A 72,089-nucleotide genomic window follows, 5' to 3' on the forward strand; every position below is an offset into this window, starting at 1 on the left:
GCCCCTCCCCTGCACACTCACAGAGCTCCCTGCTGTCCCATAGCACAAGGCCTGGACATCCAGGGCCTAGACAGGTGCAGGGAGGGAAGATAGAAGAGATTACTTTACTGTAAACAGATTCCTTCTACACAATTTGGAAGGCCATGAAGGTGTTCGTGTCTATGATGGGCTTTCATTCGCTCTGCTCCCCCTCAAAGTGGCATCAGCCAATGAGAGAGGCTTGCCCTCTGAACATGCCATAGCACCATGGGAAGCCATACTCAGAGGTGAGAGGCACCTGGGTGCTGAGTGGGGTGAGGCCACACCTGGCGAGGGACTGCTGTGGGTCACAGCTGGTGGAAGGATTGCTGTGGGGTCACAGGCTAGCCTCCTTTCTAAAACCAGGATATGGGCATTTTTCCTTCCGATCTGGAAGAGGCCGGCAACAAACCAAACCCGCATGCACCTTGATCTTTGGCATCCAGCCGCAGAACTGCAAAAACTCTGGGTGCCCCTTCCTGACCATCAGCCAATTGAGAAGGCTTCAGTGGGGTTCTATAGGTTTCCAAAAGGCTCGTGTGCCGCAATCTCATTGAAGGTCATTGTTGAATAGAAACTCCAGAGCAGCCTGGATCCATTTAGCCTTTCCTGAAGGGTTAAGCAAGACAGAAAGGCCTGAGCTTTCTGCTAAAAAGGGAAAGTCCCTTGCTGTGGTATGTTTGGTCCTATATTTGACTTCTATAGGAATAGTGTACATTTCATGGCACCAAGCAGGGGGCTGGGGCGACTGAAGGAACAGCCCAAATCTGCTATTAGACACCAGCAGCACCTTAGGCTCATCCATTTAAATAAAGATGAGGAAAACCCCACCACTGAGTTAGGAGTTCTGGAAGGCAATTGTCTGAGCTACACTTTTCTGTATTAAATGTGTCTTTTCAGAATAAAAAGTTATTGAACAATAGCATTTGGGGCTACAGAGTACTCCGTTTTTGTAACGCTAATTAAAACCAGCACAAGTGTGCCTCAGTGACTGTCTAGATAGGGGAGAAGGCGAGCTATAATCTGTTGCCCCTTTATGAGTTCGCCATTCAGTTCTGCTCAGTTAAGGTTTCTTTGTGTCTTGCTGAATCTAACAGCACCTTTCTTTCCTTAAGCTTTTTCATCTCTGTGCGACTGAAAACGTATTTTCATTTTTCATTATTTGCCTGGCAGCCCTCAGCACTGACATGAGCTGACCCAGCCCCCTAGCCAGAGCTCAGCGACAGAAGGCTCAGCCCATCCACTGCTCTCCGTAGGTCTAGTGCAGGAGGCAAGTGAATGTAGGAAGAGGGGAAGACTTAAGCCAGGATCACAAGCAGACTTAGGTTTCCACTGAAAACAGCAAAGCTCCTAGGGTTTTTGTTGTTGTCATTTTGTTTTTAATGCCTTAGTTTTTCCATCTGCAAAATGGAACTGGTGACCCCCTACCCCCCCCTTTTTTTTCTTGAGTGCACGACTTTACCAATCTAAGTTTCTATGTGGGTCCTGTAAATAGTCCGGTGCTTGGTGCACACAGGCAGGCGGAGCAGAGGAAAGGCAGAAGTCAAGCTGGTCTCAGGCTTGCATCTCAGGAGCCAGGCAAGGTCCACTGAAGCCCGCAGCCCCGCCCTGCTCTCGCCCCTGCTCAGCCTCAGCGGTGACTCAGTGGATCGTGGGTGGGAGAACTATGCTGATGTTGGCGCCGGAAATCCAGAGAAAGAAGTTTGAGCCTCGGTACTACATGCGTAGCAGGCACCCTGGGGCTGGGGCGAGCGAGCCTGAGCCGCTCTGACTCTCAAAGAGAAAGAGGAACGGAAATAGGAAACAAAAGTAAAACTGCTTCTTCCAGCTGCCAGTGTAGGGAGGAAAGCTCGGGGTAGGGGGTTTGGGGGGGAGTGGGCGGGGTTTCGGAGCGAAGTGGAACCACTCACCTTGGATTGGGCCAAGACCCCTGGAGTTTGTTTGCCCTCCTACAGACAAGAGGGAAAGGTTGAAGAAAACTCCCGCGTCCCCAGCATTTTGGCTAAACTAGCTGGCCAGCTAGCTTCAGGCATCTATTGGTCTCAGCCCTCAATGCTGAGTAAAAGGCATGAGTGAGTATGTTCAGCTTCACTTAAGCTTCTGAGGATTTGAACTTAGGACCTCTTGATTTCACAGCAAGTGCTTTAACCCACTGGGCTGTCTTTCCAACCCAAGAAAAAAAAAAGAAAAGGAAAAGGAAAAGGAAAAGGAAAGGAAAGGAAGAAAGAAAGAAAGGAAGGAAGGAAAGAAAGAAAAGAAAAAGGAAAAGAAAGAAAAAAAAAGGAGGGCACGCTTGCTGAGGTACTTTTTTGTTTGTCTGTTTAAATTTTTATTTTTTAATTCTTTATTAATTACACTTTATTCACTTTATATCCCCCCTGTGGTTCCCTCCCTCCTCCTGTCCCAATCCCTCCCTTCCTCCACCCTCTGCATGCATGCCCCTCCCCAAGTCCACTGATAGGGGAGGTCTTCTTTTCCTTCCTTCTGATCCTAGTCAATTAGGTCTCCTCAGGAGTGGCTGCATTGTTTTCCTCTGTGGCCTGGTAAAGCTGCTCCCCCCTCAGGGGGAGGTAATTAAAGAGCAGGCCAATCAGTTCATGTCAGAGACAGTCCCTGTTCCTATTACAATGGAACCCATTTGGATACTGAACTGCCATGGGCTACATCTGTGCAGGGGTCTTAGATTATCTTCATGCATGGTCCTTGGTTTGAGTATCAGTCTCAGGAAAGACCCCTGTGCTCAGATTTTTGGGTTCTGTCTGTTGCTCTCCTTGTGGAGTTCCTGTCCTATCCAGATCTTACTGTTTTCCACTTCTTTCATAAGATTCCCTGCACTCTGCCCAAAGGTTGCCCATAAGTCTCAGCATCTGCATTGATAGTCTGCAGGGCAGAGCCTTTCAGAGGTCCTCTGTGTCAGGCTCTTGGCTTGTTCCCTCTTTTCGCCTTCTTCTGATGTCCATCCTCTTTGTCCTTCTGGATAGGGATTGAGCATTTTAGCAAGAGTCCTCCCTCTTGATTAGCTTCTTTAGATGTACAGATTTTAGTAGGTTTATCCTATATTATATGTCTATATGCATGAGTATATACCATATGTGTCTTTCTGCTTCTGGGATAGCTCACTCAGGATGATCTTTTCCAGATCCCACCATTTACCTGCCAATTTCATGATTTCCTTGTTTTTTTATTGCTGAGTAATATTCCATTGTGTAGATGTACCACAATTTCTGCATCCATTCCTCCACTGAGGGGCATCTGGGCTGTTTCCAGCTTCTGGCTATTACAAACAAGGCTGCTATAAACATGGTTGAGCAAATGTCCTTATTGTGTACTTGAGCCTCTTTTGGATATATGCCTAGGAGTGGTATAGCTGGATCTTGAGGAAGCACAAAACGACAGCCTACAGATTGGGAAAGGATCTTCACCAACCCTGTATCTGACAGAGGACTAATATCCAGTATATATAAAGAACTCAAGAAGTTAAACAGCAACAAATCAAGTAATCCAATTAAAAAATGGAGTACAGAGCTAAACAGAGAATTCTCAATAGAGGAATATCGAATGGCAGAGAAATACTTAAGAAATGTTCAACGTCCTTAGTCATAAGGGAAATGCAAATCAAAACGACCCTAAGATTTCACCTTACACCCATCAGAATGGCTAAGATCAAAAACCCAAGTGACAAAACATGCTGGCGAGGTTGTGGAGAAAGGGGAACCCTCCTCCACTGCTGGTGGGAATGTAAACTTGTACAACTACTCTGGAAAGCAATCTGGCGCTTTCTCAGACAACTAGGAATAGCTGAGGCACTTTTAGTCCCAGCACTCAGGGAGGCAGGCAGATCACTGTGAGTTCCAGGCCAGCCTAGGCTGCAAATCAATTCCAGGACAACAAGAGTACACAGAGAAACCCTGTCTCAAAAAAACAAAACAAAAACAAGTCTTTACAGCCAATGTCTGCTTGGGGAGAGACGCTCATGAGGCGCCCACCCAAACCAGCACATCTACAGGGAGTTAATGGTGGTTGGGGAAGGAGAGACATATTTTTCCAGTGGATAGCCACTAGTAAGGTGCCCACGCTCCTGCAAATAACCCCTCACCCATGTTCTTATAGGTAACTCAAATTAAATTATCAGCTAATACAAGTCAAGATGAAGAAGGCATTACTCAAGAAGAGGAAAGACAGTGGGAAGGGGATATGAGTGAGTGATAATATAACCAAAATATGGTACATGCATGTATGAAAAAGCCATGAGGCCCATTATTATGTAAACTAATATAGGCTAATAAAGCTCTCTTACTGGCTTGCTCCTCATGGCTTGTTCAGCCTGCTTTCTAATTATTTAATTTTATTTTATGTGCATTAGTTTGAAGGCTTCAGATCCCTTGGAATTGGCATTATAGACAGTTTGTGAGCTGCCATGTGGGTGACTGGGAATTGAACCCTGGTCCTTTGGAAGAGCAGACAGTGCTCTTAACCACTGAGCCATCTCTCCATCCCAAGCTCTCTTTAAAAGTCTTTAGCATCTCTCTTCAGTTGAAGAACTATTATTTTTAATTGAAAAAAGGAGATTGCCTCCTGTACTTGCATCCCTCACCCCTCTATGACCTCAAGGTCAGAACTGAGTGTAGTATGTTTCCCTTCCCACGACTATATAACAAACCAACAATGTGGTTGCTTAATTTACACCTTCTTCCCTTTCTTTCCTCCACGTGTGTTTATACACACGTTTACATGTGTGTGGGTACACACGGGTACAGCTATGTGTGTACATGTCTGTGAACCCGAGACATTGGGTGTACCTCAGCATTTTTTTTCCCTGCTGTGATAAAATCCTCTGGCAAAAGCGACTTGAGGCAGAAAGGGTTTATTACAGCTCACAGTTCCGGGTTACAGAGTCCATCATGACTGGGGGGGTCAAAGCATCAGGAGTTTGAAGCATCTGCCCACATTTCTTCCACAGTTCCTGGAAGAGAGCAACAAATGGACACATGCAACTGCTCTACTTCTTTAACAGTCTGTAGTCTCTTGCCTAGGGATTGGTGCCACCCACAGTATTCAGGCCTTCCCACCTCAGTCACTATAATCAAAATCATCTCCCACAGAGACTCGCACAGACAAGGCTAATCTAAGCAACTCCTCCTCATTGAGACTCCCTTCCGAGGTGACTAGATTCTGTCAGGTTGCTTGACAATTAACACTAACCATCCATCACAAGCTGTCTTCTACAATCCCCCTCTATTGATTGAGGCGCAGTCTCTTTCTGAATCCAGAGCTTGCCATTTTGGATAGTCTGGCTAGCCAGCTTACCCTGGTGACCCCGTCTCTGCTTCATAAGTGCTGGGAGCACAGACAGGCTAGCACGCTTGCCCACTGTGTGTGTGGTCCTGGGAATCTTGTAAGGCAAGCACTTTATCCATTGTGCCATCTCCCCAGCCCTAGCAATAGCGCCCTTAAAACTGTGGGTCCTGAACTCATCTGGGGTTGTATAGTTAAATGTCACAGAGTATACACACACACACACACACACACACCACCACCACCACCACCACCACCACCACCACAAGAATGGTAATACTAAAGTTTCCCAAAATGCAGTAACCAAAAATTAACCCAAAAGTTATGGGTGTGATGGTGTTCCTGGCACTGGTTACCCTGTGTATCATATGACCTCCCTGCAACCATGGTTCTGAACACACTCATGCACACTGTGCATCTCATGTACCATGAAGCCACACCTGAACACAGCCTGAAACACCTTGGCTCAGATGCCTGATTGTTGCAAGCTATGCATTGCAGTCTTTCCACCCTTAAGAAACAGGATGGTTTAATTACAGAAAACAGAGACGAAATGTTTCCCCATCACCATTCCTCAGTGTGAATCAAATTGTTATATCTCTGGGCTGTATCATGTTAGGATGCTTGCACTGTTTGAGTGACTGACTTAAAATTCGTTTGTAAAGAATTACAAGTGATTTTTTTTTTGGCTTCAAATTGGGACAGAGTTTCCAGCAATTCTTGTTGTGGCCTAAACATACTTCTGCCATTTTGTTCCTGTGTTTATCTGAAGTGTTGTTATCAGTATTGACAATTATAAAATCAAAATGTTGGTCAACACAGAAAAACATTGAAGGTGCTCAGCATCCTACACCATCAAATGTGCAGCCAAGAATTAATTCCTTGTGTAAACAGGCACATCCACCTCATTAGTATGCTAATTTGCTTTCATCTTTAGTAAATGGTGAAACCGTATGTATACTAAGGAATTGTTCCAAAATAAAATTCCTTGTGATTTATTATCAGTAAATGTTTAATCTGCACATTTATTCACACATACCTGTAATCCTGGAATTTATACAGTAATCTCTTGGGTTCACCAGTGGAACCTGACTTAAATACCCCACATTAGTCTAGTCAGGGTTTCCAGGCTCAGAGGTGTGGATATGGTTCATCAGGTTCCCATTCTCTGGTTTCACAGGTCATTGATCATGGCTGGGTCTCATCTGAGGCTCAGGGACACAAAGCAGAGGCCATTCCTTGTAGCTATAAAACCTACCAAAGTCCTTATTTATTTATTTATTTATAGAATGTTTCAACCAAAGTCTGATTCTTCTTCTATTTATTTATTTATTTATTTATTTATTTATTTAAACAATGTTTCATTTGTGTGTACAGAAGAGGGCATCAGATCCCAGTATAGATGGTTGTGAGCCATCATGTGGTTGCTGGGAATTGAACTCAGGACCTGTGGAAGAGCAGACAGTGCTCTTAACCCCTGAGCTATCTCTCTTTTAGGCCAGCAATGGCATCTCTGAACTCAGAGAAGGTTCAAGTTTTTTCTTAAGTACACTTGATTGAGGCAGGTCCATTCAGGAGACTTTCTTATTTTTTATTGGCTCAGACTCATACTGATAAAAAGTCATACTTGTGTCCTCAAGACGGCTTCACTTTTGCCATGTAAGAAGTCAGTCAGAAGTCTGACATCTTGTTTTCTGTCCTCCTAACACTCAAGGACACACCAGTAGGGAAGGCATAGGGTCATCTTGGAATTATATCTACTTCATAAATTTTCTCATATTCCTAAGCCTTTCTGAAAGAATGATACTTTGATGACTAATAGATAGATCCATAGATAGATAGACAGATGAGAGAGGAGAGAGGGATGGCCAACTTTTCATGTAGTAACAATTCAAGTATTCCACATTAGCATTTGTGGAATATTTTTACCTACTCCCTGTGGCTGGATATTAAACTTCTTTTCAATCCTTATGAAAATCCTTATGCTCTTGGGTCTCTGCAGAGTGGATGCCACGAGGGACTTGTTATGCCAAAGAGCAGACAGTTAAAATTTTGACAGAATGATTCAAGTATTTTGCAAACCAAGACCCTCCATGAAAGTCCTTACTTCAAGACTTCATGATTTCTGAGTATGGTTTAAATTTGTTTTTAAAATTTGGTTTTCAGTGGAGTAGAAATGATATCTTGTTTTAACATTCATATATCATTTGTCATTTGACCATCAATGAAGCTCTCTTTTCATTTGTTTTGTTTTAGTCATGTTTATGTCTCATTGGGGACTGGCCCTCCTTTGGCTGTATTGAACAACTGAATTAGACGTTTACCCAAGATGCTATTAGAGAGTCTGATCAGCAAAGCCAGCTATGTTCATCTTTCAGATATAGCCCATGCCATCTCTCAGTCCACAGACATGCTGGACTCTGGGCCAAGCATCGGAAATGAAGATATGAAAATGGAATTGTTCTTGCCTCCGAGACCGTCCACCCTCATGGGCTTTGTTTGTATAGCAGAGCCTAGTGTAAGTCACATAATTTTCCCGGAACAGGACAGCTCGATGAACCCCACCATCATTGACAGTGCTCAGAGAACGTAGTGGAAGAGGAGGCAAAAAGAACCTAAGAGCTAGACGGTGTGGAGGAGCGCTCTGAAATGACGTCTTCTGCATTTGACAGGGCTGCTGGACGGGTGAATGCACATCAACTGTGGCTACCTGTATAAGATCAGGCCAGCCAAAGCCACCCAGAGTTCCAGAACGGATGGGGAAGGTGATCTCTGGCCCCACCCCTTACTGAGAAGAGACTGGCAGTTGGTAGGGAGAGCGGCTCCTCCTTCTAGGGAGATAATGGACACTGATGAGATTCCCATGGAATCTCCAGTGGAAGCCCCACAGCCATGCACACACGGGCAGCTCTAAGTGAATTTAGGGGGTTATTACACAACAAGAATGAAGTTTGAAGGACTGTTGAGAGGATGGGGGGAGGCTGGTAGGAGGAAATGAGGTTGTATGTGCTTATACATCATTGTATACTTGTACCAGTTTTACATGTAAATACTGGTAATTCTCAAATTTCTTCAAAGACATAAACCAACAAACATCATTCAAAAAGAGCACAGACTTCATGAATAGCCTTTCAACTATTAATCAAACTACATCCTTCCCATAAAAGAACTACAGGTCCAGGCGTTTCTCTGAGGCATTGGAGATGGTGAGACACTGGCACGGGAGAGACACGCAGACCAGCAGAGTGGAATGAGAGCCCAGGAATAAGTCATCAAACTTACGGTCAACTGATTCTTTGTGCCACAGAGACTGTGGAGCCATTGAAACCAATGATGCTGGGATGCAGTTCATACAAAAGAATGAAAAATTCAAAGCCTGAACCAGTTTCTACAGACTGTATTATCTCTTTAGCATTATAAATTTAGAAAATCTTAAGTGAAATTATTATTAGTCAAAATGTATTGTACATCAGGCTTCTGTGCTACACTAGCCCCATGAATCTCATGCTTACTGTATCTTTTGGCTCAACAAGGGTCCTTATGGAAAGACTGACCTATGCCACTGGGTGTGCACAATCACTCAATATTTCTATGGCAAAAAAAAAAATTATCTAACAAAGTCTTCATCAGAGTACATCCCCATCCAGAGACTTGTGGCTTCTATGATCATTACAGTGGAATATTACTCAGCCATAAAAAGAAACAAAGTCATATTCACATGCAAAAGAAGAGAATCAGACCTCTTTCTACAATTAGGGACAGGAGAAAGGTCTCAAAGTCAATTAAAGATTTGTGTAAGACGTGAAGCCATAAAAATCTTAGAAGAAAACATAAAAGAAAGCTGCTTTCCATTTTTGTCTTGGCAATTATTTCATGGATTTAAAGAACACAATGAGAAGGCCACTGAGGACAGATCTCATCTTACTTCAAGGCTTACTACAAAGGTGCAACTACCAAGCAAGAATAGAACCAGGAAACAAATAGACAAGTAGGTCAAAGTAACAGATTAGAGAGTTCAGAAATAGCTCACCAAAATATAGTCAGATGATCTTTGACAGAGGATCAAAGGCAGTCCAATAGATCAAAGATCACCTTTCAGCAAATGGTGTTGGAACAGCCAGTCACCCACATGTAAAAGAAATGACTGTAGAAAGAGTGCAAACACTTAGTACAAACTTTCAAACTGGATCATAAAGCTGGGTGAGGCAGTACATGCCTGTAATCCTAACAATCAAGAGGGAGGCGAGAAGATCTTGTGTCTGGGACCAGCCTAAGCTACATAGTAAGACTGTCTCAGAAAGAGAGAGAGAGGGGAATGGGAAGAAAGAAAGAAAGAGAGAGAGAGAGAGAGAGAGAGGAAGGAAGGAAGGAAGGAAGGAAGGAAGGAAGGAAGGAAGGAAGGAGGGAAGGAGGGAAGGAGGAAGAGGAAGGAAGGAGGGAAGGAGGGAAGGAAGGAAGGAAGGAAGGAAAAAAGAAAGACAGAAACAAAAAAAGGGAAAGGAGGGGGAAGAAAAGAAGAAGAAGGAGAAGGAGGAGGAGGAGGAGGAGGAGGAGGAGAAGAAGAAGAAGAAGAAGAAGAAGAAGAAGAAGAAGAAGAAGAAGAAGAGGAAGAGAACCAGGAACCTATTAAGCACCTAGAAGATATCATGGTACAGAATAATTTAGGTGACTTTGACTTTGACAATGACTTTGACTTTTGTCAGGTCTGACAGCAGAGGTACAACCCACAATAGAAAAATAGTGATAAGTTCGTTTCCTTTAAATTAAATTTTCTACCCTGAAAAGGACAATGTAAGAGAGTGAGACAGGACTGAAAAGATGGCTCAGGAGTTAAGAGCACTTACTGTTCTCAGAAGGGACCTGCACACATTGTCAGGTGACTCACAACCATCTGTAACTCCAGCTTCAGCGTATGCAACTCTCTCTTCTGGTCCCCTCATGCCCCTGCACTCAGGAACATTCCCACTGCATCCCACCCCACACAGGCACCCATGCACATGACTAAATATAAAATAATATTGTTTAAGAGAGATTGAGAAACTAAGACAAACTATATGAAAATGCTTGTAAAATAAACATTGGTATGTTTATCAGTGTATCGGTCACTAAACACAACAATGACAGAACAAACAACAGGATTAAAAGATTGTAAATATACCTGGATAGACACCTCACCAAAGCATGTAGCCAGGTGACAAGGAAGCCTATGAAAAGATGCTTAGCATCACATGGCAACAGAGATATGCAAATTAAAACAACAGTGGGTATCACCAACTACCTATCAGAGTGTTCCAAAATTCAAAACATTGGTAACACCAAGTACTGGTGAGGACACGGAGCAACAGGAACTCTCACTGCTGGGAGTGCAGAATGATGCCTCCACACTGGAGATGGTTTGTTGGCTCCTCACAAAACCAAACCTGTGACCCATAATAATGTTCTTTGTAAGTTAATCAGTGAAATATGTCTATACAAAGACAGAATGGAGATACTCACCTCAGTGACTTGTAATTGTAAAAATTCAGAAGCATCTGAGATGTCTTCCGGTGGGTGAGTAGATAACCAAAGTACACCTGGACAATGGAATACGTGCAGGTCAAAAAGACATAAACATCCAAGACGTGGAAAGAGATGGAAGAAACTTAAGTAAATGTTGTCAAGCTAAAGAAGCTAGTCTGCAGAAGCTACGGTCTCTGCACTTCTACCTGTGACGTTCTGGAAAAGGCAAAACCATGGAACGTATAAAAAGATTATTGTTTACAAGATTAGGATGGAGGGGCAGATCATAAGAGATTTTTGGGACAATAAAACTACTGGTGTGTGCACATGCTTGTGAGTGCGAGTGTGTATTGTATTATGGCATTTATGTGGAGGTCAGAGGTCAGCTTTTTGTCTGATAGTTCTTTCCTTCTATCTGGCTTGGAGACCGAGTTTCTCTTGTGTTTACTGACTCCAGGTTAGCCCTTCAGCTTCTGCCTAGCTCTTCTATCTCTACTTCCCATCTATCTGAAGAAGTGCTAGGGTTACGGATGTGTACCTCTCTCTCCGGCTTTAACATATACACACACACACACCACAGAAAAACAGGGTTCTGAGGACCAAACTCAGGATGTCAGGCCTATGTGACTGCATCTTTCACCTGCTGAGCCATCTCCCAGTCCCATCCAGTGAAGATTTTGTAACTGTTATTATATGGTGGATGCATGTCATTATGTGTTTGTCAGAAGTATAGTATGTGCACTACGCATGAAGCTTGTTATGAACTCTGGACTTTGGGAGATGGTGTGCCTATGAAGTTTTGTCAACTGTAACAAAGGTACTGGTACAATGAGGGTGCTGTACAGACAGGGGGAGTGGGAGGAGACAGAGAGTGTGTGGGCCTTCTGTGTACCTTCTGTGCAATGTGTCTGTGGAACTGAAAATGCTATGAAAGTAATTTATTATGTTTTGTTTGGTTCTTGTTTTAATTGGCAGAGAATCATGCATACTTACTGGCTACAGAGTGTTGTTTAGATCCCTTTATGCACTACGAAATGATCAAATTAGGCTAATTAACATATTCACCACCTTAAATATTTATCATTTCCATGTGGTGGGAACATTTAAAACCCTCTGTCCATGTTAGCTTTAAATGTCAACTTAACACAGCCCAGAGTCACTTGAAAAGTCTTATGTTAGGGGTTGCCCCCATCAGACTGGCTCGTGAGCATGTCTGGGAGATTGGCTTGGTTGTTCATTGATGTAGGAGGTAACACCATTCCCCAGGCATTTGGGTCTGGGCTGTATAACAAAGCTATGTGAGCACAACCCTGTGGGTGAGCCAGCAAGCAGAGTTCTCCCGTGGTTTCTTGTTGTAGGTGGTAATTAATATTTACTATTGATATATCTTCTGGTAAAGCTGCTGTTAGTCCTACACAGCTGTATAACCAAATCACCACACAGAGACTGGGTTTATTTAGTAAACCTAGAACACAGTGCTGGGCAATAGTTACTGCTTCTTATACCTCCAAGCCCTCACAGTTTCCTAACATTTAGATTTTACCCATTATACTTGCTCTTTGTGAAATCTTAGGTCTAGTTCATTCTCCACGTAGTTCCAAGATCTGTCCTCCAGCTCTCTCTCCTCTCACTCATTTCTTGCCCTCTGGCTCCTCCCCTCTTTCCTGTCCACTGGATCCTCCCATTGCTCAACACTGTGGCTAGTTGCTTTATTTTGGCCTGTATACACAAAGTTGAGACAGGATGCTTAGAATAAGTATCACAATGCAACATCCGGATTGAAACCAGAGAGTGGGGGGGGGGGAGTTCAGCATTTGGTTGAACAAGGGTAAGGTGTATACATTCCAAAAGAACATTATACCAACAGTTTCTGCTTCACAATCTTGCTTGAGTTCTGGCCCTGACTTCTGTTGATAACAGGCTGTGACTTGAGATCCTCTCCCACGGTGCCCTGATCAGAGGCTTTTCTCGCAGAAAGGATACTATAGCATTACTTTTAGCCATTTTGAGAGGCAGATATGCTTATCATTGACTGTGGTCACTGTGTTAACCAATAGGGCCCCAGAAACTATTGCTCCTATTCAACTGAAAATCCCCAGGGCCCCAACCTATTCCAGTCTACTTGCTACCTCAGTGAGTTCGTCTTTTAGGACTCCACACGAAAGCAGGCCATGGGCTGTGTGTCTTCACAACACCTAACTTATTTCTCCTAGCATGAAGTCCCCTCGTTTGATCCGTGTTGTCATGAATGACAGCAATTCCTGCCTGTTTAGACCTGCTTGATGAATGGAAAGGAGTGCATGACCTCTCCTAGGCATGGCTCAGAAGAAAGATTCTATTGGAGGGAGAGCACAGCCAGAGGCACCTGCAAGAGTCCAGATGGAAGTGGGCTATGAGACAGGAGAGGTGGAGTGCAGAAGAGGACGAGAAGTGAGAGGGGACTAAGACAGCAAGCAGCCAAAATGACTTAGTACTAATGACTAATTACTAAAATGACTTAGTTATTTACTAATCTGTGAGCTCTTTGATTATGGCTTTTTCAAAGACATTAATATCTTTCTAGGATCATTCCTCAACAATGAGTGTATCTTTTTATTATATCATTAGACTGATTTTTTAAAATGCTGATTGACTTGCTGAGTTTCATCTCTTAATTTTATTTATATTATGTTTTATTTTATTCACTTATTTTAAATTTTGTTTTTTGTGTGTGGGTATTTCGTCTGCATGCATGTCTATACACCATATATGTTTGGATCCACTTGAACTTGAGTTACAGATGGCTATGAGGCACATGTGGGTACTGGGAACTGAACCTGGGTCTTCTGAATGATCAGTCAGTGTTCCCAAGCTCTGAGCCATCTGTCTAGCACACACACACACTTTTATATTTAAATTAACAACTAAAGTTTTAGGGGAGAAATCTGGCTTTGTAGGACCAGGAAGTTCCAACACTTTACGTGAGCAATAGCTGCCTTAGGAAACTTGGTCCACAGCAGGCAACAAAGACAGGGAGCTTGAGACCTGAGACAGCAATGGAAGTCATGGAATTTGGGAAAGGTTGAGGATGAAGCTTAGCTCCTGACACCAATGAGTACTTGTGAGCCCCACCCTGGAAAACACTGGACCAAAGATTATCTTATGCAATCCCCAGCTCCATCTCTTATCCCGATGGAGAGCAAAAGAAGATGGTGACAGCAGGGGAGAATGGGTCAAAAGAAAAGTTAAAAAAAAAGGAATGGTGTGGGGAGGGGAGGGGAAAGCAGTGTGGGCTGGAAGGGAACCAAGAGCAGAGTGGGAGGTGATGGAGAGGGGCAGGAAGGTGGAATGGAGTAGAGAGAGAGAACTCTGAAACATCTTGCAGCCTTTGGAAGAAAATGTCACATTGGGCCGGACTTGTTAATTACTGTCATCTGTAAAATGTGTGAGTCCACAAGAACCAAATAATTACGATGTCATGAACCTTCTGGTGCAGTCCCCCAACTGAGCATGCAGTCATCAGAGGTAGTGGTTTGTGTGTCCCCAGGGGCAGATTGTGCCTTAGTCATGCACAGACTTCATGACAGAGCCCTCTGGGGAACAGAAAGTAGACATCTTGTGTGGGCACAAGAATCAAACAAGACTGTGCATATACACGGACGGGCCTGTCCCCACAGAGTCTCCATAGAGTCTAGACCATGGAAGCTGACCCTCCATTCAAAACAGCCTCTTCCACTGTAACCCTTCCAGCAGACCCCAGCTGCAGCTTGGCTGCCCCTGGTTCCACAAAGCTGACAGCAGCAAGAGAGGCAAATGTTTGGGAGGAAGAAAGGTCCCTTTCTACTTCCTGATGGTCAGGTGTTTCCAATCCAAGCCCATGAGGCTGATCTAGATTATTCCTCATGGAGACTTCCTAGTCAGGTGGCTCCAATCTATTTCAAGTTAACAGCTGAAGCTCACTAGGACACCTTCCATGCAGAATACAAATGATTGCCACTAATCCTGTATCAGATGGTCCCCCTGAGTGACTGAAAAGGATTCACTATGAATAATGATGTAAAGTCTTTTATTACGACTATTTTGTTATGACATTGGAATGGGAGAAGACCTAAAAAAAAAAAAAAATCAGAAACAAACTTCTTTTTGTCTCAGTCAACGATATTTACACAGGTTTTTAACATCCTTGTCTATAAAACTGTGCCAATAGTCGCAAAGAAAAAAGTAGACAAGGTTGGGTCTGGAGAGACTGAGGGCCATATTTTGTCATATCTTACAGTGGTACATGTACTGACACAGCTTGGCTCACTGCACTGACCTCTTCAACCTGTTTGCCTCCCCTACCCCCAAGGGCTAGTAAGTATGGAATATGGATAAGCTTTGTTGCCATCTCCTACTTCAGAAGGAGATCAGTCTAAGCCACTCCCAACGTCCTCCATCCATCTCCATTATCATTTTATAGAAAGGTGAGTGGGCCCCTCCCGAACCACCCAGAGTATTCCATTGGCCATGGTGATGAGGAACAGCCAGAACTCAAGCTGTTCCAGCCACAAACATGGCAAAAGATTTTGTTGTAGTGAGAAAAACTCCCCTCCCTTTTGCATGTGGACCAAGAGAGGTGTTTCCCTGGAAGGAGTTAGTGTCCATCTTATAACCAAAAAGGAGAGCCAGCTTTCAGATGAAGCACACGTGCTCAGAGGCAGTGCAGAGTGACTCACACAGATACTGTCCTTATGTTGCTGGAACACTAGGTCAAGCCAATGCTCAAGCTTGAGTCATGTCTGAGCTTTCTATTGAGAGAGCCAATCTACTCAACTGTTGCTTAAACTACGTTGGGTCACAGCCTTCAGCACGCTGATTTTCCAAGTGTGTACAAGGAGATATGAGCCTGGAACTACAACTTAAAACTTGGAGTTGGTTAAGGTTAGGTGTGGAGAGCTACTTGTTTTCACTCCAGCCTTTACCTGGAAACTGGGATAGGCAGGATGTTTTGCCAAGTTCATTTCCTTTTGTTTGTGTGAGGATCACACAGACAAGTAGTCAAGGTAAACAAGTCGGTGAACCCCTTCATTGTATCGAGGTGCTTTGCTCAGACTATAAAAAGAAATTATGGAATAAACCGGTGTGACAGTTTCTACTGGCAGCCCTCCTAAGTTGATCCTATGTGTAGTGTGTTGTTTTTTTGTTTTTTTTTTTCTCTTTTCTTTCAATCCTCACTCTCCACTCAAGAGCTGTTTGACTTTGCCAGCAGGCTCCAGCAGTTAGGTTAGGGCAGCCAAGGTGCCAGGTTGGTGTGTCCACATTTACTCTGCAGCCATAAGACAGCCACATGTGGTTCCCTGAAAGAACAAACATCCTTGAACATGGAAGAACACTGGGAGTGTTGGGATAGATGGCTACTTCTTTTCAGCTTTGGGTGTGGGCCTACAGAGGAAGGCTAGCACGCAAGGAGACCATTCAAATGCAGAAAGCAAAACAGAAGATGTGCTTGGACAAAGAACTTCTCTGCGCCTAGCAAAATTAGACTATACCCAAAGAAGCCAGGAATCTGTGGTTTCTGGAGCTGGATGATCCATGTTTTCTTTCTATGAAGGTACTGGGAGGGGAGTTGAGCCAGAGATCTTTGCAGTGCCCAGATGAGTCTTATGTTTCTTTTCTTGGGGCCATCGGCAGTAGCCAAGCCCAAAGGCCACCAATACTTTGGAGCCAGACAGCCACCTGCTGTGTCTCCTGAATGTGCTCTTAGGTCTTTCTATGGCTGACTATGAAGCAATGTAGCCAGGAGTGTAGGAGGATAGGGAGGATTGGGTGGTAGTGAGCTGAGATCTGGGATAGAAAAGAACAGAAGGAGAAAGCCCAGCTGAAGAACAGGGAGAGAAGAAAGGCTCCAAAGTACTGAAATCCAGAGTGTGGAAGGGTACAGCCTTGACCATTTTCCTCCAAGTGCCTGGGTTATTTTCAAACCTATTATTCTTTCTCATTGGGAGGAGTCTTGGTGGGGGTCTCTGTTGATAGGAGCATGAGCCTTAGGTGGGGCTTTCAGGATATGCACTATGCATGAATCATTCAAGACCCCCAAAGCCATGTACAGGAAGGAGAACTCAACTGGACTGTGAAGAGCTGGGTGGCTGTCAATCAGCTGGAAAAGATGGGGTATGGCTAAGAGTGGGAAAAACATTCAATGCAGGTGAGAAGTGGAAGGTGAAAAGGAGAACAAGGAGAGAGGGCAGGAGCCAAGGTTAGCAAAGGTTAGGTAAAAATCATGCCCCATAGAAGGATGTTCCTGCTTTGGGGCCAAGTCAGGACAACCCCAACCAGGACTGGCTAGTCTCCCCTGGGGTTTGCAGCATGCCAGGTCTGTGCTGTGGCACAGACTTGTATAGATTTGGCAGACATTGCCTACGCTAAACAGGGAGCAGGCCTCCAGACCAGTTCCCACATCTAAGTATTGTTTTTCTCGGGAGCCAGGCAGAACACACCCCTGGTCAGAGAATGCTCATGCCAAGCTTAGCAGTTTCATGAAACCTGGAGCAACATCGCTCATTCACAGCTCAACATCATGGAAATGTTGGCCGTCTGGCTGAGTGCAGAACGGTGTCAAAGCCTCCAGAGACAGTCCCAAACATCTCCCAAGGCTCACCTGCCTCCAGTTCTAGCTTTTTATAAAGTTACAATCAGAACATGTACCTGCTCCGGGGATGCTGCCCCAGGCCCCCTCAGACCAGCCACCCAGACAGCTACCTGCAGTGCTCAACTTGCCCACCCTGCAGCTGGACGGCTCTCACATACTGCTGGTCTGGATATGCTCTTCCGCCTTGACTCCTGTTCAGCAGCTGCCTGATTCCATGGTGGAAGCCATAGGGAACTTTTACAGCCAAATGTGGCTAGCTCCTCCCAACTTTTTGGGCTCAGATGGGTTGTAGTGTATGTGTGGGCTTCCTAGTCGCTACCCAGAGGGACTCAGTAACACAACCCAGCCTGATGGAAGAGTTCACAACCACAAGCTTCATGGATGGCTTTAGGCAGGAATAGACTGGAGATCAGAAGCGAAGACTAGTGAAATTTTTGCCTTTCCCAAACATTCCTCCACACTGAATGTGGCAGAAACCAGCTGCAGTGTTCTTAGGTTGCTGTGACCTACCTATTCACTCATCAGTCTCCATCCCCTTCTCTTCTGGCCCCACTGTCCTTAGGCTTTGCCCTTGCTTGTCTGGAATTTCAACTCCCCCATCCTTCCCCAGTTGTTTTCTGTGCTCAGTTTTCTAGAGTGTATGAGCCAAGGCAGAGCCATTCCCAGAGAAAGTTACTACCCTCAACTCCTAAGCACCCATAGCCCAAACACAGAAGCCCAACCGCCACCCATGGCATCTTTACAACATCCTGTCTTTTTAGGAGGCAGTCTGAGACAGCACAGGCTTCCACATCCTCAGGTTGTGTTGTAATTATTATGCCTGACATCTTGACAGCTTCCAGGACCATAATGGCCTCACCTACCTCATTATTCAAGTTACAGCTTTCACCATGGGGCTCCCACCTCAAAATGTGCACCGAGGTCTTACCCTATTTGGACAGGGTCTTTGTGGGTATTCTAGTTTTGTTTCTGTTGGTCTGATAAAGTTGTGGGAGAAAGGAATTTATTTCATTACAGTTCCAGGTTACAGCCCATCGTTGTGGGAAAGTCAAGGCAGGAGCTTCAAACAACTAGCCACATCACATGTCATCAAGTGAGAAATTAAAGTATGCATGCTCACTTGCTTCCTTATGCTCAGCTCCATTTCTCTGCTCTTAAATAGTTTGGGACCTTCTATGAAGGGAATGGTGCTATCCACAGAGGTCTGGGTGCTCCCACATCCATTATCTTAATTAAGACCTTCACAGGCTTAGAGATATGGCTCAGTGGAGATATGCTCTTCCAAAGGACCTAGATTTGGTTCCCAGAACTGACATAGCAGCTCCTAAACATATTCTGGTTCCAGGGATCCATTGACCCCTTCTGGCCTCTGCAGGCACTGAATACATGTGATATACTTGCAAAACACCAATACACACTAAAGAAAGATCTTATGAGAAGGAGAGAATCCCCTACAGACATGTTCACAGGCCAACTCAATGAAGATGATACCTAAGACTCTCTACCTAGGTGGCTCTCCGCTATGTCAACTTTATAACTAACCCAACTACCACAGCAGGTATTACCATTGAGTTAAGACAAGCTGTAAACTCTGGGAGACTCTCATCCCATATTGATTTGTGGCCACATAGAGCTTGTGTTTCCAAACAAATCTCTTAAGAATGAAGAAGGGGGATTCATCTCTGGGAAAGTAGGTGTCTTCAAATGATGCTTCCTCTTAACTAAGTTGTCCCCTGATTCTGGGTCTTTATGGAGCCCTGCAAACTGTCTGTGTAAAGGATGGATAGAAACTGAATCATGATGATGCTGTGATGTGAAAACGATGATGTGCAAATTCTTCACAGTCTAAGATGTGTGAAATCTAAGCACCGTCACCTCTGTAACTGTCACAGCCAGCCAACCTGTGTGGATGAGCAACACTGACATCTTCCCAAGCAAAAAGGGGGGAAAACAGCTCTGGTGACACGTGTGGCTATGACTTCATTAGCCCATGGCCTCCACCAGGCATGTTACTGCATGCTTGTAATCCCAGAACTGGGGAGGTAGAGGCAGGATGACCCAAAGTTCAGTCATCCTCAGCTCCAAAGAGAATCCAAGGTCAGCCTTGACTACCTGAGACCCCAACTCAGAATCCCAAACACAAGTCACTAGCTGGAGCAATAGCTTGGTGGTAAAGCATTTGCCTAGCATGCATAGAGGCCCAAAGTTGAATTCCCAGTACATGGCCCCTTCTCCCATTAAAACAAACAAAAAAACAAAAAAAAAAAAAATCACAGTCTTACCAGCAAGTCATTTATCCTGAATATTTAACAAATAGCAGAGTGCCTGAAGATCATCTGCCATCAACAGGCTGTGAGGCTCCCTGGTCCTTTGTTTTATGAGATAACCAGAGACAAGAGTAGCTGTTGGCAAACAATCCCCTTTCACCCACAGAAAATCCTCTGGGGTCAGAAGAATAGTTTTTAACTGTTGACTTGACACAGTCTAAAATCACCTGAGAAGGAATCTCAGCTGAGGAACTGCCCAGATACCATCCACTTTGGGTGGCACCACACCTACACAGGTGCTCCTTAGCTAAGAAAGCAAGTTGAGTGAGAGCCTGTTTGCATCCAAAAAATGTCCCCCTCAGAGGTTTCTGCTGCACTTCCCTGGTGGAGTGAGTTCCTTGGTCAGAGACAATGCTGCATGGAATAAGGAGCAGGCCTGGCTTCAAGTTCCTGCTCTGGATCCTATCCTCACTTCCCTCAGTGATGGACTACAGTCTGTAAGCTGAAATAAAACCTTCCCTCCTCCAGGCAGCTTTTGGTCATGGTATTTGTCATAACATCAGAATGAAACCTGAACAGGAAGCAGATTAAAGCATCACCCCAGGTTTGGTGACGTTTTACACCATGCTAACATGTAGTGTGGGGCTGTGGCCCATCACTGAGCATGTTTCAGGAGCTGTGTCAGGCGTCCCTCCCTAAGCCTGCTGAAATCAAACAGGTAAACTCGAGGCATCAGCCCAGATGCACGCCACCTGCCTCTGTTTTACATGCTTGCTGTTTCATCCCTCCAATCCAGTGCTCCCCCCACACTTAAGACTTTCTGAGCTTTGGCAGGAGAGGGGGACCCTGTTTCTGTCCCAGGCAGCTATGTGGTAGGTGTTCATTAGCCTCATGATCACAGGCCAACATCTGTACTCATCTTAGCGGGTAGGCAATTTGCAGCTCAGCAGATGGTGGGCGGGGTGGAGATGGGAGACTGCTGACATCTTATAGATGGGGTGAGGGGAGGGGAGGGCAAGCAATCTCCCCCTCAAAAGAGACCCTCTCAGAGTGGCTCCCTACCTTAGCAGGCAGATCGGTTCCACACTGGGTGTGGCTTGAATGAGAATTCCCACCATAGGCTCAAACGTTTGAACACTTGGTCCCCAATTGGTGGCATTGTTTGGGATGTCTAAGAGATGTGGCTTTGCTAGAGGATTTGCTTACATCGCTGTAGGTGGACTTTGAGGTTTGGGAGCCTCTTGGCATTCCCAGTTGACCCTTTGCTTCCTGCCTCAGGTCTGCTCCCATCCACCATGCCTTCTTCTTTCCCCTCATCACAGATTCTTATCCTTCTGGAACTGTAAGTCCAAGTAAACTCTTTCTTCTATAACTTGCCTTGGTCATGATGTTTTTGTTTTTGTTTTCACACAGAAAAATAACTAAGACATCCTCCTTTGACCAAAGAGCTATCTATGTTTGTTGGACTGTTAGAGTGCATGCCAGGCCGTCAGCTATACTGAATGAGAGAAGCTATTCCTTAGCTTTGTGGAGGGCACTAGCCTGACCTGCCCCTGTTGTGTGAGTGTGCTTGGCTTTCTCGGGAGACCACTTCCTTTTGCAGGGTGTGGTCAGGGCCTCCACAATGCTGGATCTGCTATGTGCTATATAGAACACAGGTTGGTTACTTTTGTAACTGTGGGAATTTTGCTCCCAAAATGCACCTGGCCTTGACTTTGACTGTCTCCATTCCAACTCACATGAACACCTACCAGGCCAACAGTGTACCTAAGAGTTTTCCTAAAGCCTCTAAACACTGGTCATTTGTTTCTGCCTTTTATTAGGGTTCTCCAGAAAAATGGAACCAACAGAGGATGTGTGTGTTTGTGTGCTTGTGTCTGTGTCTCTGTGTTATCTGTGTGTCTGTGAGTGTGTATGAGTGTACACATGTGTACGTGTGTGTATGTATAGGTTTGTTAGATTGGATCACATGACCAGGAGCAGCCCAGAGTATCATGTTTTCTTACTTCAGCTTAGACTAACTAACTTAGTTTCTCTAAGGAAGAAAACTACACAAAGCTAGAGAGACACAACAAAACACAATAAAGAAAACTGGAATCGTATTTTCAATATAAAGAATTAATCTGGGCCAGGCACTGTGGTACAAAAATGTGATCCAGCACCTGAGAATCTGCACTGTAAGGGTTGCTGCAAGTCTAAGGCTAGCCCAGTTTATCTAATGAGTCCCAGGCCAGCTGAGATTCACTTTCAAAGGTTGGGGGAGGGGGTTAAAGAAATCTGTACTTACTTACTAGAGGAAAATAAAATTAAAACTCAAGGGAATTTGGGGTTGGGAAGACGGCTTGGTCAGTAAAGCATTCGTGCAAGTGTGGGAACCTGAGTTTGATCCCCTAAAACTAGAACACACTTAAAAAGCCAAGTATGGTGGCGTGTGCATTATGATCTCAGTTCTGGGGAGGCAGAGACAGACAGATCCCTTCGTCTCACTGGCCAGCCAGCCTAGCCTAATTTGTGAGACCCAGGCCCAGTGAGAGAACCTGGGTCTTGAGAAATAAGGTGGGTGGCCCCTAAGGAGGGACAGCTGAAGTTGACCTCCAACCTCTGCATGCACAGAAACGTGAGTGTGCCCTGTCAGGACTGACTGTGGGAACTGCCTCCCAGCAAGCTGGAGAGGCAAGCAAGAGTGGGGCGGGGGGGGGGGGTAAGAGGGGGCAGGGAGAGTAACACTGGGGCACCTCTTGCTGTGCATCAGCCTGGACCCCTGGGCCCTTGGCTCTCCTGAAATTTAGAAATGGATTTTCAGTTAATACAACAACCATAGGAAGAAAGTAATGGGTATGTGGACCCGGTGGCATTGAAGAAGGGATTGGGGTGAACAAGGAGCTCCACTCTGCACTCCACAATGTTGGCCTGGTTAACTTTTCTCTCTGTCACATGTCAGCCAGTCCTGTTTGCAACAGCTGTGCTTTTTCCTGCCCTCAACTCTATGCAGGAAGGACCAGTCCTCCTCCCCGTGCAATAGACAGTGGTGTCCCTCAGAGCAGCCACAGCCAGAATCTTGAATTTGAGGGAGAAGAAAATGCCACCCAACCCAATCCCCTGAAAAAATTCCCCATCAAAAAAAGTCCTTTCAGTGATAATTGCTGACTTTGCCCTATTATCGGCCACCCCCACTGCTCCACCAAGCAGCTGGGCTTCCAAAACTGTGTGCTGCTTACCTGTCAGGGGCTCATTCCTCAACTCTCCTACTGCCTATTACATTGTACTCATGGGAATACGAAGGCTTACACACATACCCCAAGATCACAGACATCTTGAACTTGCTGTACAAAACACGGATCCCTAGGAGCCTAGGTCATGATTCCTGTCCCCAAGCTGTCCTGATGGAAGAAAAGTATGCTAGAAATAGAAATGAGTTGACAAGGCAAGAGTTGCATCTTAGCAAGGATGTTGCAAGAGGTCCATTCAGAGGCTGCCTAATCTGCAAGGGTTCTGCTGCCCCCACAAGCCCTTGAGGGCCTCACCACAGCTCTCTGGAGACCTAAGCAGAGGCTAGAGCAGAGGGGGGCAAAGCCACATAAGATAGACTGGCCCCTAAAAACCACTGGTTGAACTCACAGCACTAGTTGAGCTCAAGCTTTGGCTCATTTGTAGTCTTAAGCAGTTCGTCTCTACGAAATAAACAGTTGAACAAAAAGACTTTGATTTTGATGGCTTTAAAATGGAAGCAGGCTGATTTCACTCAGCGTTTGACTTCTAAAAAAAAAAAAAAATTGTGCCATTTGGGCTTTTGAATGCTCTGTCCCCATCTCCTGGGGTAAATTGGCTTTTAAGTGGACAGAGCTATAGCCAGAATCAGGACAGAAGCTGAAGTGAGCTCCTCCTCCTTCCATCCAAGCCCTGTCAGCATCTGAGAGACTTTTTGTGCCGACTCCTAGCACATTGGTCTGAAGTTTCCAACCCAACAAACAGGAAAATCTAATGGGAGCTGGGACCCCAAAGAACAGTGTCACAGCCGAGCAGTACACAGGGGTGGCTCCTGATGGCATGAGAGGAGAGTCACACAACAAAGCCTTGTGCTGCCCCTCTGACCTCTTCCTCTCTATGTAGCATATCGGGGAGAAGGCTCAGTTACTAAGAATTCTGGTCCCCATCTGGGGATTCATGGGAGGTGCCGAAGCCACAGAGCACGCTGTTGGCAGGATCCAACCGCTAAGGAGTATCCATTGCTGGTTGGCTCATTCTCCCATCCACTCCTTCTTCACCACTCCCCAGGCATTGGATCTACAACCCCACCCCTGACAAGCATACATGCCTGATGCTACTGAAGGGGTAGGGCTTGACATGATAAGGACATCTTGGTCACCACTGGTACTCTGCCTCAGGTGATCATGAACACTAAATCCTCAGTCCTACTGAGACAGTCGTTGAGAGTCTTCTTAGCAGATGATGACTACGCTGTTTCTTAACTGACAGTGGATATGGTGGATGCCTGCTAGTGGTCTCTGAGAAAGGCTGAGTCCCTCTCGTTGGTTCTGGTTTACTTTTCCTGAGGTTAGCATGAAAAACTTCTTCAGGCTTTGGGTGCAGAGAACCACCTGTCTTTGCTGCTGTAAGCCAGGCTTGGATTTGTGTGTTCCTTCTCAGTCCCACAGCCTCTTTGACAGTCCGGGCTACAAGCAGCAAATCTTAGGGGTCATTAGCGTAAATATAAATCTCACATGACCCATGTCCTTACACAAAGAGGAAGTGGGATATAGAGATGGGGAAGACAGTAGAAGGTGTCACAGGAAGATGGATGGCTGGTGTCGTGTAGGAGAAAGGCGAAAGGCATGTAGATCAACTGAGCACGATGAAGGATCCAGAACAGGTCTGACATTTAATGGCCCACTGCTAACTAACTAAAGCAAAGGGCAATTCACAGACTAAGGGTACCTTGTTAACAAGTGTGACTAGATGTCTGTATGCAAATAAAATAAATCCTACCTTTACACCTTACACCACACACAACTACTAAATTCTAGCATGGACCTAAATATAAAATCTAGGACTGTAAGCCTGAGGCCCAAGCATGAAGAAAAATCTTTTGGCCCATAAATTTATCAAAGACTTCTTAAGTGAGACACAAATATTAGTGAACAAACGTAGAAAAGAAATGGGAATGCTGAATTCATCAAAGTTAAAAAGTGATCTTTGAAAGACATTTGTGAAAATAAGAAACAAATCAGAGGCTGTAAAAAAATACTTACCTGATAAAAAATATTTGTCTGATAAAAAAGGATTATGCCCAAATAAAGTTTAATTTCAGCATTCAAAAACAGGTTTACTTTTAAATTTAAATTCAACTTAATCACTTATATATCTGAAGTGTTAGGGATTAAAACGCAGGTCCTTGTACTTCGTGAGCAAGCGCTCTGCCACTGAGCCACATTCTGTGCCCCAAGCAAATGAAACTCATTTTTAAATTTGGCAAAGCATTTCATTGACCCCCCACTGAAGAAGTGTGAGTGATATATAAGCATGTAGAAGAGGCTTATCACCATCCGGCACAGGGAAAGGCAGGTTGGAACCACAACTATAGCCCTGCAGGGATGAACAAATATTCTCAAAAAAGTGCTAGAAGAGGAAGTGCTCAGAACGATGCAGGATAGCTGGAACTGGCCAGTAGCCATGTCAGAAAACAGCAGGCCGTACTGCTAATAAGTGAAGGACTAAGGAGAGAGCTCAGTCAGTAAACTACCTGCCTAGAAACACAAATACACAAGCTTGATCCCGGAACCCATGTACAAGTCCTAATCGTTAATTATTAAGGCCTAATCCCAGCAAGAGAGCCTGTCTCGAAAAACAAGGTAAAGGGAGCCTGAGGACCACCACTACAGGTTGACCTCTGGCCTGCACATGCACAAGCACGCAAGCACACTCACAAGCACACACACACACACAAGCACACACATACCCGAGGATGTACAGACACTTCAGACGCACACATATATATAATCATGCAAAGTAAAAGATACTTGTACCTCATGACCTAGTCATTTCCCATTGAGAGCAGTGAAAACATATGCCTGTATTAAGACTTGTTTCTGAATTCATAAAATTGCATTTATAATAGCTCCAAGCTGGAAACAATCCCTGTGCCCTTCAACAGGAGAATGAATAAACACGTGGTGTTTATGCCTCTGAAGGCTGTGCAACTGTAAAAGGGAGCAAGCCATTCACACACTCAACACAATGGATACAGACTCAAAACATGATGGATATGTTTTCCAAAAGAGGATGCCAAGTCAAACAGGTCAGATACAAAAGCCTACTGGATTTTTTTTTAGAGCTATTTTTTTTAAATATGTGCATGTGTCAGGGGTCATATGTGTGCAGGTGCCCTTGGAGATTGGAAGCAGAAACTAGAGTTAGAGGTGTTATGAGCCACCGGATTGGTTACTGGGAACTGAGCTCTGGTCCTCTGTTAGAGCAGTACCCACGTGCATACCACTGAGCCATCGCTCCTGGCCTCAGTACTGGAATCTTTTAAAAGATTTCTTTTTATTTATGAGAGAGAGAAAGAGAGAGCATATGCACACGTACACTCAGGTACCAACAGAGGCCAGAAGAAGGCATAAGATGCCCTGAAGCTAGAGATATAAATGGTTATGAGATACCTCCTCAGCAGAGCTGCTAGGAACTGAACTCGGGTCGTCTGTAAGAGCAGTGCACACTCTTAACTGCTGACCCATCTCTCTAGCTTACACACACACACACACACACACACACACACACACACACACACACGTATGTATGTATGTATATATGTATGTATGTTTTTAGTTTTTTGAAACAAGGTTTCTCTGTGTAGCCTTGGCTGCCCTGGACTTGCTTTGTAGACCAGGCTGACCTCGAACTCACAGAGATCCCACTGCCTCTGCCTCCGAGTGCTGGGATCACAGACCTGTGTCTCCGGGCCCAGGTAATTTTTTTTTTTTTTTTAATATGTCATTCAGAAAAGACAAAAGCGCCGAGGACAGAGATCCAGTTGACGGCCACAGGGAGCTGGATGGCGCTGGGGAGACTGCCTTCAAGCGAGAATTGCAGGTTATTCTGCGCGTGTGCAGGAGATGAGGACGTGTCCAGTTACACGTGGCCAATCTCAGGAAACTGTGCCTGAATTTTTCAGCATGTGAATTATATTAGGATAATGTTAATTTCAAAACTTTGTAAGAATTATCGCCATCCTATTCAGAACTTGCTTCTTCTTTTTCTAGCACAAGTTTATTGTTTGATGAGAGAAAGGGGGGCGTTATTTATTCCACTCTCCTCTGATTAATACATGACTAAATACCATGTTTTGTATAGAGGGAGCTATAAATACTGAGACTCTCACAGCCACATAGAGCACGGTACACGTCGTACCTGACAAGAGCTTTCAGAGTCTCTGCTTCTATAATAATCCCCGGGACAGAACAAAGGTGAGGAAAGTGGCAGTTATGGTTATTATTATTCTGTTGCTCACAGGCATCTCTCACCACAGCCACAGGAGGTGGGCAGGGCCAGAATTATTACTTCTGTTTTGTATGTATAGATGCAGAAGCTGAAGTGAATGCTGCAGGAGCTGGAGAGGGCTCAGGGGTTAAGAGCACTGGCTGCTCTGGCAGAGGACCCTGGTTCTGTTTCCAGCACCAACATGGCAGCTCATGACCAAGCATAACCCCAGTTCTAGGGGATCTAGCATTCCCACCTGGCCTCTGTGAGCAAAACACCTACACACCCACCATGCACTTAGATACATCCAGGCAAAACATTCATAGACACAAAATAAATGTCTTTTTTTAAAAAATAATTTAAAAGAAAAAGAAAAGAAACTTGCTACAGGTGCTAGCAAGACAGCTCAGCAGGTAAAGATGCCTGCAGCCAAGCCTAAATTGAGTTTAATCACCAAGAGCCCATGGTAGAAAGAGTGGCTCTAAGCTGTTCTCTGGCCCTCATACCTGCCCCCACACACACACACCATGCCCACCAAATGGATTTTAAAATAATTTAAGACCTGCTACATCAGTGAGTGAACTTGAATCCGTGTCTTTTTATCATAAAGAACATTTAAGTTTTCCTTAATCTCTTCAAAGGCAAAATTGGGAAGTTACCAGAATGAACCTAAGTCAAGCCCATTTGAGAAAACTGATGAGCAGTAGGGCCTTTGACCCTTCTTCAGTTTTCTTTAGAAACTTTAAAAGGCCTGGAACTAAATCTGAAAGGGCTGTCTATGCCTTGGTGCTGGGAATTGGAGAGGGGCTGTGGGTTCAGATGTGACTGGAACCAGGCCATGTGCCCACAAGGTGAATGGAGCCTTTCGAAGCCACGTACCCAGAACACAAATTCAGCCCAGTCCATCCCATAATTGCTTCCATCAGCCAAGCAGGAGACCTGGAGTCCAGGACAAAAGGAAACAGAGAGGCCCTCAGGCAGAAGTCCCCATCCCTGGGCAGGCTGGAAGACCTTCCCCTATTGAGTGAAGAAGCCAGCATTCTGTGGAGACGCTGCCTTCCCTGGGTCACAAGAGTACAGACTCCTCCACTGAGACTTTGTCTGACGCCATCTTGATTAGTCACTGGGTCCCCTGAGGCCCAGCATGCCACAGCATATGTGGTCAGTCCTTCCTGGTGGCTCCGGAGTACTGCCTACAGCACCCACTCTGCTGTGTTCTGCCTGGCCCCTGTGCTATCCCCTGGATCTTCATCCTCTCTCACAGCCTGTAAGCCAAGGAGCCGAAGTTGCTGGGGTCTGGGAGCTTCACATACAGAGGTCTGTTCAAGCATCCCCACGCAGGCTATTAGGAGAACTGAGAGCATTTCCTCTCTCAAATGTTCTTGTCCTTTGTTAAAGCAAATCGGATGATTTAGAACCAGGCCCCACTGAGAAGCACCTGGAAGTCACTGGGTTGAAAAGCTGTACCGACTGCGCCAGGCTGCTTGCTGCAGAGAAGGCAGGCCCTGACCTTGGCGTACTGTAACTGCCTAGGTTTCCAAAGGCATCTGTCCTGCTAGAAGCCACTCATGGAAACATGCCCTCTGCGACCAGACACAGAACAGTGTCACCACAGGCTCTGCAGAGGGCTGAGGCCTAAATAAAAGCAGAAAGCTCCTACAGAGCCACGTGTGGTGGGAGGCTGAAGTGGGAAGGTCCCCGAGAGGACAGCCTGGGTTAGAACGAGACCCTGTCTCAAGAGAACCTAAAACTAACCCCCCCCCCACACACACACATACACAAAACACCTTACAGTTAAGTACAGGCTAAATGGTTAGGACAAGAATGTTCTAAACACAGCGGACGTTTGTTTTTCTCTTATGTAAACAGTTCAGATGGGACTCTATTCCACAAAGCCATTCAGGGGACCCTGCTAGGTTTTCACAGTATACCCATTGTTACATGCAAGTAAAATGGAGAACCTTGACAGGCTAGTTCAGGGAATCTGTCTGTCCATCCCTTATCCACCTACCTTTCTCTCCTTCCTCCCTCTGTTTTTTATATTTTATCCTCTCTCTTTTTGTAACTATCTTCCCTCCCTCTCTCATTCCCTCCCTCCCTCCTTCCCTTCAGTTGCTTCCTCTCCCTCACCTTGTGTAACTACAGCAAGGCACTGAACCTCCTCCTCAACCCTCTGTCCTCCTGTCTTAGTGGTTTTCATTTTCACACTGTGGTCACCCTTCACTCTTGTCATTACCTCCAAATTCAAGCCCATAAGAAAGCAGGGAAAAAAACACATGATTACCTCCTAAGCAGAAAGGCCTGGGGTTTGTACACTGGCTCATCTCCCTGGCAACCCTTGAGTCACGTGACCACGTGGGCTGGAGGGTATGGGGAAAATCCCTTGAACTGGGCATCATGTGGACCTGAAGACCTCACGAGGCTCTATTATAAGAGAAACGAGATGAGAATAAAAACCAGGACTGCAGAGCAACCCAGGCCAGTTTCCAACAGTCACACAAGACAGCTCACAATCACCTACAGCTCCAGGCACGGAGGGCCCATCACCCTGAATATCTTTGAGTACCACACACATGGCACACACATAAATATGAGTTTTAAAACAAGAGGTAAAAATATGGACATAAAAGAGTCAATAAACTCTCCAGGCAACATGTTCAGATTTCTACCGCCTTAAGCCCTCTCCCAAGTTCAGGATCAACTTCAGTAATTCACCAAGGCGACACCCTGACGATCCGTCCTGTAACTCCCTTCCTACATGTAGCAGAGCACCCAGTTGGGTTGGGTCTTATTCTGAATGACTTACGGTTTCTTCGAAGATTTTTTTTTTTATTCCAAATCACTCATTTATTCATCCAGTGAACACTTCCTAAAAACCCATCCTGCCTGAATAAGTACCGAGGGTACCCCAATGAGCAAAATTCTTGCTGTCATAGAAAGCACTTAGTGGCTTTTACATGCAAATGATGGGGAAGACATTGTCCTGTCTTCATTTCTGTTCCTGTGAATATAAATATATATGTACTATGTAGGTATGTATGTATGTATCCTGACAAAAACAACTTCTAGAGATAAAGGGTTGGGGGCCTGGGGAGATGGCTCAGTGGTAAAGAGCACTTGCTGCTCTTGCAGAGTGCTGAATTCAGTTCCCAGCATCCACATGGGTACTCACAACTAGCTGTCACTCCAGTTCCAATGGATCCAGTGACCTCCTCTGATGTCTTCATGCAATGCACACACTTGGTGCAAATACATACATGTAGGGAAAACACTCATACACACACACACACACACACAAAAATAAGTCTTTAAGAGAGGGAAATGGTTGGGGCTGAAGAGATGGCTCAGTGGTTAAGAGCAAGTACTGCCTTTGCAGAGGACCTGAAATTTCCAGCACCCAGGTCTGGTGGTTCACAACCACTTTTAACTCAAGCTCCAGAAGTACACAACACCTCTGGCCTCCATATGTACCTACACTCACATGTACACAGGAGAGAGAGAGAGAGAGAGAGAGAGAGAGAGAGAGAGAGAGAGAATTATAAAAAAAAAACCCTGAGAAATGAAGGAGGGCTTAAAAATCCCAAATTACAATCCATCATCTCAGGCAAGTCAAGCCAGAAATTTGAAGCAACTACTTACAGCCATAGAGCAGAGAGCAGATGGGTGTGTGCATGTTTACTTGTGCTTAGCCTCTGCTCCACACTTACACAGTCCAAGATCTCCTGCCTAGGGAATAGTGCCACCCACAGTGGGCTGGGTCTTAGTATATCAACTGACACTAGTAATCAAGACAATCCCACACACACATACGTGCCCACAAGCCAAGATGATCTAAACAGTCCCTTGTTGAGATTCTATTCTCAGATGAGTCTAAACTGTGCCAAGTTGACAACTAAAACTGACTATTACTGATATTAATCAAAGACTCATGCAAATATGCAGCTTCCTGTTCTGAAAGAGAAGAACGTGTTGCCTAGGAAGCAAGACAGAGAGCTGGAAGCAGGCGGGGACCGGTGAGGACTAGTGAGTAATCTGAGGAAGGATGTGCTGCTGTCTATGCAGGGGAGAGTCATGGTCATTGAGTGTACTTTTTCTCCTCCTGCAGGTGCAAACAGTCAAGGCCAGCCACCCCACCCACTGACCACCAGCAGCAACTAGGTGGATAGAGATTACCAGGGCACAGAGGTGAGCATAAAAGTTTACACTTCCAGGAAGGGGAGAGAAGCTGCATTAAGTATGTGACTCTCCAATCGGATTGTACAAACCAAGGGACAGTCAGATGCTCTGTACGGCTTGGCTTGAGACACAGCCTTCTTCAGGCAACCTCTGAGCCTTGCATAGGAGGAAGGGGCTTCCCCAGTCTCTGACTCCAGATCTCCCAACCTGTACTTCCTAGGGACATGAAGCACTTCCAGCCTTGTGTCGTGGCTGATTTATTCATTCTTCTCCCCTGTCTGATATGCCAAAGAAAGCTAAGCAGGTGCTATCAACATTTAACCAAAGGAGGGTCAGAGAACTGGGCTGGGACGCTGGGGTAGACCCGAGTAATGAGCTCACATCTATGTGGACCATCCCAAGTCTGCCTGGGCTATCCCTGCTAGCTCATCTTTCGATCAACAGGGAGTCTCACAAGCGGAAGGATGACGCTTTCTTTTAAAATATCATGCAAGGGCTGGTGAGATGGCTTGGTGGGTAACAGCACCTGTCATCAAGCCTGATGACCTGAGTTCAGTCCCACAACTCACAAGACAGAAGGAGAGAACCAACTTCTGCAAGTTGTCCTCTGACCACACACACACACACACACACACACACACACACTGTGACATGTATGTGCCCACACAGAGCACAGAAAATGAAATATTTTTCAATGTCATACAAGTCCAAGGTCCTCATATTTCCTGGAAATCTATGTGAAGTTTTAAACTCCTTCAGCCACCAAAGGGTTATTGAGAAACTACTTGCACGCATATCTATGCACACCATATATATACATATCTGTGACTCATATTACATCTATATCTAGAATACCGAAGCCATTGGCATAAGCAGTAACATCTTCAAGTTCTGTAGCTGAGGGATTCAGAGACAATTAAAGCCTTAAATAAGAATTTCCAAAAGAGAGTTCTATTCTGAGTGTGGCCATGCAAGGAGTGTGGGGGCCTGCTACCCTGTGACACTGTGAAAATTAGCTTTAAAAAAAAATTATCCCAGCACTCAGCCAGCTGAGGCAGGAGAATAGAGAATTTGACATCATCCTGAGCTATATAACGAATGAGAGACCATCTCAAGAAAACAAACAAAAAACAAAAAACAAAAACAAAAACAAACCATTAAGGCTGGGCAGTGGTGGCACACACCTTTAAGTCCAGCACTTGGGAGGCAGAGGTGGGCAGATCTCTCTGAGTTCAAGGCCAGCTTGGTCTACATAGTGAGTTCCAGGAAAGCCAGGGCTACAGAGAAAAATCGTGTATAGAAAAAAAGGGGGGGCTAGATCCTCTGAAAATGATCCTAAAGGCACAGATCAAATTTAAGACATTTAAGAAAATCTATAGAACTTGGCAAGAGGGATAAGAAGCCGTGCCATTTGAAACCAAGTCCTGTGCCAACAGCCCAACCTCAGTGAGGGCATAATGGGTCAGTACTGAAAGCACTCAGATTAAACAACTGTCCCACCCACACACCCAACGCCGAATGTGCGAATGTGCTCGTGCGTGCACGCACACACACAAAATCCTTCAACCAGCAAACCTATCCTCCAAAGAGAAAGCCAAAGACATCACCACATAGACAAAACAGAATGTGCGCTCCACAGGCCTGGTTTACAAGAAGGGCCCAGGGCCAAGGCAAGTCCTTCAGACTACAAGCAAGTAGCCCGAGAAGTTGACTCAAGTCTGCAGGAGAAACTAAGCCCACAGGCATAGGTGATCCGGTCAGCATGAAAGATAATATAAAAGCATGAGTTTCCTCTCCTTTGTTCCACTCACTGTTTTTTAAATCAAGCACAAACCCATCTGTATAGCTATCGCACAGAAGTGAGTACACCCTATCACTAACAGTGCACGGGAGATAGTGAAATAGAGGGGTTCTAAGCTAGGAAAGTCACTCCCTGTGGCAACACGGTTAACGGGAACAAATAAAAAGAACCAGAAACAGGAAATATGGAATCTAACATAATGAAGGCTATACACCTATACTTGCTCTCCTCCTCCCAGATTCTTTCAAAGATTAAATTACGTAACATAATAATGTAACAGTGTATGATTGGGTTTGTAACACATGCAGCTGTAATTTGTTGGACAGTAATACCACAAAAAGATGAAAAGTAGAGTCCTATCAAAGGAAACGCCTAACTCTTTCGGTCACCAGAATTAAGTCAGTTATTAATTTACTCTAAAGACTCTCAATGTCATGCTGCAAACCCTGGGGGACTTAAAAACAGCATATTGGAGAAAGCCATGGGTTAGTGCTGTGCTCACCTTGGGCAGAGAAGCCTCCTAGGCAAGGGGCAGCAGTTAATGCCGGGGCTCATAACTGCTCAGAGCGCTGAAAATGAGTGACTGCTGAGCTCTAAGCCTCAGGTGGGCAATCTGCATCAGCCCTCAGAAGAAGGGGTGAAAAGAACGTGAGACAGGGAGGGGGGCTGCGAAATGCTGACTTCTGGGCGTGACACGGCTGTTGCGTGCATGAAGTCACAGCAGCCTCTGTGCATGAGACAAAGCCAGACAGCAATTCCAGCATGGAGGAGGGAGGGTCTCATGATTCTCAAACCACAGCTGAAGAGCCATTGGCAACTGATGGCCGCTAGGGGGGAAGGCAGGTCATTTTTCTGCAGGGGCATGGCCACTGGGTGGTTGTGCATGCTTCTGTGGGCAGCGCTGGTTAAATTCCATGGGCTGTTTAAAAAAATGAAACAAAGAGCATGGGGGCAGGAGGCACATTTTCGGGGAGGTCCAGAAGAACAAAAAGGGGGGAATTAGGGTAGCGATCAAGATATATAGTATATATGTCTGTGGAATATATGAGATTGTCAACAAACATACTGAAATTGTATTAATATAAGGGCAAGTTAACCAAACTGCCAGATTGGAAAATAATCACTGAACGTAAATGAAGACATACAGGAGTGGATGAACAGGAACAACATGAGGCAAATAGAGAACCAAAAGTGCAATGTCAGAGGCGGAGCCGACCACAATCAGGTGGCCAAGAACAGACGGAATACAGCATGACCCTGTCAGATCACAGCGGCGCTGACAATGCCCTGCTTCCTGGTGATGTCACAGCCACTTCGTCACTGTAAAACAACACATTCTTCTTGTGTTTGGTGTAATGCTGCTATGAGCAAACCTACTGTGCTTCATGGTCTAGAAACCCACTACTATGCTTTGTATGGCTAATGGGTATGATGCTCATTCTCTCTCTCTCTCTCTCTCTCTCTCTCTCTCTCTCTCTCTCTCTCTCACACACACACACACACACACACACACACACCACTTATACCTGAATTCAGGTGCATGTTGTAGACTGTCAAACTTTTAAACAGTGTCAAGAAGGCCAGTTATTTGCCTGTGCACCTAGCAAGTCCCCAGCAAAGCTGGGGCCAGATGACCTTTCCAACCCCCCTTCCTCCTCCAGTGCAAAGCACCTTTAGCCTTGATGCAAGATGTATCAGCAACGGAGGCTTCTTAATTCCTGGGAGCATGTTTGTTATAAATGGAATGCTGTGGTCTGGGCTAAGGCTTAGGAAGTGGCTCTGTGACTCATGGAGACCTGGACAGGCTGCCTCGAGGACACCAAAACAGGAGATGCTCTGAGAGATGCATAGCTAGAAGTTGAGCTGGCATTTGATGAGATGCCAGGGACTTAGGCAGGAATTCCCGCACCCCCAAGCTGGGGCACCTCTCCCAGAGGGATGGACTGGCAGGCGCCAGCAGGCCCAATGATGGACACTTCTGTGCCACAGCAAAGCTGCACAGGGCCTGGTCAAATATGAGCCCTGTTTCCTAGAGCAAGCCCCCTTCCTCATTCCCACAGGTCCAAAGGCCAGGTTCTCTTTGGCGGAGGAAGGTCCTGGGGCCCCCAGCCACCTTGTGCCAGTTTGTGTCCCTAAGCATATTCTGTCCTATAGATGGCAACCAAGGCTCCTGCCCAGGTTTTTGGAGATGAATTAAAGAAAATCAAGCATAAAAGCCCAAATAGGATGCTGGACACGGCTGGCTGCTTCAGGACCTTCAAGCTCCGAAAAGGTAGGTCCTTAACTAGGTCCATCCAAGACCACAGCCTCCAAGGCTGGCTTAGGGAAAATGAAAGGCAGAACCCCAAACTTCTGGTTTCCTAAAGTAAGGTTTTTCCTAGCTCAAGAGCAAAATAGGGAGTCTGGGAAATAGACTGTCCCTGGTCTGTGAGTCTGGGAAACACTCCAGCCACATTTATAATGATTTCTGATTCCTCATGCACTTTTTATCTTATTTTAAAAGCCTCTTTTTTCTTCTTCTTCATAATTACTCAACATTATTCAATTTCAATATTCAAAATTATTCTTCATAAGTATCTGTTAATGTGCCATTTCTTTTCCCTATTTCAAAGTCCCTTAAAAAAAATAGGGAGGGAGGGGGCTGGAGAGAGATAACTCGGGGCTAAAGAACAAGTATTGCTCCTGCAGAGGACCTGGGTTCAGTTCCTAGCACCCACAGGGCTGCTCACAACCTTCTATAATTCTAGTTCCTGGTTTGTCCAATGCCCAGTTCTGGTCTCCATGGATACCATGCATGCATGTGGTACACATTCACATATGCAGGCAAACATTCATCGCATAAAATAAAATCTTTTTGCCAAAGTAGGCACTATGCCTCTCACACAGCAGGGTTCAGTGAATCTTTGCTCGCCCACGTCTTCCCAAGGCTGCTCCCTCCTCTGTAGCTGGGATCATAGTACAAGAAGCTGGGCTGAGTGCTATTCCCCAGAAGGGAATCAGTATTTCTGCATAGGGTATCTTTGTGGGTTTTAATGAGCGTTAAAGCTACAGTTACCCTCACTAGAGAGAAGACCACTATACTGTGGCCTTATGAATACTGAGTCCCAACGTGGAGGGGCAAATGCGGGACCTGATACGGTGCCACTTTCAGCCTGTCAGAGACAGAACACAAACAGAAAGCTGCTCGGCGAGAGGGGGTAGTGCTGCCCCCTGGAGGCCACTAGGTGCAGTGCCTGGTACTTCATCAGCTGGTGTTGATTCTCATATAGTAAGACCGTGAGCCTTTCTTCTCTTAGAATCAGAGAAAAAAAATGAACATGTTGTTGCAAGCATCCCCTCAACTACAGGCATTAGGGAAGGCTTTGAACACGGAGCGTCTGAATCCCAGACTCTGGCTCCACCCACCTTTGAAATCGCGACACTACATCTGCTCTGGGAGGGACAGAGTACCCGAATTCTTATTATGAAGCTGCAGCATCTTCCACCTTCAGATTATAGTGGAGGGGGAGCCTTAGGGGAAGAGATTAAGGTGCAAGAGGTCATGGGGTGAAGGCCCCCCCCCAGTAGAATTAGCACTCTTAAAACGTGGTGCCGAGGGGTTGGGGAGGTGGGTCAACATGAAAAGTGCTTACCCTACACGCACGAGGAGCTGGAATTCCATCCAGGCCACCCACGTGAAAATCCAGATGTGGTGGCACGGATCTAGAATCCCAGCACTGGAGCTGCAGCGACAACAGGATCCCCAGGGCTTGGTAGCCAGTAAATCCAGAACAGTGGTTCTCAACCTTCCTAATGCTTCAGCCCTTTAATACCCTTTAATTCTTCATGGTGTGGTGACCCCCAAGCATAAAATTATTGTTGATACTTTATAACTGTAATTTCTCTACCATTATGAATCATAACATAAATACCTGTGTTTTCTGATGGTCTTACACAACTGCTGTGAAAAGATCATTTGACCTCCCCCAAGGAGGCATACACATGCATGCATAAACACACACACACACACACACACACACACACGTGCGCGTGCACGCGTGCGCAACACCGTAACACTTTGTCCATGTGAAGGAGGAGGCATGTGGAGGAGGATTCCAAGATGGCTCTGCCAATCGCACACTGTGCCTGATCAGCAGGACTGCACAGCAACTGATAGACACAACTGTTGGGGCCCAAAACACCAGCGTGTGTGTTTCCCAGGTAAGAGAAGATGCCACGGTGAGGAAAACAAGCGAGTCCGACCTCAGGTTCCTGCTTGCACAGAATCTCCAGCGGCCAGCCACAATCCTGTGTGCTGTGCTCACTGTCCCAGACTGAACTGTGCACCCAAAATCACCATTGTCTGGGTCTCCCTGTGGAGAGGAGATCCCACAGTGAGGAAAACAAACGGGTTTGACCTCAGGTCACCCAGCTAATACCTGGGAAAATTCCCACATTCCTGCCAGTCTGGTCTCATGCATAGACACAGCCAGCATACTGCACTCACTGGCCAGTGAATACATTCTGAGTACCAGGACATGTAATTCCAACATCAGAGCCTCCAGACGCCCAGGAGCCATGGGAACAGCCCCAGACACTGCTCCAAAGCTCAACCTGTCTCTGTAGAGGGACCAACCAAAGCTCTGGGCTTGCTGGTTCACCAAGTTTGCTGCACCCAGCAAGCACAGTGTCTGAGCAGTGTCAGGGCAGCTGCAGCTCATTAACCTCAGAGCAAGAAAGCCAGTGGCGGGGCAGCTATCTCCTGGACTTCCCCTGGTGAGAGGAGAGCCCCTGGGCTCCTAAGGAATCCAGTTAGCCCACAGGATCATACATGGTCACAGGTAATCCCCTGAGAACTACCAACCAGCTGGAGACCATACCCTCCAATATAAGGAGAGATCCTGTGGAAACATCCAGCCTCCGGCCAGCACTCTTCCTGTATCCCACCTCCAGAACTCCAGGGGGCACCAGAAACTACCAAGGCCAAAGACAACCAGATGGCTAAAAGCCAGTGTAAAAACACAATCAACAAAATCCAAAGCAATATGGCATCTCCAGAATCCAGTTATCCCAAGGCAATCAGCCCTGGACACACTATCACAAATAAAACACAAAATTACCTTAAATCTATGCTAATGAAGATGATAACAGAAGAAATGAATAAAATCCATAAAGAAATGCAGGAAGATATGATCAAACAGAATGAGGCCTTTAGAGAGGCCTGTAGAGAGGAAATGAATAAATCACTGAAAGAAATGCAGAAAAATACAGGCAATCAGGTGAAGGAAATCAATAAAGTGGTTCAAGATCTGAAGATGGAGTAGAAACAATAAAGAAAGCACAAACTGAGGAAATCCTAGAAAGAGAGAACTTATAGAAGAAAATAGGAACTACAGAGGTAAGCATCGCCAACAGAATACAAGAAATGGAGGAAAGAATCTCAAATAGAAGATCCAATGGAAGAAATTGATGTATCTGTCGAAGAAAATGTTAAACCTAAAAAATTGCTGACACAAAACATTGAAGAAATTAAGGACACCATGAAAAGACAAAACCTGAGAATAATAGGAATGGAGGAAAAAGAAGATTCCCAGCCCCAAGGCCCAGAGAATAGTTTCAACAAAAATCATAGAGGAAAATTTCCCCAATTTAAAGAAAGAGATGCCTATAGGCATACAAGAGGCCTACAGAACACCAAATAGTCTAGGCCAGAAGAGAAAATATTCCCACCACATAAAAATCAAAACACGAAATGCACAGAACAAAGAAAAAATATTAAAAGCTGCAAGGTAAAAAGGCCAAATAACAGAATGGCAAACCTATCAGAATCACACCTGACTTTTCAGCAAAGATCATAAAATCCAGAAGGACCTGAGCAGTCAGTCATCTTGCAAACCCTAAGAGACCACAGATGCCTGCCCAGACTACTATGCCTAACAAAACTTTCACTCACCATAGATGGAGAGAACAATGTATTCCAAGACAGAATCAAACTTAAACAATATCTTTCCACAAATCCAGCCCCACAGAAGATACTAGAAGGAAAACTCCAACCCAAGGAGGCTAACTACACCCAAGCAAACACAGGAAATAAATAACTTCAGTACAGCAAAAGTAAAAGACAGGCACACAAATACACTACCACAACCAACATCAAATTAAAAGGAACTAACAGTCACTGGTCATTAATCTCTCTCAACATCAATGAACTCAACTCTCCAATAAAAAGACACAGACTAACAAAATGTATACATAAACAGGACCCAGCATACAACTGCATACAAGAAACACACCTCACCCACAAAAATAGACATTACCTGAGAGTAAATGGCTAGAAGAAGGTTTTCTAAGCAAACTGACCTAAGAAGAAAGCTGGAGTAGCCATTCTAATATCTAATAAAATAGACTTTCAACCAAAATTAACCAAAAGAGATGAAGACACTTTACATGCAAAGGAAATTTCCAAAAGATGACATCTCAATTCTGAACATCTATGACCCAAATACAAGAGCACCCACATTTGTAAAAGAAACATTAATAAAGTTTAAACCACACATTGATCCCCATACCTTAATAGTGGGAGACTTCAACATCAGAGGAATGCAAATCAAAATGACTCTGAGATTCCATCTTACATAATGGCTAAGATCAAAAACTCAAGTGACAGCACATGCTGGCGAGGATGTAGAGAATGGGGAACCCTCCTCCATTGCTGGTGGGAGTACAAACTTGTACAACCACTTTGGAAATCAATCTGTTGCTTTCTCTGAAAATCGGGAATAGCTCTACCTCAAGATCCAGCTATACTACCAAAAAGATGATCCGCCATAAAACAACATATCTATGTTCATAGCAGCTTTGTTCATAATATCCAGAATCTGAAAACAACGTAGATGTCCCTCAACCAAAGAATGAATGCAGAAAGTGTGGTACATTTATACAATGAAATACCACTCAGCTATTAAAAACAAATCATGAAATTTTCAGGCAAATGGACAGAACTAGAAAAGATCATCCTGAGTGAGGCAGCCTAGAACCAGAAAGACACGTATTGTATAGACTCACTTATAAGTAGATGTTAGCCATAATATCCAAACTCCACCCAGCAGGGGATCAAAGCAGATACTGAGACTCACAGCCAAACTTTGGACAGAGCACAGAGTCTTATGGAAGAGTAGGGGGACAGAAGGACCCAGAGGGAGAGAGGAGCACTACACGGAGACCAACAAAGCCAACAAATGTGGGTCCAGCGGGGCCTGCAGAGACTGATGCACCAACCAAGGACCATGCATGGAGAGGACCTAAACCCCTTGCTCAGATGTAGCCAACAGACAGCTCAGTCTCCATGTGGTTTCCCCAGGAAGGGAAGTACTGACTGTCTCTGACATGGACTCTGTTACCTGCTCTTTGATCACTTTCCCCTGCCTGGGCGGGCTAGCCAGGCTGAGGAAGAGGATGCAGGCAGTCTTAATGAGATTTGATAGGCTGGGGACAGATGGTAGGGGAGGGCAGCTCCCCCTTTCTGAGGACTAGGGGAGGAGGATGGGAGGGAGAGAGAGAAGGTGGGTAGGACTGGGAGGAGGTGGGGGGGGCCTACAATCAGGATGAAAAGTAAATGAATTATAAAAAATAAAAATTTTTTTAAAAAAAGGAAAAAGAAAGAAGGTGACATCCGGTAGCCAGGAAGAATCTTCATCAGAATTCAGACATACTGGCACCCTGGTCTCAAACTTCCAACCTCTGAACTTATAAGGCAAATATCTACTATTTTAGCCTCTCATCATTACAACCTAGACTGACTAGCACAAAAATTCCAAACACCAAATAGCTTCATGTTACATGAACAAGCTCTCCACTCAAAGGGGAAACTCCTTTCCCCTTTGCTCAGTCTTCTAGACAGAGAGAGAGAAAAAAAAAACTTTAATATCTCCCAAGGACATCACAGAGATAACAAAGGAACTGGGAAGTGGGGTCCATTGGTTTAACTGCCTCATAAAGAATTAATGGAGTACTAGTGCTCCCAGGAGCCGTGAGAAACCCTTAAAGCCATTCTGCCCAGTCTCTGCCTTACCAACATCTAGGCCCTCTTCAGCCTGTCCCCAAAGGCTACTATGGTGTCTTTCCTGGGTGTACCTCTCGGTAAAGAGTCCCTCATACCTTCCCAGATAGTGTAGGGTGACCCACTGTGATCAAAACCATCACACTGAGTCGGAGGGTTCAACTTCCTCTTTCTCACATTCAGGGAGCTTGGGGGGAGGAGGGGCATCACCTGACCTGCTGTTCAACAACTGTCTTTGACCTTCATCCCTGCCTCCAGTTCTCATATCTGTCCAACAGTGAGCATCCTTGCACTGTTTTAAACATGCACATTTGAATAAATTTTGTTGGATAAATGAATCCATTTATGGGCAAACAATTAAATGCAAAATGACAACTAAACAATTAGAGCGACTTGAACAACAGCCAGAAACAGAAATGACGCTGAAATAAGGAGAAAAGTGCAAGAGAGGAAGCAAGAGGAGGGAAATAAAGGGGGGAAGGTTTCTGTTCTCCCCTATTCACGTGGGGGTTCCTGGTGGCCATCAATCATTCTATTCTACTGTGGCCACTGGCAGAGGACCACCAGACATGCGCTGGGCTACTGCTGAGCCTCAAAGATGACTTGGCCAAAGTCCGCTTGTCACTACACTCCATGGCAACTCCACTAAGTTGTGCTAACTATCTAGGCAAAACCTGTGGGTGGGAAGGGGAAGTTTCGGGGGGGGGTGAGGGGAGCCACTCTGCCACCACGAGCATGTCACCTGAATACAGAGCTCCCCAACATTCCCACCCTCACCTCCTCAGAGCATATGAGGAGTCCCAGGATGTGTGTGTGCAGCATGCTACATCATTTATAAAGCGTTCCCCAATCCTTGTCTCAACACGCGCTTGAGAAGAAGGTGTAAGGTGGTAACCGACATTCGCTGTCATCTTCACAGAACCTAGAGTGACTTGGGAGTTGGGGTCCTAGCAGGCCTGGGAGGGTTGTCTTGACTGCCCTGATTGATGTGGGAACATTCTCATCGTTACCACGGCCAGGACTTGCGCTATGGAAGTACAGAAAGCAGTCACCGTTGATCCCATTTCTGATTATGGATTGCTGTGACCTGCTTCCTCAAGTCGCTGCCACTGTGACCTCCCTGGTAGGATGTACTGTAACTGGGAACCGTGGGCCGAAATAAACCTTTTCTCCCTTGACGCTTTGATCAGCATCCTATCACAGCACAGGAAAAGAAGGTAAGACATATGGTACCCAGATCTGCCAGGCAGAGGGGGACCATGACGCTTAGCCTTCGCTGGCCACTTGACCGGATCTGAAGTCACCTAGAAAACGGGTGAGGCTCACTTCTGGATTGAGTCACGTGGGTGACTGATGAGGCACACCTCCAGATGTGTCTGTTTCTAGCTGAGTGGGAAACGCCACTGAACGTGGGAGACACCATCCTGCGGGCTGATCATTCATGCTCTGCAACCTCTCCACCGTGGTGGGAACTGCCCTGCTCTGCTCTGCTGGTCCACCATGCCATGACAGCCCAAACTCTCTGGGAAAAATGAGCAAATCGATGCCTTTTCCTTTCAGTTGTTGCTGTCAGGCATTGTGGTCACAGTGATTAAAAGCTAGCTAACAGGGACAATATGTCTCCCAGATATCAAGGAACTTGTCCAAAGTCGCATCCCTCGTAAGTTACCTGATTCCAAACCTTGTGCTCTTTCCAAGCGGCTCCTGTGTTCCCTGCCAGAAGCTTCATCTATCCTCCTCCACATATGTCCAGCTTGGCACATCATCTGGGCAAATCTGGATCTGGACTCCACTCACATTCACCCCGGAACTGTGAGCAATTTGTGTCCTTGGAAGGAAACCATCTGCACCTGTCACTGCAGTTCCATCTGAAACTGGCGAGGACCCGAGGTGAGCCCTGCAATCTGCTGAGCCATGCAAATGCAGGCCAGTGCCAAGGACAAGTTCACTCCATGCCTGCTGACCAGCAGGACATCTGTGAAGAGTGGTGGAGCCGGGCCTGCAGGGGTCTCTCCAGATGCTACTCCACAGAGTCCCCACCTCGTTCCTTCCCATCTCCACCACACCCCAGAACCTCTGCGTCTTCCTCGGCACAACTACTACATGTCCGGCGCTTCCTGGCAGAGAACAAAGTGCTGCTCCAGCCCCTTGTTGGGTGCCAGTCTGGCCAGCCAGGTCCTCCCAGCACTACCCACTTCTTCAAAGAAAAAAAAAATCCTTTTAGCCTTCTACATGGACATGAGAGCAGCCATGGGGTTGCAGATCTGCACCCTGAGATGCAGTCTGATGGAAACAGAAACACTCCTCTGCTCCCCAAATGGGCTCTTCCTGAGATCTGAGGAATCATTGGGTTTAGGAGAACAGGGTGCTGGGGATAGCCCTGAGCTTCACATGGGACCCGCTTACAAATGTCTCTTCCCCAATAGCTAATTATCCCATTCAAACCCCAGCACATTGTCTTCTAAATTTCTAAGTGGTTTAATAATAGAATTGCTTCATTAACTCTGATGCAGGCCTGGGAATCGGGCAAAGGAATTGAAAGCCAGCTAGAAAAACAAGCAACTGCATGCAGACACATGCATTTGTGAGTTTCAAACACTTGCCAACTTGGCCACAGAGTTTGCTCTGAGAAGAGTAAGCTGGGCTTTGGCTGGGTACTCCCAACCTCTCTGCTCCCGCTAAGCCAGCTCTTGCTCCCTCACAGAGTTGTTCAGGGGAGGGGGCTGTAAGAAAAAAGCTAGGAGCCACTTAGGGAGCAGAAAGAAAAAAAAAAAAGGTTTCTACTGGTTGGCCTTCCAGTGGCTGTGAGCTGGTCACACCTTGGCTCCTACCCTCCGGGTTGGGTTTTGTTTGGTTTTGACTCAAATTTGTATATAGCCTAGGCTGGCCTCAAACTTGCTACATAACCAATGCTGCCCTTGAACATGTGATCCTCCTGCCTCTACCTCCCAAGTGCTGGGATTACACCCCAGGCCCTACAACCTCCCTGGGATCACTTACTTCCTCGGAGCTCCTGACTTCCCACTGTCCCACTGAACTCGACATCTTCCCCATCACTCCAAGTCAAACAGGAGTCTGAATCCTCCCCTACTGATGGGGCACTTAGGGTCCAGACTCACTGCCTCCTTCCTACAATTCTCACCCAAATGCCTCTTGGTACCACTTGGTGATGCTTCTGCCCACCTGCTGCCTGCCTCCTCCAGTTTCAGAACATCCACCAGCCCTTGCTCCTGCTCACTGGCCATTTTCCCCACACAGCATAGTTCTGGATGGCCCCTGGCATGTAGTTTTTCTGTGCCATGGACTTCACTGTTGGGCTTGGGGTTCAGAGAGCTAGCAGCCACATCACAGCTACTTTTCTGGATTTCCTCTTGCTGCCAAAGCTTACGCAGCACACTTAGGGATGTCAGGCTGAGAAAAGTGAGACTCCTGCATGAGGCAAGGACTCCCTTCACAGTAACAAAGCCTCGTCGCTGGGATTAGTTCCACGCTCCAAAGGGTTTTCATGTGGAAGAGCTCCCAAGACAAGTCCTAAAGATGTGATGTGAGGGTTGTCATGCTTGTGCAAAGCAGGACACTGGGAACCTCCGGACAAAAATCATCAAGTCCCTCATGATGAGGCTTGGAGGCCTTCCACCAGAGACTGTTAAGGTTCTGCAGAACCTCAGTGACCTTTTCATGTCCCCTCCAGTGAAAACACTAGACTAGGGGAAGAGTGTGAGGGACAGACAGCCAGTGCCAAAAGGCTCATGGCCTAATGGAAGTGAAGGACACAACAGAACAGAACCTTGGTGTCCTGCAGGAGACCATAGACGCATTGCCAGGGACCCAACATGATGCTCCTAGAGGCAGGAAACCTGACTTTGAAGCCAACTCCACCTCCACTTAACATGACCATCAGTGTCCCTCCTCATGACCACCAAATAGGCGACATCACTCACAAAAGAACCCTAGCCAGGAAAGGGAGTTGTTCCTGGTAATGCCTTTTTTAAAGAGAAACACCAGTTCCCCCTAATGATTGGCTCCCACTTCCTTTGGCTGGGGCCAGTCACATGTGTACTAGCCAAGGAGTGGATTTATCACCCTAGCTGGTCCACCTTCACCCCTGGGCTAGGAAAGATCCCAAGAAACATCCATCCCTTCACACCTGTAAAAATCTCAGCTTTGGAGTCTAGAGGATGGGATGGCATCCGGTGACAAGGAAGAGGCTGGAGGATGGGACACCTCAGTGCAGCCTCTTCAGCCACAGGACTGACTAGACTCTCAGCACTTCCTCCTGGAATAGAAAAGACAGAGTTGGGAGAAGGCGGCATTCTAGCCGATGATCTCAGGGGGTCTGATGGGGGGGGTTGTTTTCTTGTTTTAATTTTGTTTTGTTTTCAGTTCTGAGGCCTGCCGATCACTTGAGCAAGCCCCTTCTCTCTCCCTGAGCCTAAGTTGTTTCTCATCTGTGAGGTGGAAACTGCCATCCTTCACCTGCTGTGCTCAAACTCAGATGAGGAAGGGTAGCGTCCATCTTGCATAACCCTAAGAGATAGGTATAAAGTGGCCCCTTCTCTTCCCCTCAAAACATGGAAAAATGATGGTGCAATGGATGCAGTTCCCTGGCTGTCACCAATGGAGGCTATTTTGGGAGGTGTGGTTACTAAGAAACAGTAGGCTCTGGTTGCCTTGGCAACCATGGGTAAGATGGAAGCATGGTACATCAGCCTTCTGTATTCTATCCTTGTCTCCTCATAAAGCGTGCTGTCTGGTGATTCATTTGTGAGCAAAGGTGTCTCCCAGCAAGGCACTAGCCTGGCTAACCTGCTCCTGGCCAAAGGGTCCAGATGGGCTCCAGAGCACAGCGCCTCTGTCCTACAGTCACTGTAAGAAAGCCCATGCTAGCCTCTCAGAGAGCCTGCTTTCTGCTTCCTTCCTTAGGATGGGCCCAATATGATGATGCAAATACCATGTGTAGAAATAAGGACTGGATGCCAGGTCAGTGCTCTCAACCTTCCTAACACTGTGACCCTTTAACACAGTTCTTCATGTTGTGATGCCCCCCAACCCTAAAAATTGGATCATTGCTACTTCCATGACTATAATGTTGCCGTTGTTATGAATCATCATATAAATGAATGATGCGCTGGGTATCTATACTCAACCCCTGAGGGGTCACAACCCACAGGTGGGGAACTGCTGTCATAGATCAAGTGGGAAAGCAGTTACAAGATGTGGCCAGGTCTGCCCAAGGACCCCCCCACCCCCACTAGCAATGTGACCTTGTAAATTCAGTGCTTTAATCACCATTTGCATTGAGTAAATGGAAGTGACATATATATATATATATATATATATATATATATATATATATATATATTCTGTATGGGTATGGCTAGTAAGGGTATGAAGGTAGCACTACCACAACATAAAAAAACTCACCAGCATGCCTACGGGCCAGGGTCCTTGTAAATCCACTTACTTTTGCAATTGGAAAAATACAGACTTGCTTTCCTGTTTTTTTTTTTTTTATTATTTATTTAACGTGACACATGAAAATGTATATCTTCTCTTTCTAGTCAGCCTGGGGTGATGGGCTTTCCCCAGAACAAATGGAGCAAGTGCCACAAGACTGGGGGCCAGAGACAGCCTTACCGGGAGAATTGGAAGTATGAGCTGGGATGCCTGGTGACAAGACTATGATTGGCTCCTGCTTCATGCGCACATTTGAAGAGGCAATGTAAAGCACCATGCCTGAGACCGGATGTGGGGGACTTCCCCCAGGGCTCTGAGTGTAGCATTCACAGAAAACAAAGGATCATTGGTGCTGTATGCAAAGCATCAATACGGAGCTAGGGAGTCTGCGGCAAGTCCTGAGTGAGACACCACAGCATGCTCATTGACAGCACGCCCCTATGGAAAGTGGCATGGGTCTCACTGTGCATGGTCACTGGGCCACCAGAAGGGTGCTGGGTTGACTCTGTGGGGAAAGAGACTTCAACACACACACAAATGAGAGGAAAAAGAAAATTTGAAAAAAAAAAAGTATGATAAAAGGGAAAGAGTACCAGAGGCAGCAGTATTTGGGGGGGGAGCAGTTCCAGGAGGGCCAGCTTCTGGCTGGTATTATGGTCAAGCCCTGGCTAGTATGGTAGAGCAGAGGGCTACATCCTAGCAAAATTCCAAGATGGAATTTCGTCTGTGGAAAAGCAAAGTCAGAGGGCACAGAAGTCACTGTCTGGCTTGCATAATAAATGTGCTTATAGTTCAAACTTTAAAAGGTAATGAAAAATATCCCTATTTGTGGGGGACTGCACAGCTCTGTGTGGAGTATTCCTCTCCCTTAGTTACCTTTCATTTGCCTCATTATCCATGTGTTGCTAGGCTAGTGTTTTGTTCTGGGATACAAGTACCTGGGTATCTCAGTGGGTGGCCTATGGACTCTGAATCCAAAAAAAGGAATCTTTCCTTCCTTCTTTCCTTTCTTCCTCCTCCCTCCTTCTTTTCTCCCCCTCGTTTCCTCCATCCCTTCCTTTTAAATATTTATTTTTAATTGTGTGGGTGTGTATGTGTGTGTGCATGTATATAAAGGGAGAAGAGGAAGAGAAATCTTAGTTTGAATTATCATTCCTTTAAAAGTAACGTGTCTTCCTGTTTTTGAGGTAATAGGGTATAACCTCTCACTTGCCTTATTTGCAGACCCATGAGACAGACAGACATATGCAGGTGCAATGGCACAAAACCATAATGCCCGCACTGAGGCGAAGACAAGGTTTGTGAGTTTGAGACCAGCTCGGGGAAGACCCTGTCCCAAACGAGGAGGGGAGGGGTTTGAACAGCAGACAGATTCAAATGGCAGCTTATTATTTGTCTCTGGTGAGTCATCCTGCACACTCCCACTCAGGAGGCTCCATCCTGATACTGTACTGCACACCCCCTTTGTCCTACGAGGTGCATTCTCCAGACAGGATGTGAGGCAGGCCGAGTGAGCCTGGATCCTGCGATGGAGGAGAGCCTATGCTGCGGACCAGTTTCCTACATGCTGCTGGGGAAAACCTTGGCCAGAGCACTGTGCCTCAGAGAAGGTCTCCTGGACATGCAGTTCTCAACTTCTCCGTGCCTCTTCCCTTTAACTGGGACAATATAAACGTAGCCCTTGTAAAGCCGCAGCAGGCAAGTCCTCTTCCTGCTGAGAGAGCCCCACATTCTCTCTTTTCGGGGGACATCTGCAGAGGCTGAGTTTCTCCAAAGTCCCATCTCACCAATCTATCTCCATTGTGGCAATCTGCATTAGAAATATCCCTGCTTCTATTTTTAAAGATTATTCTTTATTGTATGTTATGGGATATATATATATAGAGAGAAAAGACATCCCCAGGTTATTGATGGTGTTAAGATTAACACAATGAATGACTTCCCTGATCGTGATTGATCCACTTCAATCAAAGAGTAGCACACATGATTTTGACAATCCTACTACAAAATTGAATCCCAGCACTTGAGGAGTTTAGCTAAGGCAGGAAGATGACACAAGTTGGAGGCCAGCCTGGGCTACATAATGAACACCAGGCCTCTATCCTGAGCTATAGAGTGAGATCTTGTATGGAAACAAACAAAAGGTAGAGTTGAAAGCATAGCTTGGTGGTTAAGAGGATTTATTGCTCTTCCAAGGGACCAGAGTTTGATTTCCAGAACCCACATCAGGCTTCTATGGGCATACACCACACACACACACACACACACACACACACACACAAATGCGGCACACAGCATATAATGACACACATACACATAATTGAATAAATAAATATGTAATAGGAAGGTATTGAGGAAAAGAGGGAGGTAAGAAAGGAACCAAGTAAAGGAAAAGAGAGTGAGGAAAAAGAGAGGAAAGAGAAAGAAAAGGATGAAGGAAAAATTATAGGCATGGATCAGAGTCAATAGCATACCCACTGAGATGTCAAGGTTCTTGTGTACCAGAACAAAACTCTAGATTAGGGACACATGGATAATGATAGAAATTAGAAGTTAATTCACAAAGAGAAATACTATACACATGTGTGTATAATGTGCGCGCGCGCACACACACACACACACACACACACACACACACACGGATTTTTTTAAAGAGAAAAACACGACAATGGAAGTAGGCCAGAGGGCTGGAAAAGGTCTGAGGCTCACAGAGCTGGGCCAGGAGTCTCTGTCCTTTTAGGTCATTGCCAACAGCCTTTGGAGATAGAGCTTTGTTCTTCCTGTACTTTTTTATTACATGGAACCCATGGTCAGAAGTGTTCCCAGCCCTCTTATGACACTAGTTTTTTTTTTCCCCCATATTATTTTTGATGCCTCTTTCCTACCTCAAAAGAAGAGGAAAGTGGAAGAGTGGGGAAAGGAAGGGAAGGGAGGGGAGGGAAAGGAGAGGAAGGTTTATTCAGAGGAAAGTAGACAATAGAAAGTCGCAAGCCTTGGTTGGCAAGGCCTATGGTAATGGACATGGCCAGGACATAAACCAAGCTCTTTAGCCACAAATCCTCACTCCCCACTTCCCCTGCTGGCTCTACCCTAGGGTCAGACTCAGACTTCAGCAGGAGGGATATTACTGGTGCTATCATAGCCAGTAATTATAAGCTGCGGCAGCTATGACTTCAATACCATATTTAAATTTTTTTTGCAAATACTTGGCTTTTTCAATGCATATGAATAAAAATGCCCATTACCCTAACCAGATACCTAGAATTAGAAAATAAGACATTTTTAAAGGCTTGAAACATCTACCGGTGTATAATTACCCACTGCCTACAGACTATACTTTTAAAAATAGCCCCAAGGAGCATGAATAATTAAGCTGGCACAAGTGCTCCTGCATTAGAACAGCATTGTCTCACTCAGTCCCACAATTAACAAATTTCCTTCTTGATTGAAGCCGAAATGCCCATTAAGAGTAGCTGGGTCTCGGGGTCAGTCACAGGAAAAGGTAAGCGGAAGTGAGGCTTTGATTAAACAGAGCGAAGGAAGTGGCAGCATGAAAATGTTGCCCTGGACCACTGGCAACATAACCCTGAGTGCCAACAGGAAGGACGCTGAGGGATGCAGGCAGTCGCCACCTGGTGAAGTCCCCCTCAAAAGCAACAGGAGAAATGTCAGCGAAAGAGAAAACCTTAGGCCAACAACTAAAAGCAAAAGTGAAGCAGAAGGCTGGCTCTGGTGGGGTCAGAGGCCAGGTCTCAGTCAGAGTCTCGGAGAACAGGCTTGACCAAGACGATGTGGTTCCATTCACAGGGTGCTTGCTACACAAGCCTGAGGGCTTGAGTTTGATCCCTAGAGCCCACATTTAAAAAAAAAAAAAAAAAAAAAAAAAAAAGCAAAGAAAAACTGGAGTGGTGGCAAGCTTGTAATCCTAGCCCTGGGGAGGAAGAGACAGATGGATCCCTGAGGTGTGCTTGGCAAACAGCCTAACTTACCTGGTAAGCCCAGGCCAGTGAGAGACTAGGATATCCTGAGGACCTCTGGCACACCTACACACAGGTGCACATGTACCGACACATGCATACACACACACACCCATGCACGCATGCATGAACAATAGCCAAGGCTGATAGGAGACATCGAAGTAAGCTTTCTGAGGGCAGAAAATTCAAATATAATCCACAGGTAATTTTCCACTGAACAGTCAGTAGATCTTTCTGGAAATCTTAGGAGAACCACCAAGCCTGTGCTGGAGAGTCTGGAATATACAACCGTGTAAATGGCAGGATAGCAGCACTAAGGTGTGTTACCTCTGTGCCATCTGTGAGAGACCAGCACGGAAGTGTGTTACCATGGATGCTGGCTGTGGTTTCAGCTCTGATGGTGGGGTGGTGGCCTAGGATGCTGCAGCTTAAAGGATAACCAATGAGAAACTTCAAGGAGAAGGCAAAGGAGCAGTTAGTTTTTGTTGTTGTTTTGTTTTAAGAATTATTTCCTGTTATTTTTCTCCTACATCCAATGTCCATCCCATTTGTCTTTCTAAATGAGGATTGGTCATCTTACCCTGACTTCTCTTTCTTGTTTTATCTTCTTTAGGTGTATAGATTTCAGTATATTTATCCTATCTTATAGGTCTGTATAAGTGAGTGTATACCATGTGTGTCCTTCTGCTTTTTTTTTAATTTTGGGATACCTCACTCAGGATGATCATTTCTAGGTCCCACTGTTTGCCTGCAAATTTCACAATTTCCTCATTTTTAATTGCTGAGTAAGTATATCATTGTGTAAAAGTACCACAATTTCTGTATCCATTCCTCAACTGAGGGGCATCTGGGTTGTTTCCAGATTCTGGCTATTACGAATTAAGCTGCTATAAACATGGTTGAGCAAATGTCCTTGTTGTGTACTTGAGCATCTTTTGGATATATGCCTAGGAGTGGTATAGCTGGATCTTGAGGAATCGCTATTCCTATTTGTCTGAGAAAGCACCAGATTGATTTTCAAAGTGGTTGTACAAGTTTGCATTCCCACCAGCAATGGAGGAGGGTTCCCCTTTCTCCGCATCCTTTCCAGCATGTGTTGTCACTTGAGTTTTTGATCTTAGCCATTCTGATGAGTGTAAGGTGAAATCTCAGAGTCATTTTGATTTGCAATTCCCCGATGACTAAGGATGTTGAGCATTTCTTTTAAGTGCTTCTCTGCCATTTGATATTCCTCTATTGAGAATTTTCTACCACAGGCAGCCTCTGAAAGACTCTACCTAGCAGTGTATCAAAGCAGATACTAAGACTCATAACCAAACCATCGGCAGAGTGCAGGAAATCATATGAAAGAAGGGGGTGTTAGTAAGACCTGGAGAGTACAGGAGCGCCACAAGGACCAAATATACCAGGGCACAGGGGTCTTTCACGAGACTGTTTCTCCAACCAAGGACCATGTGTGGATATAACCTAGAACCCCTGCTCGGATATAGCCCATGGTAGGCTCAGTGTCCAAACGGGTTCTCTAATAAGGGGAACAGGGACAATTTCCGACATGAACTCAACAGCGAGCTCTTCCACTCCCCTCCCACGAGGGAAGAGCAGCCTGGCTAGGCCACAGAAGAGGACATTGCAGCCAGTCCTGAGGGGACTTGATAAGCTAGGGTCAGATAGAGGGGGAGGAGGTCCTCCCCTGTTAGTGGACTTGGAAAGGGGCAGGGAGAAGATGAGGGAGGGAGGGTGGGATTGGGAGGGAGTGAGGAATGGGGCTACGGCTGGGATACAAAGTAAATAACCTGTGATCAACAGTAAAAATTTAAAAAAGTAACTAAAAAAAAGAATCACAAAGTCATTACATTTATGCATATGCTTTCAAAAATAAGTGTTTTGTGTACCATTTTATACTTTTTAATTTTTATGTATTTATTATTAAAAATAATATTAATTTCAAAAAAAAGAATTATTTCCTTTTATTTTATGTGTGTGGGTGTTTTGCCTGAAGTTGTGTCTAAGCACCATGTGCCTGTAGTGGCCACAAAGGCCAGAGGAGGGCATTACAGCCTATGGAACTGAAGTTACAGACATTCTATAGCCGTCGTGTGGGAACCAAACCTGGGTCCTCTAGAAGAGCAATGAGTGTTTTTAATCACTGAGCCACCTCTCCAGTCCAGGGAGGCAGAGCGCTCTTAACTCTAGTCTGGCCCTTGTTTCTTTGAGCCTTTGTTTGGTCACGGCCTGCCTTGCCTGGGGAAGGTGCTACATCTAGAATGTACAACAATAGCAAGTAAAAGCAGGGGCCCTTCTGGGATCTGGCAAAAACAGGTGGAGGCAGAGCCCCACCCACAGGTACTGCCAGGTGGTACTGAGGAAACAGTATCAAAGCAGGGACCATGCAGGAAGGTAACAGGCAGGAGAGCCTAGCTGAGTCCAAATTATACCTGGTCTCTCTACATAGCACTCTCAGACCAGCAAAGGCCCCACCTTGGACTCCACCTACCAACCTGTCCCATCTGCACAGAGAGCAACTGACATCCTCATAGAGTCCTGATGGACATTACTCACTGTTGAAGCAGATGTGCTGAAATAGGAAGACATGTTTAAAGGAGAATAATACCAAGTGTAGCCAAGAAAGTAAAGCCAGGTATGGGATCATCCACTTGGAAGCCCAGCCTTAGGAGTCTGATGCAGAAGGATGAGGACTAGAAAGCCAACCTGGCCTTACAAGAGGAGACTCTGTCTCAAAACTGATCAATGCCAGACGGTCAACCCTAAAAAAACACACCCAAATAACATTAGACAGACTGAGCAGATTGTATTTAGGAATATATGTGTGTGTGCGCATATATATGCATGCAAAAATCAATGAATAAAGAGACCATAAATTTGATGGAGAGCAGGAAAGGTTATATGGGAGTATTTGAAGGAAGGAAAGGGTAGAGAGAAATGTAATCATATTATTGATATAATTATTAATCGTAGTTAATAATAATTGATAATTATATACTCAAAATAACAAAAAATATAAGCAACAATAATGCATAAAATCAAGGAAGAATGAAAAAGAATTATTTTTAAAAGTATGAAAATTCTTTATTATTATTGGGTGTGTGTGTGATATGCATGCATTCCCAGGTGTGTACCTGGGTGTCAGAGGACAAGTTTCAGGATTCGGTTCTTTCCTTTCATCATGGGTTCCAGGGATGAAACCCAAGTCATCAGGCTTGCTCAACTTTGCCTCACTGGGCTATCTCATCAGTCCCTGTTTTTGTTGTTCTGTCTTTAAATGGAAGAAGGGCATCAAGAAAGCTCACATCTAAAGTGCTTGCAGTGCAAGCCTGATGACTGAAATTCAATCCCCAGAACCCACTAAAGGAGGAAGGAGAGAGCCAGCTCCTGGAAGTTGTCCTCTGACCTCCAACACACATACCCACACTCCCACACCATACAGACACAATAGTAATTCAAATTAAATAAAAAGTGTATATCCAACACTAAGAAAAACATTTCTGATTTAAGTAAGCAACCGGAGCGCTAAGAAGTTGAACTGGTGTTACTCCGAAGCAGGTGCAGGGCAATGGGCCAGTGAGCGCGTGAAATGATGCTCACCTCCCATTGTGGCTAGGGAAAAGCAAACCAAACCCACCACCAGAGGGCTGCAGGATGGCTCCATAGTTAAGGCTGCTGGCTGCTCTTGCAGAGGACCTGGATTTGGTTCTCAGCTCTCACCCAGTGACTCAGAGCTGCCTGGAACTCTAACTCCAAAGAATCTGCCCCCCTCTTCTGGCCCTTGGAAGCACTAGGCACACCTGCGGTGCAAAACGTGATGCAGACTACACACACACAGATTAAAACAAACAAACAAAAAAATAAGGGTGTCACTGCACACCCAGTCAGTGGGCCGTTATTCTTAAAAATTAGAACAGCAGGTGTTGATGAGATCGTGGAGAAACTAGAAACTTTCCTTCTTTGCTATAGGAGCTATAATGATACAAACCACTATGGAAAATAATCCTCCAAATCCTGAAAAAAGCTTAATATAAAATTAGCACTGGGCAGCGGTGGAGCATGCCTTTAATCCCAGCACTTGGGAGGCAGAGACAGGCAGAGCTCACTTAGAATTTGAGGCCAGCCTGGTCTACAGAGTAAGTTCGGAAACAACCAAGGCTACACATAGAAACCCTGTCTCAGAAAACAAACAAACAAACAAACAAACAATTACAGAGAGATCCAGCAACCCCACAGCTGGCAACCAAAAGAAAGCCAGGAATTAAACAGCTGTTCACACACCTATGTTCTTGTCAGCATTATTCCGAGCAACCGAATACAGAAATAGCCCGGCTCCATCGGCAGATGAATAAAGAAACAGTGCAGTAGGTACAGACCCTGGAATCCAGTCAGTCTCACGCCAGGATCTCTCTTTACACAAAATACTTCTGATACCAAATGTGGGGAGTCTTCCACATCAGCAGTCAATTCCCCAGCTCTCTAGGCACCAGCCGGGGGTGCAACCATTTGATTCTGCTTGACACTCACTATAGCTTAGATATGCACTTAAAAGCCACTTTTGCAAAAGGCCTTGACTCCTCATTCGAACCCTCGAGGTAATTAAAGCAGGATGGAGGCTGCCCATCCCTGGCTTCATTTTGTGTCTGCACTTTGGCAGAAGGCTCAAAGGATAAGTGATTGTCCTTAATCTTCCCTCTTGAGTCACTTAGAATTCTAGCAGGAACAAAATCTCCAGGACACACACACACACACACACAGACACACACACGTCTATGTATTAGGAGTTAAACTCAGTCTCTTTCTCTTTCCTCCTGTAATCAACTTGACTTCTATTGCAATAGACTTCAATAAATCTTTCCACAATGTATGTCTGAGAGATGATCTGACTATGTAGCCCTAGCTGGCCTTGAACTCACAGAGATCCACCAGCCCTTACAACCTGGATGCTAATATCAAGGGTGTGCACCACCAGGCCCATATACAGCACAAATAGCTTTTTGATGAGTTTATGGCCTGGGCTGCTGACTACACAATGCTCTGTCTCAAAAATAAGTACTTAATTGAAATAATCTTTTAAAGAAGAATACTACATGGTGGGAAATTTCCAACTTCATCATGATCTTACCTGGTCCTTCACAGACAGAACTATCATCCAGGACATGACTGTGCATTTGGTAAGTTCAACTGTACCCTCATTAGAATTCCGGGCAGCACTAAGGTCCTGACCACTCCCACATGGAGACTCTGAGGAGCCAGGAGGGACAGGACTTGCTCAAGATCACACAGGCTGGGCAGCCAGGCCAGGACCTGAGCCCAGGCTTCTCACTGAACACTTTCTCCCCAAACACTGCCACCAGCATCGTAGTTCCAGGATGATACAAACACTCTCCCCCAATGGTGGGACTTCTGCCTCCACGGTGCCCTGAGATTCACTGCTAATGAAGTTCACAAAAAAACTTCCTGCAAGGAAATTCTAACCCAGTGATTAGCAGCCCTGATTGGCATTAATTGCCCGCTAGTTGCCATGGTTATGTCTAACTTTGTTCCCCCTTGAGGCCCAAACAGGAACAAACCCCAGCTATTCCCCCGCTGATTCAGTGGGAGGAAAATAGCCCGGCAAACACGTTCCCTGAGCTGTTGGTAGAACTTGTCCAGTATCTTCATTTCTGAGAAGGCTCTCACCCAGAAAGGGATACCAAAATACTTAAGGAACACTTTCCTAGTATCCTGAGCCACTAGTCTCAGGAGCTACTGTGCAAGGAAGAGGCCAGCAACAGGCCAGCTTGCTTTCCCAAGATGCTTCAGACAGTGGACTCCAATAGAGCCTGACGTGCAATTCTCTACTGAACATTATTGTCTCAAATGTCTTCACAGAACTTCAACAAGACAGGTTAGCTGGGCCTAGTGCTGCATGCCTGTAATCCCAGCTACTCGGAAAGCTGAGGCAGGAGAAGAGAGTTCCAGGTCAGCCTGGGCTACATAGTGGGGCCCTGTCTCAAACAAAACAAAACAGCGGACCATCACTTAAGCACACCTCTCTCCTCTGAGGCTTCCGTGAGTCTCGGTCACCTAGACCGCAGAGGACAGGCCCAAGCTGTCCTCTGAGTCCCAGAGTCTCCCCCGGGGCTGCCCTGAAGTGGCCCTCAAGTGTGGATCTTCACAGTTCATTCAGATACAAAGCCTTGAGTTCACACCCCAGGGCCAGTGTATGACCTTGGCACCGAAACAGTGAGTCCCTTGGTATTTCAGCTGCATGGAGAGTCAGTGCGCACATGTGCATATCAGTGGTTACAGCGCCAGGACCGAAGAGTCAAGCTTGTTCACTGTAACGTGTGTTCATGTGCCTACGTGAGCACTACTTATCACAAGTCCTCATGCGGGCCCCCTTGGCTAATCAGATGGAGTTGCCCTAGTCTCCTGCCAACAGCGCCCATAAATATGCCATCAAGAGCTGACGACCCCTCAGCCACAATGGATAGCCCTCTTGCGTCAGTGCTGTTGCCCACCAGGATGGACTCTCAGAGTTAGAGGTACCAGCTGGGTGTGTGCACCTGGAACACACACCTTCCTGGCAGGTGACTGGTCTGGACCCAGCTCTGCCTCTCACTTCCCCACAGCTTTCTTGCTACCCCATCTGAAGACTGGGCCTGTCCCTCAACCTACTTTATCCCTCTACGCCAGCCAAGTGCCTCCCCAGAGCAATTCTTGGTCTTTTTATGGCAGACTTCAGTGGTCCTTAGGCCCAGGAGAGCTGAAATACGGTTCCATTTTCTTTCAGAACAATCACAGTTCAATTTTCTATTTCGATTTTCTATTTCTTGAGATAGGATATTCACAGCCTATCCTCCTAAGGCAACAAAGAAAATTATTTTTGGAGACAGTTCCATATTAAAATGGATTGAACATTTCTGTCCTGCTTTTACTTTTTTGAGGGTCTGCCGTGTGTCTGCTAGTTGTAGATGCTGGCTGTTCGCGCAGGGAAGGGACTCCCTTTGTAAGCTTTGTAAACTTTGTATACTTAGTAAACCCCCAAGGCAGGAAAGTAGCAGCCAGGCCCCTCTGTACTGCAGAAACTGTCAAAGCGCTGGCCCCCCCTTCCCAGGCCCCTGCCTGCACTGCCCTGGGGTGCTGCTGCAGGAGCTGTCAAAACAACAGCTTCTGTCCAAATGGCACGGTTGTCAAGATGGCGGATGCCCTATCAGGGCAGCGACACCTCCTCAGCCTGCTGCCATCATGAGATGCTGCCTCAGGAGCTGTCCACTCTGGTGGCATCTCCTCTCCAATTTCTCCGAGCAGCTCTACAGTGATGGTGCCTCAGCCACAGCCGCCTGCTGCCGGCTGAGGTCTTGCCATCCTAACCCGTGTAGGGATGAAGAAAACCCACCAATCCCTGAGCTCTCCAAGCTCGGGATTTGAAGTCCCACCAATCCTTATTCTGGAAATTTCTGCCCTGGAAAGCTCCACCCCCTAAGAAATCTTAAGATAAGCCCTGCCCTTGGTCCGATTCCCTGCTGTCCTATCTCAGGAGCCGAGGGGGGGGGGTTTGTGGCTCCAACCTTGGATTTGTGCCTCCTATGCCTGGATTTGTCCTTCCAATAAATCTCTTTGAAGAGATTTGCTGCCTCGTATGACTCTCTCATCGGAAGCAGCCAAGAAGCAGAGCTGTGGAGCGGGGCTGAGGCTCCTGAGCTGCTTGGCTCAGCTGGGATACCCTCTGCTGGGAACTGCGACTCTGAAGAAGAGAAACTGCAAAGCGGATCTGTTACACTGTAGCACTCCAGTTCAGCCAGGCATCCTCCCTCAGCGTTGCAGTATCTCTGCTGAGGAGGCTTCCTCTCAGAGTTGTGTGGTCCCTGGGCTCCAGTGTGTCAAGATAGCCTTTCAATGGGACATTTTACCACCTCAGAAATGGGTAGTTCCTGGAATCCCAAGTCCCAAGTCCCAAGTCCCAAGTCACCTTTCCATCCGAGCAGGTACATCAACAGTAGGCCCTCAGCCCAGCCTCTTCCCTACATCACACACACACACACACACACACACACACACATTATCGAGTCCTTGCACTAGCACACACACTCTGCTGTGGAGCTACTGAAGATGTAGGGTCCTGGCAATTTGGTTGGCTGAACAGTGACTGGAAGACCCACCCAGATGAGCAGACAGAGATGCGGACATGTTGATGGTTCTAAAAGCATCCTGAGGGTATATGTATCATGCTTTGGGACTATGTAGAAACTGTACTAGAGAAAGTGGGGCATCCTACAAAGAAATTGGAAGTGGAGAAGATGCCAGGCTGGTCTGGAGACAGCAGGAACTTGGGGATTACTTTAGGTGGGACCATGGAGCTAGCTGTGAAGACACCCTGACACTCAGGAGTCAACCAGCACTGCCTACAAGTGGTTCTCAACCTTCCTAATGCTGCGACACTTTAGCACAGTTCCTTATGTTGTAGCGACTCTCAACCATAAAATGATTTGTTACTACTTCATAACTGTAATTTGCTACAATTGTGAATAGTAATGTAACTGTCTCACATACAATCCCAAGGGGGTCCCACAACACAGGTTGAGAACCTTGGGCCTAGAGGCCTTGAGTTCCAGCCCTAGCACCTGGGCATGTGCCAGAGGCCTGAGCCATCCCATGGAACTGAACTGACCTCAGACACTGCTACTCTCTCTCTGTGAAGCCCAAGAGACCAGAGAGTGAGGGAGTGTGGAGAGGCTTGGTAAACAGAAGAACAATGCTGGAGAAAGAGGTCAAATTAGAGCCCCTCTGTGCTTTTGTTCATCAGAAATGAGTTAAATCTACCATGGGTAGGGAGGACTCCAGAGGAAGAGAAAGGTATGTTTGTATGTATTGTCAATGTTCTCCAGAGGAATCTTGCTAGGATTCAGAGGAACAGCAGGCGATACCCTTTAAAAGGTGGTGACGTTCAGCTAGGCTCGTTCGGTCTCAGCCTGTGCACCTGGCTTGGCTTTGACGATGGGAGGTCACCACAGCAAAGCCCTTGAAATCTATTGCCACAATGTGTGACTGCCACTGGCTACCTGGAAATGCAAGAGCAGAGAAGGGCCTTTCCTTTAACCTCCTGAGGGAGAGGCGGCCAGCCGACTCACACGGGCCATCTAGAACACTGTGTTCCTGTATAATTGGATGCTGCATCTAGAATGCTTACCCCGTTGTGAGCACGCTGCTGCTAGGAGACAGCCTATGAGCAAACACCCCGCTTTCTATTATTGTCTCATCGGCGTGTAGACCATCCGAATGTCGGTGGCTTTATTACGCCAGGGCCCGCCCCCCAACCAACGGTCACTTATTAGCCCAACTAGAGCGTTCCTGGCTTACACGGACCACAGGCTCTCCCTCCCAGGCACTCCTTTACCCATTTCTTCCTTCTTTCTGAGATCCTCCTCTCATTCTGTTACTGACATTCAGGGCTGAACCCCACCTCCCACCACCACCAAAGCTGGGAAGGGGTGAGGCAGAGCAGGCACCGGGCATCAGCAAGGGGAGACCTCAACTCCAGGTGTATATGAGGCCTACTAAGTGCAGGGGCAACTCCTGAGCATGAGACCTCCATGTCCCACATCCCAAGGCCCCTGGCTTATCCCAGCCCAGCCCTAACCCCGCACCCTTCCTAACTAACTTTCCCAGGGGTACACTCCTGGGTTCCACCCTTGTTGTCCCCTCAACCTTACCTACCTCCTACCTTGCTCGCCCAAGCACCCCTCACTCAGCACTCTGTTCAAGTTCCTGTAATCGCCATGGCTTCTCCTGCCGCTGGCTGGGTACCCCCCAACGTGACAGAGTAAGTAGAATAAGCTCCCTCGCTGCGGAAAGCAAATTCGACAATATTGCTGAAACCCTAAGTGTAGTCAAACATGATGGCCCATGCTGTAATCCCGGCATCTGGGAGCGGGGGTGGGGGGGGTAGAAGGATCTGTAGTTCAAGGCCATCCTCAACTACACAGCAAGGTTGAGGCTAGCCTGGGCTATGTGAGACCCTGCCTAGAGACGAATCCACTCAGCAGTGCCATTTCAGGTGGTCCATTCTACACAAGCATTCCTATGTATGTAGGTATTAATTGTGGCATCACTGTTATAGTGAGAGGTTAAAAACAACCTCAGGGACTATAGGTAGGGGAGATGATGCAATATGCTGGGTCCATGGTCTATGAACAATAAAAAGAAGGAGGCAGCTCTAGAACTTTCTGGTAGAGATGAGCGGTGGGGCCCGCCAATAAAAAGCAAGGTATAGAGGAGGGGAGAGATACAAAATGTGAGTGCTTGTGTTCAGACTGGTCCTGGGGTAAAACTGCTGACAATGATTGCCTCTAAGAAGGGGACCCTGGCCTCCTCCAGCAGGAGAAAGGGGAACTGGCTGGCCTGTGTGTGCTTCTGTGCCACCTTGGTTCTCGGGGGGGGGGGGGAGGGCACACTTTTTCTTTTCCTATAGAGCGCATTTGAAGAGCTTTGCCTTAGATAGGGTTTCTATTGCCGAGATGAGACACCACAACCAAAAAAACAAGCTGGAGGGGAAAGAGTTCATCTGGCTTACACTTCCAGATCATAGTCCACTGCTGAAAGTAGTCAGGACAGGAACCCAAACAGGCCTGGAACCTAGAGGCAGGAGCTGAGGCAGAGGCTGTGGCGAGGCACTGGCTACTGGCTTGCACATCCGGCTTTCTTACAGAACCCGGGACCACCAGCTCAGAAACAGCCCCGTCCACTGGGCAGGGCCCTCCCCAATCAACCACCAATGAGGAAAATGCCCCACAGGCTTGCCTACAGCACAATCCTGTGGAGGCATTTTCTCAGTTGAGGCTTCCCCTCTCTGACGACTCTAGCTTGTGTCAAGTTCACATAAAATTATCCACCACGATTGATCCCTCGTCAGTTTGACACACAAACACATCACTGTTAAGCCGCAACCTTTCCTTTCTCATTCATCTCCCGAGTTCTCACATTAAATATATAAATAACTTTTAAAATCCCAGTCTTCACAAATTCAAACACTTTTAAAGTTCAGTTTCTTTAAAATAGACAGTCCCTTGTAAAATCCAAAATCTGTTAAAATTCAAAATCTCTTAACTATGAGCTCTTCTAAAATTAAAAAAAAAATAAAATAAAATAAAATTTTTTTCTTACTTTCTTACTTCAAGAGGTGAAGAACCAGGGCACTGTCACAATCAAATCAAAGCAAAACCAAACTCCAACAGTGAAAATGACAGGATGCCCAAAGGAATACACTCACCATCTTTTGTGCCCCTCCAAGGGGCTTGGGTCGCTTCTCCGGGCTCCGCCCTCTTCAGCACACACAGCTTGTCTTCTAGGTTCTGGTTGACTCCACTCTACTGCTGTTCTTAGTGCTCATCCCATGGTACCGGCATCTTCAAAGTGCTGGCCTCTTCTGTTGCAGCTGGGCTGCACTTTCACCAATAGCATCTCCTGGCCTCTCAGTGCCAAGACTCAACTGCTCTCCATGACCCATTTATGCCTTCAAAACCAGTACCACCTGAGTGACGCTTCGCTACCAAGTTTAGCCGCCAGCATGAGGTTCAACCTTGGCGACCTCCAGAACACAGCTTCTGTGTGCTGACCCTGAGGAAGCACTTTCCAGAAGACTTCACCTCATCAACACTGGTCTCTTCTTAATCAACACTAATGTCTCCGCTCCAGCTGACAGGTGTCAAGTATCCTAGCAAAGCAAAGGTTTTGCTTTAGTAGTTAGTCACAGCTGATTCTTCAGCCCCAGCTAGCCAGAACCACAGAATCTTAATTCAAAATAACAAATGGCTCCATAGAGTTTTTAAACTTCCCTCTGAAACCTCTCCTCCATCATCTTCATCACCCTCGACGTTCTTATCTTCTAAGTTCCTACGGAACAGCCCGCCAAACTTCCAACACTCAATGGCTTTTCTTGCACAGAGTTCCAGAGTCCTTCCACAGTCCTCCCTCAAACAACATGGTCAGGTCTGTCACAGCAACACCCCTCTCTACTGGTTCCATTGTTGCAGTGTAACACCATGACCAAAAAGCAAGCTGAGGAGGAAAGATCTGTTTGATTTGTACTTCCACATTGCAGTCCATTGCTGAAGGAGGGCGGGTCAGGACCTCAAACAGGGCAGAAACCGAGAGGCAGAAGCTGATGAGATCAACTTTCAGGCTTGCTCCTCACCGCTTGCCCAGCCTCCTTTCTCATAGAACCTGGGTCCGCCAGCCTAGGGAGGGCAACACCCACAGTGGGCTGGACCCTGCCCCATCAATCACTAATTTAGAAAATGTCTCACAGGCTTGCCTATCACCCAATTTTATGAAGGCATTTTTCTTAATTGAGGTTCCCATCCTCAGATGACTTTGGCTTGAGTCAAGTTGACATAAAATTATCCAGCACAGAACTGGGATGGATAGATAGATAGGTAGGTAGATAGATAGATAGATAGATAGATAGATAGATAGATAGATAGATAGATAGATAAAAGGCTTCCCTCCATGCCTTACAGCCTGAGTTCAAGCCCCAACATGCATATGGTGCAAAGAGAAAACTGACTATGGCAAGTTGTCTTTGGATCTCTACATATGTACTACGTGTGACGTGTGTGTGTGTTACACACACACAAGAGAGAGAGAGAGCAATAATGTGCATTCCATTGCTTGCTGATATAAGCAGCAGCCTTAGCAGAGTAAACCCCCTCATGTCACTACCCAGCAAAACTCCCCAGGGACCCTACATAAGGATACTTAGGGGAGTCGCACTTTATTTGGCTGCCAGATCAATTAATACCTGTGAATTGTTTTTTAGCACCCTTTTACTTTCAGAAGTATCCTGGTGAGGACAATAAATTATATTTCCACTCTCTAGTGACCCTAGATATAAAACCCACCCACCTCACCACGGACCAGCATGTCCCGCCCACTCTCAAACTCACGCCATTCAGGCCCTGCCTAGCTCCAACAACCCGGGGCACACACACTAGGAGCTCACCTGCACACGGTCGATTTCTGACCCTTTGGCCTTTGCCCACTCTGTGCCTTCCTCTAGGAATGCCTGGCACACCCACCCAGCCCCAGCTCAGAAAACAGCCTGCCACATTCGTCTCAGAACACAGCCATGACCTTGACACCTATACTGCCCTGTTCAGAAACCCCCAGCACACCTCCCACAGGGCTGTCGCACACCATCTGTTCTCCTGCTGCTCAACTGTGTCTTGCTTGAAATGAAATGAAACAATGATGAGTTAGGGCCAGCCTGAAGGTCAGGCCACTCAGCTTCAGATCCTGCCTCAGCCACCTACTCTCCTTGCAAGTTCCTTAATCTCCCTGAGCTGTCCTTTTTGCTTGTCTTAGTTGTTTTGTTTCGTTTTTGTTTTTGAGATAGGGATACCAGAGAGAGAAAACAGCCAGAATCCTGACTCAGTCACTGCATAGCCACATCTCACTCTTCCTGCAGGCATCCTCACCTGACTTGGGTGTGTTCCTCTCTTCCTTCGACTTTTGCATCTGTCTGCTTTTCTTCTCTTTCTTCTTGCTATGTTATCTCAGATGCTTTGGGGTAAAGCAGAGCTGACATATCAGCAAATATCATATCAGCTAGCAGACAACACGTGAGGCTTCCCAGATGGTCAAGCAGAGGAAGAGGTGATGGTGAGGAGACTGAGCATCAGAGGAAAACATGGAGGGAGGGAAGGTGAGAGGGAGGGAGGAAGGGAGAAAGGGAGAGAGGGAGAGAAAGATGTTGGCTGTTTGGGGTGTTTTCTTTATTTTATTTTAGTTTTGATGTCTCACTATGTTACCCAGGTTGAGCTAAAGCAAACCTCCTCCCTCAGCCCCCACCTCAGCCCATGGGTACACACAGCTGTTCCTGGCTGCTTAGTGATTTTTCAACTTCCTCAGCTTCCTCCTGTTGAAAGGAGGACGCCTGCCATGCCTGCACCACAGCGCTCATGAAATAGCTCGTGAAACCCAGACCCTAACAGGTGCAGTGGATATCAGCAAACACAGTGAGGACTGAGAAGCTGCAAGGTTCCTTAAAGGTCTCCTAGATGGAGTCAGCCCCTCTGGACTCAGGGTCCAGGCAGCAGTAGCAATGTCCACCGAGAGGGTACAGCTGCACCCTTTTCTCCTGAAGCAGTCAGATCTCACAGGCTCTCTCCATGGAGCACTGGACCCTCCAAAAGGATCAATTTACCTGGATATCCGACCCAACGCTCTCAACCAGATCCTTCTGTACCTAAGACAAGTCCATCCCTGAACCTTCCAGGCCTTTCCCTAGCTGCTGACAAGGAGGCAAAGGGATGGTGTCCTCCAGGACAAGATGGGGTGGGAGCGGGTGCCTCCAACTCCCTTCTGAGGAGACACCCTTGTTAGTAGCCATGTGAACTGAATTGGAGCCACCTAGAGGTGAGCTGTGGCTCTCAGACCGCCCGTGCCCTGTGTGAGCTCTGTGTGGGGCTGGGGGCTGGGGCTGGGAGTGGGGTTGGGGGGAAAGGTATTGAAAGTCCTGGGAGCTTGCTCACCTATTAAATCCCCTGAGTCTGAGGATGAGAAGCCAGTGTCCCCAGTGGCTAGGACCCACAAGGCCAGCATAGGGAGCCATGCCACTAGATAGGACAAAGTGAAGGACACAGTACGTTCTCCAGACAGTACCAGGCATGATGGTTGATCCTCCTTGATGGTCACAGCAGGGAACAACAGAAGATAAAGGCTTCAAGGCAGAGAGAAGCTACTTAGGAGCGCCACGGCTTTAAGCACACCATTCAACATCTCTGTGCCTGTCTTCGCCCATCCGTGTGGCATGGATAACGGTGAATCTGTGGGGTTAAAAACCAGATGGCAGGAGACACAGTGGAACTAAGTTGTGTGAAGTTCGTCCTACCATATTTTGAAGTGTGCGCAGCCATGAGAGAGGCTCCTATGTACTTCTTACCTTTCTTGTTTCCACCTCTGCCGGTTGTCAGTTTACTGACCCTGAGCTTCAAATCCACCCTTCTTCATCTGCTGTCGGATGCCAGAGTTGAGCCCAGTGAACACTCACCTTTGCCAGCTGGTACAATGCTGGGTTTTGTCGTAGAGGACAGTGAGGAGAGACCACTGGGTCTCGGAGGAGGGGTGGGCTGTTCTTCCTGGTGCCTGGTAGGGAGAGCCACGCTTTCTCCTCTGGCAGAGCTGCAAGCAGGATGAGGCTGGAGCGCTGGCCAATCTGACAAATCACTCCATCCTCCTGGCAACCCTACAGATGGGGACCACTACAGTCTCCATAGGACAGAGCGCAAAGTCCAGTTACAGGAGAGTGACAGAAGCTGCCAGGGGCTTCCTGATACTGCGGGACAGAATTCAGGGCAACCTGGTCTTGGGTACAAGTTCACCTGACCGTAGGAAGTGACTCTCCCCATCTGCTTTCTAGAGGCCCTATGACCCGATGGAATTTGCCACGCAGGCCTCATAAAGCTACCCCTCTTCACGGGGGCCGGGGGAGGCTACCTGAGACAGAACCATGTGACCCACAGAACAGACATAAGCTTGTTACAATTGGCAGGGCTCCTCGCTGTCCTCCCACAGGCGCCTTCACACTGTAACCAAACAGTGTAAATTTAATCCCCTTATCTTTTCTAGGGTCCACTGTGCAGAGTAGAAGTATGGTAGAAAGAAACCCATTTTTGTGTGTGTTAAAAATAAATAACAACAACCACCTTAGCCATGGGAGCACTGTCCGTGTCATCCAGTGAGCAAGTATTTGTGAGACCACTATGGGTCCGTGGCCAGCATTTAGGAACCGAGGAAGACTTGACCCCTCGGAACCCCACTCTGAAGGAATGAGAAATGAGGCCCAGGGGCTACCAGTGGTCTGTACAGAGTGGGGAGGGGGGGCACAGTGAAAGGCCTCCCAGGGAAGGAGGGGGCACACAAATCTAAAAGGTTCCAGAATGTTCCCTTTCTACCGTGAGTATTTTTCTCTCTGAAGCACAGTGTTGAGGGCAGCGTTCCTGGCCCACAAAGAGCGCTTGCCTTTGATCTAGCAGGAGAGGCTTTTTACCGTTTAAATCACAGCTCACAAGTGGAGCCCAAAAAGAATCAGAGGAGCTAGTTGCCTTGCTTTGAAATCCTGCTGCCTGCAGCTGCCAATCACCAGGAACCTACCTTTCCAGGTCTGTGTTGTGCTGGCTACATAAGCTATTGGGGTTTTGTGACAGGAGGTAGAAAATTTCTAATGCCCAGTTTAATTTGCCTTTGGGAGTTTGCGGAGGTGGGAGAGGGAGAGGGATTTATTTTAGAACTCCGTTTCCCTGCAGCAGCATCAAAGGGTAATGAAATAGAAGGAAGCTCTCATGGGAACTTGAGAGAGCAGGTGTTTCTACAAGTATGGAGACCCAGATGTGATCACCCGGTCCTGGCAGCCCGAGTTCCACTTTCAGACACTTGCTGGAATTGAGAGCCTTAGGGATATCCCTTCACCTTTCCAACTTTGATCCCCACATCATTTATTTCATGTGTTTCCCGGAATATGCTGTGTGCCAGGCACTCTGCCTAGGGCTACATATGGGCCTGAACGTTCAGTCTACCCTCCTGAGCTCCGATACATCCATTCCTGTGAGAAGAGTGTGTCAACACTCATGGGGTGCAGGTGCATCGGCCTTCTTGAAATTTTTAGAAGAGACTCAGACATAGCTGAGATGGTGGTGACCTTGACCTCTCTACCTGGCAGAATCAGAAGGGCAAGACCTCTGGAGGTCCTTGGCGTTCCTGCAGCGACCAGCTAGAAGTCCCAGTGTGGATGGGACAAGCTCCACACACACACACACACACACACACACACACACACACACACACACAGAGAGAGAGAGAGAGAGAGAGAGAGAGAGAGAGAGAGAGAGAGAGAGATCAGCTAAAGATGAGCCTGGCTTCATTGGGGTGGAGGAGGTAGCTGTGGTTAGCAATTAGAGAGGGTATGAGTGGAGAAAGTTGATTCTGAGTCCCAGGTCCTGACAGCCAGGTTGATGTCTGTCCTTCTGTGAAGCTGGCCTGGCCATGAGTTGGGTGTATAGGGCAGTAGCCTCAGATACAGCCAGAGTCTGTATCCAACCTTGCCCCCGAGACTGAGGGGAAGCTTTAGGGGTGCTCTGTCCCAGGAGAGTAAAGATGCCTGGCTTCTTTCCACACACTGAAGCCACCCATGTCCTCTACCTCCTGTCACGTTCCCTCCCCTCACCCTCATAGTCCTGTACAGAAGGTGATCTGGAGAGCCGGTGTCCTGGGAGCTCCCAGGATCCCGACTCCTGTGTCTCTGGGTTTCTGGGGTCAGATCAACCCTAGAGTCTATCTTATAGTTCCTGGGTCTCCTCATGGATCTTTTCTCTAGTCTTGTCTCCTGGCACAACCCGACCTTTCCAGCCACCCTGTCCTCCAGACAGAAATGCCTGATCATCTCCGCTAGCCCCAGCTTCCAGACCCTGCTACACCCAGGAAGGGGTGCTCACAACGGGATTCAGCCAAGCCTGAACCCTGAGGTTGATGCCACGCTGTGTAGCACAGATGGTTTGAAACCTCTACCACAGCATCTATTTCCATGACGTCAACAATTTATCAAAGCCTGGCACGCGAAGAGAAATGTGCACGAGTCATAGGCAGACAGCTCAATTTCCACAAGAAGCTCCGGCTGAGGAACAGAGGGAGCGGAAGTGCCCCCTGGTGGTCTCTCCCTGTCACTACCTCCACCAAGGAATGTGCTCCAACTCCTTTTCAACTTCCATTTCTGCGGGATGTTTTGAGCACACGGTTTGGTCATATTTCGCTGTCTGTCTATCAGCTACTTGCTAGCTATTCTTTTACCCTGGGCTTGCTATACACTTAATAAACTCACTCGTTCAAAACCGGAAACCTGGCTATTATAGATCGTTCTTGGAATGAACAGAACAGCCCCACACCCAAATCACCCGAAGAAGGTACCTGTGTGGGACGGAAGGAGAAAAGAGGTTATGGAGGGAACGTAAAAGATGCTACATTGTTAAAAGCTCTAAGTGGCTCCATAGCCAGAGTAGAACTAAGGTTTCCATCTGCCCCTGCACAGCAGCCAGTCAAGAGGGTGCAGGGCGGAGGCCTCCTCCTAACCTACTTGGTACAGGTGAGTGTACGCGGCCAGGTGCACAGGCATGCCCCCCCAGGTAACGGCAGCAGCAGGGATGGCTAGAGCCTGCTAAGAGCGGGAAGGGCAGCAGCTGCTCCCTGAGAGCCCTCCAAGCTGGGTTCTCCCCGCCCTGTGAGCCAAAATGACTCTCAACAAAGCCACTGTGCTTCCACAGGCTGAATTTGGGATTTCAGGAAAAGCGCCAGAAAACTAGAAAAACCATTCGGAGAGGCTGATGAGATGGTTCGGTCGAGACAGCACTTGCTGGGCAAGCGTGAAGACCTGAGTCGCACCCGGGAACCCACACATGGTGTTGCATGCGTTCAAGCCCAGCCCTGGGGAGACAGGGACGGGCGGCTTGCAGGGCTTGCCAGCCAGCCAGCCAGCCTCAACTAACTGCTGAGCGCCATGCCCACAGGAGGCTTGCCTCCAAAAGAGGAAGATGGCATTTATGAGGAGGACATTGGAGGTGGTTCTCAGGACTCCCCATCCGTACACACAATGAATAGACACGTGCCTACATTTAGAAGAAGGGGATGGGGCAGAGAGGTGGCTCAGTGGGTAAAGGGGCTTGCTTTCCCCAGGACCCCCATGATAGGAGAGAATCAATTCCCAAAAGTCCAAAAGTTGTGCCTCTGATGTGCTCCAACCTCCACACACGTTATCTGGCCCGTGTGTAGCCATGCACACATACATGCAAATAAATAAATAAATAGGTTTTTTTTGTTTTGTTGTTGGTTTTTGTTTTTGTTTTGCATATTTTTCTTAAAAAAATTTACAATTTATTCATTTTATATCCCAATTGTGGCCCCGTCCCTCATCCCCTCCCAGTCCCATCCTCTTCCCATCCTCTTCCCTCCTCTCCCCTTCCCCTAGTCCACTGAAAGGGAGAGTTCTCCTCCTCTGCCATCTGCCTATAGCTTATCAAGTCTCATCAGGACTGCCTGGATTCTCTTCCTCTGTGGCCTGGCAAGGCCTCATCGCCAGGGGTGGGTGATCAAAGAGCAGACAATAGCCCTGCTCCGCTTATTCAGAGACCCACAGGGGTCTAGGTCCTGTCCATGCATAGTCCTGGGTTAGTGCATCAGTCTCTGCAGATGCCTTGGGCTCAGGTTTTTAGCTTTGTTGGTCTCCTTGAGGGGCTCCTGTCCCTTCCTTGTCCTTCTATTCCCACCTCTTCTTCCATAAGACTCCCTGCGCTCTGCTGAAAGTTTGGCTGTGAGTCTCAGCATCTGTTTGGATCCCCTGTTGGGTGGAGCCTTTCAGAGGACCCTCTATAGTAGGCTTCCATCCTGTTCACTCTGTTCCACCGCTTCTGGTGTCTATCCTGTTTGCCATTCTGAATGAGAACTAAGCATCTTCCCTAGGGTCCTCCTTAGTGTTTAGCTTCTTTAGGTCTGTAGATTTTAGTATGGCTATCCTATATTATATGGCTAATATCTGCTTAAAAGTGAATGTATACCATGCATGTCTTTCTGTTTCTAGGTTACCTCACTCAGGGTGATCTTTTCTAGTTCCATGCAAATTTCATGATTTCCCTGTTTTTAATAGCTGAGTAGTATTCCATTGTGAAAATGTGCCACAATTTTTGTATCCATTCCTCTGTTGAGAGACATCTATGTCATTTCCAGATTCTGGATATTACAAATAAAGTTGCCATGAACATAGTTGAGCAAATGTCCTTGTGGAATGGTGGGGCATCTTTTGGGTATATGCCCAGGAGTGATATAGTAGGATCTTGAGGAAGTGCTATTCCCAATTTTCTGAAAAAGCACCAAATTTATTTCCAAAGTGGTTGTACAAGTTTGCACTCCCCTTTCTCCACATCCTCGCCAGCATTTACGAGATCGGGTTTCTCTGTGTAGCCTTGGCTGTCCTGGACTCACTTTGTAGACCAGGATGGCCTCTAACTCACAGAGATCCGCCTGCCTTTGCCTCCCCAAGTAGTGGGATTACAGGCATGCACTACTGTGCCTGGCTAATAGTATTTTTTAAAGGAAAGGGAAGGAAAATCATCTGCTCTTTCTGATGATGCTCCCAGGGCTCTGCGAAGGGGATGGAATAAAACTTTCCAGGAAAGGGCACTTAGCGCCACCTGGTGGTCTTCATGATTATACCACCAAATTAGATAAGGACATCCCCCAGCCCCCACCCCTCAAGGGAGGTCAGCAGAGAGCTTTGACCCTTGGGTGGGAACTTAATAGTTGTTGTATTGGAAGTTCACTGGCACAAATAACGCAACCAAAACAAATAAAGAAGGAGCATGGATTTCTGTCATTTGTTCATTTATTCTTCAGCCATGTATTTGTTTCTTTGCTTGGTGCTAGGCGTGGTGGATCCCCACTCAGCAAAGTAACACGAAGTTACGGCTATTGTCTTCACGTAGTGCACTGAGCACAACAGGAGGTAGACAGAGGGCCTCTCTACACAAACTGTAAGAAGTTGGGAAGGTGGAGGGGGATGGGACGGGAGCAGGGACACTTCCTAGAAGGGGTGACAGGTTAACATCTGGGTTTAGATTTAAAGGATTAATGAGAGTCAGCCAAGGGCAAGGAGGGGCCAGGCAGGTAGGCCTGGACAGACAGAGAGGGAGGTATCCTACAAGACCCCAGAAGGACAGTCTGTATTAGTATGTTAAAAACAAGAAACAGAGCAAAGGCATGGCCTCTCGCCATCTCCAGAAAGTTCTGGGGAAGGTAGAAATGGACAGAAACAGAAACAGAGGAGGAGAAAGCTGTTGTACTGCCAAGGCCAGGAATGTCCAAGTCTGATGCTGGTTTAGGGGTTTGTTTTTGTTGTTGTTGCTATTTAAAAGCTCTTTTTAATTACGTGTGTGTGCATGTGGTTTTTTGTGTGTACATGCATGTGTGTGTGTGTGTGTGTGTGTGTGTGTGTGACAGCATGTCTGTGGAGGCCTGACGATAGCTTTCGGGAGTTGCTTCTCTCCTCTGTTCCTGAAAGCCCCAGGAAATGAACTCAGGTCACTAGCCTTTCAGCAAATGCTTTCACCTGTTGAGAAGTCATGATGGTGTTGTCCCCTATTGTTTTTGTTTCTTGGTTATTTTTGGATTTGGAGACAAGGTCTACCTGTATAGTCCTGGCTGTCCCAGAACTGGATATATAGACCAGGCTGGCCTCTGCCTCTGCCTGCTAAGTGCTAGGATTAAGGGTGTACAGCAGTGTGCCTGGCTCAGGTTTTGGTTTTTGCTTTGTGTTGACAGGGTCACACGTAGCCAGGCTGGCCTCCAACTTGCTATAAAGCCAAGGATGACGCTGGATTATTGATCCTCCTACTCCACCTCCTGAGCTAGGAGTACAGGCATGTGTCACCATGTCTGGTTCTGTGTGGTGCTG

The 72,089-nt window shown here is 46.5% G+C and overlaps 1 long non-coding RNA gene across 1 annotated transcript; it reads right to left on the minus strand.

Annotated features, from left to right (window-relative positions):
* Nucleotides 1-4,867: 4,867 nt before the first annotated feature.
* On the minus strand, nt 4,868-55,799 carry LOC132649776 (uncharacterized). Its single transcript, XR_009588299.1, has 3 exons — nt 55,740-55,799; nt 10,810-10,886; nt 4,868-4,981 (listed from the first exon to the last, which is right to left on the minus strand). It is a non-coding gene; the product is annotated as an uncharacterized LOC132649776 (long non-coding RNA).
* Nucleotides 55,800-72,089: the final 16,290 nt, after the last annotated feature.

The sequence above is a fragment of the Meriones unguiculatus genome, chromosome 1 (assembly GCF_030254825.1).
Source record: "Meriones unguiculatus strain TT.TT164.6M chromosome 1, Bangor_MerUng_6.1, whole genome shotgun sequence".
In the NCBI taxonomy this organism is placed as follows: Eukaryota; Metazoa; Chordata; class Mammalia; order Rodentia; family Muridae; genus Meriones; species Meriones unguiculatus.